The sequence below is a fragment of the Bufo gargarizans genome, chromosome 5 (assembly GCF_014858855.1).
Source record: "Bufo gargarizans isolate SCDJY-AF-19 chromosome 5, ASM1485885v1, whole genome shotgun sequence".
NCBI lineage: Eukaryota > Metazoa > Chordata > Amphibia > Anura > Bufonidae > Bufo > Bufo gargarizans.
Genome location: NC_058084.1, coordinates 265,444,117 through 265,516,205, shown reverse-complemented (window position 1 = coordinate 265,516,205; position 72,089 = coordinate 265,444,117). Strand labels below are relative to the sequence as shown.

The 72,089-nt window shown below is 44.0% G+C and overlaps 1 protein-coding gene across 1 annotated transcript; it reads right to left on the bottom strand.

Moving 5' to 3' along the window:
* Positions 1-15,324: 15,324 nt before the first annotated feature.
* OTULIN (OTU deubiquitinase with linear linkage specificity) lies at positions 15,325-56,199 on the bottom strand. Its single transcript, XM_044293326.1, has 10 exons — positions 56,099-56,199; positions 53,446-53,604; positions 52,737-52,961; positions 46,774-47,061; positions 43,300-43,385; positions 40,434-40,531; positions 31,347-31,490; positions 21,378-21,497; positions 17,839-18,105; positions 15,325-16,449 (listed from the first exon to the last, which is right to left on the bottom strand). Exons 3-10 carry the CDS (start codon positions 52,898-52,900, stop codon positions 16,258-16,260), a joined length of 1,359 nt encoding a protein of 452 aa, XP_044149261.1. The 5' UTR covers positions 52,901-52,961; positions 53,446-53,604; positions 56,099-56,199; the 3' UTR covers positions 15,325-16,257.
* Between the last annotated feature and the right edge of the window lie 15,890 nt (positions 56,200-72,089).

Genomic DNA, 72,089 nt, shown 5'->3' with positions numbered 1-72,089 from the left:
CCAACCGACGAAAAGAACCAGCAGAGGAGCAGGCAGCCATATAACAGATCATATTTACTAATATGATCTGCTATCTGGCACTTTGATTGGATTTTTTAAAAATCAGCAACCTGCCAGCCACGATCATTGGCTGGCAGGTTGCTGACGAAATACTGCTGTGTGAAATGCCGGCGCGAACTGCGTATATGCGTGACTGTGCGCAGCGCTGCCACCTCCGGAACGCACATGTGCGTTAGGCGGTCCGGAGGTGGTTAAAGCACTTCATCACAATTGAGGTCAATGCTATTTTCCGTACATTGTGGGTGAGATTTGTTAAAATATTATTTGCTTTGCTGCTATTGCATACATCTGCAAAAACAGAAAATCTGCAGCAATTATGAAGCACATTTTCTACTTTTATCTAATGTTGGATTTGAATAATGAGGGTAAACTTTAGATTCATGCAGAACTTCACCTGTTTAATATAAAAAAAAAAAACAAAAAAAAAAAAACACAACACAATGAGCCCTCAGTCCTCTATTCTGTCAACATAGTGGCATGTCATGGTGAAATTAGATCCATAGCGGAGGATGGAAAACCCTGCCCAAGTGAGTTTTTAATCTAATGCACTGAAAATAGATTGTACATGAAAAGACATTAAAACACTTTATTAAAAACATATTAAATCTGTTGGAACCTGGGACAGGTAACCAATATGTCAGATTAATGTTGTCTTTATGATGGTTACATTTGGAAGAAATTGTTCCAAACTGATTAAAATCATTAAAAAACAAAATCTGATCATTCTGGTCCAAGAGGCTGCAGTAACAGGATTACTCTTGTCCCTATCCCTGCCTCTAACTTTACCATTATATTAGGCTACCGTTTGATTTTTATTAAAGGGGTCGTCTCACGTCTACATGATAAATGTCATTTGTTGAGAAGGTTAATACAAGGCACTTACTAATGTGTTGTTATTTTCCATATTGTCTCCTTTGCTGGCTGGATTCATTTTTCCATAACATTATACACTGCTCGTTTCAAATGGTTACAACCACACTACAATCCAGCAGCGGTGGTCGTGCTTTTTACACTTAGGAAAAATCACCAGCCTGTGCACACCTCTGTGATACCTTCCTCCTCAAAGCCAATTGCTTTTTCTCATAGTGTGCAAGCACGACCACCCCTGATGGATTGCAGGGCGGTCGTAACCATGGAAATGAGCAGTGTATAACGTAATGGAAAAATGAATCCAGCCAGCAAAGGAGGCAATAAAGACAAACACAATACATTAGTAAGTGCCTTGTATTAACTTTCTCTAAATAATAAATGCCATTTGCGGAAGTGAGACAACCCCTTTAAAGGGAACCTGTCACCGGGATTTTGTGTATAGAGCTGAGGACATGGGTTGCTAGATGGCCGCTAGCACATCCGCAATACCCAGTCCCCATAGCTCTGTGTGCTTTTATTGTGTATAAAAAACGAATTGATACATATGCAAATTACCCTGAGATGAGTCCTGTCCCTGACTCATCTCATGTACAGGACTCATCTCAGGTTAATTTGCATATGTATCAATTCGTTTTTTATACACAATAAAAGCACACAGAGCTATGGGGACTGGGTATTGCGGATGTGCTAGCGGCCATCTAGCAACCCATGTCCTCAGCTCTATACACAAAATCCCGGTGACAGGTTCCCTTTAAGTTTCATTTTGGGCATTGCATGCAAAAAAAATGAAATAAAATAAATCTTCAGTTTTTTTGCTGCTGGTTGACCTAAATGAAGTAAACATATTTAAAATATTGGTTGTTATTCTCATGGGGTTACCCACTTATATGGGGGTTTATAAAATTGATTAGAGTTTATTACTTTTAAATATATTTTGTGTATGTTTCTGTGTTTATTTAAAATGTTACTATGCCCAATAGGCATGTGCAAGAGACAACCCTGGAGCCCATTGTCAGGCCTTGGACTGTGTACATGGTGACTCTGGCCTGGTCAATATGCCCTGCGCTGGTGATCACCATTACAAAGAAGCTCCCACCCTCTGACAAAAAAATGACAATTTCCCATTTTATCTTGCGACAGGCATTTTACATGGCGATCTTATTCTATAGCCCACTGATGTCAGATGTGCCACAATTATTAAAAGGAGCATGCCACTTAATAATTGTAATGGACATGTACAGGTCTGACCATCCATATGCAAGAACTGAAATCTATGACAGCAAGGAAGCTGATATAGTTTGTCATAAGTTTACAAACACCTCAAGCTAGTTTCACATCTGCGTTTCACTGTTTTGGCAGGCCGTCCTGGCACAAGAACAGCCCACTAGATACAGCCTTGCTGGATACTGCCATTCACAGCGGGACCCCATTGACTTTAATGGTATCCGGGCAGTTTTCAGCATAGGTGCCAGATTTCAGGCAGACTAAAACCTGGCACTCATGCCAGAAACCAGTCAATGGGGTGCAGCGGTGAATGGTAGTATCTGGCTTGCCCGATGAGAACTACGGAAGGCTGTTCCTCTATTGGAACAGCCTGCTGGATCAGTTAAACACAGATGTAAAACTAGCTTTAATTAAAACTCAGTATTTTACAATTTCTGACATTTAATCCTAGTATACATTCCCTCTCTTACTGTAGTCAGAATCACTACTTTATTTCAAGAATGTGAAATGTCAAATTAATAGTGGAGATAAGGATTTATTTCAGTTTATATTTAATCACATCCCCAGTGTCTCATTAGTTTCCAGATTGGCAATGTACCTTGGCCTACGAAAAAGTAGCCCCCGTCCAGCGATAGTAGGACAAGGGGAACGAGCAAAAGGATTGTTTCTTTTAAATTACCCACAAATTACAAAAGATGCTAAAAGTGATCCCCGTTCACATCTATGCCTCTTTGGGCACGTCGGATTATGTTGGGTGATGCTGCGGACAGTGTTTGTGAGATTTTCCTCGAGTTAATCCAAGGGATGTGGATTGTTAGAGTACACTTTCAGTTTTAAATTTCCTCAAAAGATAAAAATTTCATGTGGACAAATCTGGGGAACGTGGTGGCCATAACCACTTGCTCACAGTTAATGAACCCGTGCCAGTCAGTTCCATAAGGTGCAGCATGTTGCCCCATCTCATTGGAAAAGGCAGGACATTTTTTCTTCTGCAGCATTAGTATCAGCCAACATAATCAGATATACCCAAAGAGGCATAGATGTGAACGGGGATCACTTTCAGCATCTTTTGTGACTTGTGGGTAATTAGAAAAAAAAAATAATAATCCATGTGCTCGTTTATCTTGTCCTATCATCACTGGAGGCTGTATTGCCATGGCAGGTAAGTGCTAGTTGTTCTGTGTGCTTACCTGCCGAACAAGTTGATTTTCACTGTCTTCCACTCTCCTTGCAGCTAGGCCAGTGGGAGACTTCTGGTTCATCCGTGTTTTGGAGGAACCCAGTAGTCTCTGGTCCTGACTCTATTCCAGGGATCTTTAGGATTAGTAGGGCCCGAGGTTCCTGTGTATGAGCCCTCCTACCATCTGGATCCACTCTAGGGCTGCATTAGGTGTTCCCTGCTCCCTTTCCCCGGTGCCCTGGCCTAGTCTCTATTCCCGCTTCCCATCGATCGGTGTGGCGTTCCCCCACACCGCACCGTGACAATACATGTACAGTCTATAGGAGCAGCAATCACCCCTGGGGTGACCTAAAATAAGTGAAAAGAAATGAAAAAAAAATACCTAAATTAATTAAACAATGAAAAATAAAGTTCAGCATTGTTGCACTCAAATTGCCAGTACTATTAAAATAATATAAATTTACTTATTCTGTATGGTGAACTCCATAAATGTGTGGGGGTTCATCATTTTTTTTGTCTATTCATCTTCCCCAAAAAAAACTGAATAAAAAAAAAAAAATGATCAAAAATATTATTCCAAAATGGTATTAATAAAAACTACAAACTGACCTCCAACCCCCCACAACTTCTGCTAGCTTGGCTCCACCTACAACATGGACCACTTGTAATGTTTTTTCCAGCGCCACTTCAAGTTCCCAATGTGGTTAGTATATGGTAGCCTTGCCTTCAAATGGTCTAACTTGGGTCAAATGTTTTGGGTAGCCTCTCACACTAAGTTGCTGGAATTTTGGCTACTGTAATTCCTCCCGATGGAACTGGTGTAACTTAGGTTTGCAGGCCTTCTTGATATAATGGCTCCAAGTACATAATGGTGATGTTACCTGCATTCCTATGTAACATAACAGATAATGATATCTCTGAATGCAGATAATGTAGTAGAATATACCTGCAGGCCTAAAGCTGTATTAGATAGCCCGATGTGGCAGAAGATTGTCAGGAGGGAAGCTTTCCCTTGCGGCAATCGCCTGCTCACTAGCGGAGAAGACCACTGCTATTACATCTAGCGATATCCTCCGCAGCATGGAGAGGAGCAATCGCTATGCTATCACTCGTCCCCATGCTGTACAGTGGTTTGCTAGCGGCAGATCATAGTGTCATGATCTGCCGCCTACAAAGGATATTTTTTAACATGTCAAAAGAATTGGATTGCCCAATGAATGAGCATTTGCTTGTGAATCAAGCAATCGGCGGCAGTATTACACTGCAAGATGATCGCTAATGAGCGTTCATCTGACAAAAAATTGGCAGGTGTAAAACAGGCTTTAAGTAAGACCACAGATAAAGTGATAACTCTCTGAGTGCAGATAATGATGACTACACCTACCAGTAATCTGAGTTTCCAGAGTCTAAGACTAAGGCCCCATGCACACGGCCGTGTGCGGGCCGTGGAACCGCGGCCTGGATCCCTCCTGAGAGCAGGAGCGCACGGCGTCACTGGTTGCTATGACGCCATGCGCTCCCTGCTGCCGGCACAGTACAGTAATACACTGGTATAGATCATACCAGTGTATTACTGTATTGCGGCGGCAGCAGGGAGCGCACGGCGTCATAGCAACCAGTGACGCCGTGCACTCCTGCTCTCAGGAGGGATCCAGGCCGCGGTTCCACGGCCCGCACACGGGGCCTAAACCAGTAGAGCGGGTCTGCTTCCCAGGACAGAGACAGAGAGAAAGAGAGAAAAAAAAAAAAAAAAAAAAAAAAAAAAAAAGAGCATCTCCCTCTTTCAGTAGTTTTCAGAAAAGAGAGACCACCTTCAGATTCAATCCACCAATCCACATTTTTGGAATTCCTCCTATTACATAGCTCAGCCTGCTTCTGTCTTGCGTGGTATTTTTTTTTTTTTGCACACCCGGAGGTACCAACAAAAATACAGTACAATCACCAAACACCAGGAAAGGAAACAAGGGAGGGAATTAGAAGGGTGCTGTCAAATTACCAGTAAGTGTAATTATCATTTTTCTCATCATCCTATGATGGCACTAGGAGATTCCAGAAAAGAGAAACTTAGGGACAGATCACAGCCTGTAGGACCTTATGTCTGAAAGAATGGTCAAAAGCTCCAGAAAGATCCAATCTATAGTGCCTAAAGAATAAGTGCAGACGTCCAGGTGGCTGCTTGGCAAATGGCTTGTATCCATGTTTCTGCCCAAGAAATGGAGACTGCCCTGGTTTAATGGGCTGTCCACCCACAGGATACCAGTTTATTCGTGGAAACATAAGCTAAAGAAATAGCCTGTTTAATCTAGCGGATTTAGCCTTGTTGAGACCTGAAAACTGTACAAAAAGAGTGACATTTTCTCCAATCATTTGTTGCATCTAAATAGGCCAACACACACACCCTAACATCTAAGCAATTAAACTTCACCTCTTTCTGAGAGTTAGGATGGTTACAGAAGGACTATTTCCTGGGCCTTAAGAAACTCTGAATCTACTTTGGGAACAAAAGCTAGGTCCAGCCTATGCCTAGTCCTGTCATCTTGAAAGGAGAAATAGGGGGGGGGGGGGGGGGGGGGGGAGGAGTGTTAATCAATAATGCCTATAGTTCTCCTAGCTGAAGTGATTGCTACCAAGAATACACATTATTTAAGCTTCAAATCCATCAATAACTTAATTGTGATGTTATTTAATAGTTCAAATGGCTCTTTGATTAAACTCTGCGGAACCAAATTTAGATCCCAAATAGGGATGAGTGAACTTAAAATTTTGAAGTTCGTGTTCGAGTTGGGGTATATGCCACGGACCATAATGCAATTCCATGACGGAATGCATAACAAAATGCCTTTAGAGGTATTTAAGTTATAATAGAAGTCTATGGTCCGTGGTAACGGAATTCATAACGCAATTCAGCATATACCCCAACCCAAACACGTAGTTCAAAATATGAAGTTCGCTCACCCCTAATCCCAAACAGGGACTCTGGAACTCTTAGCAGATATACCTCTAGACATAGCTCTGAAAAAATAAATAAAAAAATTATAATTCAAGGACGGGAAGCCAACCTAAGATCAGACAAATGCTTAATGCTAAAACCTGCACCTTTAATGTACTGAACAACCACACCTTATCTAAACTTCTTTGCAGAAATTCCAGAACTCTAGGAAGGCCGGGTTGACAAGGAGACAGATGAATGCCCCCCAAAAATAAAGAAATGGGTCCTAGCGTATATATTTTATAAGTCACTGGCTTCCTACTTCTCAACATAGTGGAAATAAGGCTACTTTCACACTTGCGTTTCTGGGTCCGTCTGCGAGATCCATTTTTGAAGGCTCTCACAAGTGGCCCCAAACGGATCAGTTTAGCCCCAATGCATTCAGAATGGTTGCGGATCCGTTCAGAATGCATCAGTTTGCCTCCGTTCCGCTCTGGAGGCGGACACCAAACGCTGCTTGCAGCGCTTTGGTGTGCGCCTGGCGGTGCGGAGTCGAACGGATCCGTCCTGACTTACAATGTAAGATTCAGACAATCCTTTCTCTACTAACAACCACGGTTGTCACATGTAGTCTCTTTACTGGAGGGTGAAGAATTGAACCCTGAGAAATTCTCACTTTCCCGTTTGCTCTTGTAGTAAAGATATCGATCTCCAGCTCTCTCCAAAGTTGAACTACCCGGGGGAAAAAAATCTCCAGACTGAACGATCACTCTTTCTGATGCAAACTCTTGACGACTTAAAAAAATAAATAAAAATCTGCTTTCCAATTGTCCACTCCTCTAATATGCAGAGCTGACAGAGAAAGCTTTCCCTCCACCATGGAGAAAAATCTGGGCTGCCATCTCTTCTACAACCCTGGGTCGGGTCTCCCCTTGGTGTTTCAGATATGCTACTACAAAAACAATATCTGATAACACACTCAACCCCTTAACACATAATGCTGTATGTGTGCCCGCATTTGTATGGAGCGGGCTGCTGTGGTAATCCTACTCCATACACGGTGGGTACCAGCTGTATCATACAGCGATCACACCAAACCCCGTCATTTAAAGGGAACCTGTCACCTCCAAAAACCATCCCAAGCCACCAGAGGTAACTGACAGTAGCCAGCAGCATGTTTCCAATGATAATTTTCTTCCCGAAGGCTGTTGCGGCTAAAGCTCAGAAAACGTTCTTTTATCCCCTACCCGGCGCGCTTCTCTAGTCCTGCTTGAAGTCAAAGGGGGCAGCAGCCTCTTTGCTTCAAATCAAGATAACCACGCCCCTTCCCCTTCACTGTGACCGACAGCCGGCAGTTCGGCTGGCTTTGCCGAACTCTCTGCATAACCGCTGTCAGTAACAGCGAAGGGGGCAGAGGGAAGCAGGCGTGGTTACCGTGACTTGAAGCAAGGAGGCCGCTGCCCACTTGACTTCAAGCAGGACTAGAGAAGCGCGCCGGCAGGGGATAAAAGAACGTTTTCTGAGCTTTAGCTGCATTGGCCTTCAGGGAAAAAAAAATATTGTCGGAAACACGCTGCTGGCTACTGTCAGGTACTGCTGGCGGCCTGGGATGGTTTTTGGAGGTGAAAGATTTCCTTTAACCCTTCGGATACTGTGATCAGCATTGAACGTGGCATCTGTTGACTTGGGCAGAGCGATGCGGCTCCCTCTGCAGTGAAATTGCGGGTCTTCGATCGGTTAGCATGGCAGTCTGGACACTGCTGAAGCCTTCCAGGCCTAGCATGGTAAACTCCCTGCTGAACTATGCACCAGGCTGTCACGGTCCCTCAGGCGACTGATTTCTCTTGATTCAGTGTTAATAGGATTAATGACCACTTCCCTTTTCTCAGCTGTTGCTCAGTGGTCATCACTTCTACCCTTTATAGTCTGACCCCACCCTTCTGACTATGCAGTAGATAGCTTCATTTGGGTTTGTCTCTGGTGTTCCTGCTCGTACGTCTCTACAGAAGTTAAGTGTCGCGTTTGTGTTTGTTATATTCCTTGTTGTTTGTATCTGGGCCTGAGACAGAGACTTCCATTCGTCCATCTGGGGAGGAATGGGTTGTCTCTGGTCCTAACCTTTTACAGGGCCTTATAGGGATATAAAGGCCTAGGTATCCTGCATATGAATATTCCTACCTTCAAGGTCTATTCATATTGATAGATATTTAGGGCCTGGATTAGGGTTGTCTAGGAGGTGATCTGTTTCTTCCCTAGTTTCCAGGCCCAGTTACTGTTCCCCTTACCTCCTGTGTTCAGTGTGGAGTTTCCCCCCCACACTGATCGTGACACAGGCATAGTTCAGGAGGGACAGTGTCAGAATCCTATTCACCCTAATAGATCTCTATTAAGATGAATAGGACTAAAGATCCCAGGTTCTAGCCCCCTAAGAGGGCTAGTTATTATATAAGTAAAAAAGAAAAAAATACCAAAATATTAAGTTTAAAAATCACCCTATTTCTCAATTTTACATATAAAAATATGTAAGCAATAAAAAAAAAAACACATTAGGCATCGCCGCATCCAAAAGTGGCTAAACTAAAACTATTAAAATATTTTTATTTATTTTTTATTTCCTGTGGTGACATTTTTTTCTTATCTTGCCCCCCAAAAAAGTGATAAAAAAGTCGTACATACCACAAAAATAGCACCAATTTATAAAAAAAAAAAAAACACAACTACAGTTCGTTATGCAAAAAACAAGCCCGCATATAGCTCTGTAGACCGAAAAAATATAGAAAAATTATGGCTACAGAAAATGGCAACCCAAAGAAAACTGATTATACTCACCGCTTCCTGGTCCCCCGTGCAGTGGCTGCGCACAGTGTGAGGGCGCTCTGTAACCTCACAGCACAGCAGGATGAAGAGGATCGCGCTGGAGGAGAGGAGCTGAGGCATCCAGGAGCAGGAGAGGTAAGTGGTTTATTTATTTTGTGATCTGAGGCTGGGGGCCGATTATATATATGACTGGTGGCTGATCACATATGGCTGGGGGCTGATATGAGGCATGTAGGACCCATATGAAGCATGGGGGTCTCATCTGAGGTCTGACTGGGGGTCTTTATATTGGGCTCTGATCTGAGGTCTGATGGGGGGGGTCATTCACATTGGGGATCTGATTGGGGCTGTGAGCCGAGGTCTGACCCGAGGTGTAATAAAAAAAATATTTTTTTCTTATTGTCCTCCTCTAAAACCTAGGTGTGTCCTATGGGTCAGTGCATCTTATAGGGTGAAAAATACAGTAAACAAAAATAAAAACTATACATGTTTGGTATTGCTACAATTTTATTGAGTCGCAGAATACGGACATCATGTCAATTTTAGTGCACAGTGAACGCTATGTCAAAACCCCCAAAACCTTTTTTTTACCCCACAAAGATTTTTTTTTCCCTGTTTCCCAATACAAGACATGGTAAATTAAATAGTGGCTTTAAAAAAATAAATAAAAAAAAAATAAAAAAATAAAAATAATAATATCTATCTTGTTCCACCAAAAAAAATAAGCCCACATATGGTGCTTTAGTCTGGACCTGTTTAAAATCCAACCCAATGATAACAGAATCTGTATTATTTGCTCCACCTGAAATATACAGTCCTGATGGAGCTGCTATCAGAAAGTCAAACAGGTAAGACACAAATAGGATATTCTTTTCAGACACCAGCTTTGTAAATATCCTTGGAGCCATAAAAACTCCAAAAGGCAGGACTTTAAATGGAAAATGGCCCAAACCACGGTCAGTTTGAGTAACCTCACAAATTGTTTATGCCTTGTTAATATAGGGTTCAGTTTTTTTGAGTCTTGTGTCTGAGATTATAGGTGTGCGCTATCTTCTTACATGTCCCTGCCGATTACAGTATGTCGGTCCCATTATTCAGGCCATGAAAAAGAGGCTGAATAAGCACTGAAGTAGCATTAAACTAGGTAAATATAATGGCCGTGTCCATAATAAGGACTCTTTCCGGCTAACAGTCATTTTGGAGCAGATTCCTGAAATGGTCAAGAACTGCTTCTCGAGGCATACTGTATCTTTAGGTCACGTAGCCTGAGGAGCTTAATGGGACAATTGAACAAGTGACAATTTTAGTAAATCATTTTATTTGATGTTTTATTTAATTTGGTCTATTTTAGCAGACATTGCTATTTAACCAGTATTCCATTTTGGATTTTGTATGGTATGTCACCTTTTTGTGTATAAATTGTACCCCTATCCAAGCCTTTTTTCTAAGACTACTCTCTAACAAATATAATATGGCTCCATGCATGACTCATAGACAAACTAAATGTAGAAGAACCTTAAAGAGGTTGTTTAGGATTCTGATGGCCTATCAAACTAGTGTAAAGCAGAACTGGCTTAGTTGCCCATAGAAACCAGACGCCACCTTTCATTTTTCACAGCTCCTTTGAAAAATGAAAGATGGAATCTGGTTGCTATGGGCAACTAAGCCAGTTCTACTTTAAACCAGATTGATAAATTACCCCATTACTTTCCAGCACAGGTTACAGAATTAAAGTTGATCTGAATTATTCTTAAAGGGGCTATTGAGGCATTTCTAAAAACTGGCCTTTCTTGTAAGGCTACTTTCACACCTGCGTTAGGTGCGGATCGTCTGGTATCTGCACAGACGGATCCGGACCTATAATGCAAACGCTTGTATCCGTTCAGAACAAATCCGTTTGGCTCCACATCGTCAGACGGACGTCAAAACACTGCAAGCAGCGTTTTGGTGTCTGCCTCCAGAGCGGAATGGAGTCTGAACGGAGGCAAACTGATGCATTCTGAATGGATCATTATCCATTCAGAATGCATTGGGGGCTAAACTAATCAGTTTTGGGCCACTTGTGAGAGCCTTGAAACGGATCTCACAAGCGGACCCAGAAACGCCAGTGTGAAAGTAGCCCAATGTGGAAGAAAGATCACTTGGTTCCCTCACTGCAGTCACACAGGCTGATGGCTCTTTCGCCTGGATGTATGGCTTCTTTACATGCTCAGCTGAATTTACTATTAGGCCTAGTTTTTACACACATACACACACACACACACACAGTACAGACCAAAAGTTTGGACACACCTTCTCATTCAAAGAGTTTTCTTTATTTTCATAACTATGAAAATTGTAGATTCACACTGAAGGCATCAAAACTATGAATTAACACATGTGGAATTATATACATAACAAAAAAGTGCGAAACTACTGAAAATATGTCATATTCTAGGTTCTTCAGTAGCCACCTTTTGCTTTGATTACTGCTTTGCACACTCTTGGCATTCTCTTGATGAGCTTCAAGAGGTAGTCACCTGAAATGGTCTTCCAACAGTCTTGAAGGAGTTCCCAGAGATGCTTAGCACTTGTTGGCCCTTTTGCCTTCACTCTGCGGTCCAGCTCACCCCAAACCATCTCGATTGGGTTCAGGTCCGATGACTGTGGAGGCCAGGTCATCTGGCGCAGCACCCCATCACTCTCCTTCATGGTCAAATAGCCCTTACACAGCCTGGAGGTGTGTTTGGGGTCATTGTCCTGTTGAAAAATAAATTATGGTCCAACTAAACGCAAACCGGATGGAATAGAATGGCGCTGCAAGATGCTGTGGTAGCCATGCTGGTTCAGTATGCCTTCAATTTGGAATAAGTCCCCAACAGTGTCACCAGCAAAGCACCCCCACACCATCACACCTCCTCCTCCATGCTTCACGGTGGGAACCAGGCATGTAGAGTCCATCCGTTCACCTTTTCTGCGTCGCACAAAGACACGGTGGTTGGAACCAAAGATCTCAAATTTGGACTCATCAGACCAAAGCACAGATTTCCACTGGTCTAATGTCCATTCCTTGTGTTATTTAGCCCAAACAAGTATCTTCTGCTTGTTGCCTGTCCTTAGCAGTGGTTTCCTAGCAGATATTCTACCATGAAGGCCCGATTCACAGAGTCTTCTCTTAACAGTTGTTCTAGAGATGTGTCTGCTGCTAGAACTCTGTGTGGCATTGACCTGGTCTCTAATCTGAGCTGCTGTTAACCTGCGATTTCTGAGGCTGGTGACTCGGATGAACTTCTCCTCCGCAGCAGAGGTGACTCTTGGTCTTCCTTTCCTGGGGTGGTCCGCATGTGAGCCAGTTTCTTTGTAGCGCTTGATGGTTTTTGTGCCTGCACTTGGGGACACTTTCAAAGTTTTCCCAATTTTTCGGACTGACTGACCTTCATTTCTTAAAGTAATGATGGCCACTCGTTTTTCTTTACTTAGCTGCTTTTTTCTTGCCATAATACAAATTCTAAGTCTATTCAGTAGGACTATCAGCTGTGTATCCACCTGACTTCTCCACAACGCAACTGATGGTCCCAACCGCATTTATAAGGCAAGAAATCCCACTTATTAAACCTGACAGTGCACACCTGTGAAGTGAAAACCATTTCAGGTGACTATCTCTTGAAGCTCATCAAGAGAATGCCAAGAGTGTGCAAAGCAGCAATCAAAGCAAAAGGTGGCTACTTTGAAGAACCTAGAATATGACATTTTCAGTTGTTTCACACTTTTTTGTTATGTATGTAATTCCACATGTGTTAATTCATAGTTTTGATGCCTTCAGTGTGAATCTAAAATTTTCATGAAAATAGAATTTAAAAAAAATTGAATGAGAAGGTGTGTCCAAACTTTTGGTCTCTGTGCAGTGATTTATATTGATGACTACTCCTCAGGACAGGTCATCAATATCTCTGATCGGTGGGGGTTTGACACCTGGGAGCCCTACCGATCAGCTGTTTGAGGAGGAGAAAATGCAATGTAATAAGTAATTAAACTAAGCTACCGCTCCAAAGGAGATGACGCTTGTATGGAGTGCTGCCTCCTCCTCAAACAGCTGATCGGCGGGGGTGCCAGGTGTCGGACCCCCGCCGCTCAGATATTGATTACCTATCCTGAGAAAAAGTAATCAATATAAATCACTGTAGGGCTGCAGCAAACGATTTTAGCAATCGAGTATTCTATCAATTATTTTTTACAAATAATCGAGTACTCTAATAAGAAAAAATTAATTAATAGACTGTTTTCCTTTATAAAAACTCATCAGTCCCCAACACCCTTCGTTCCCTCCTGTGCAATCAGCCCAAGTGCAACAGCTCCACTATCCCCGATGCCTTAAGTTCCACTCCCCCAGTGCCACCAGCCCCTCCATTGCAATGTCCCCCACTGCTATCAGATCAGTCCCTCCATGCCATGTTCCCCTCCATTGCCATGCCCCCTCCCCCAGTGCCTTCATGCCATCCATTGCCTTGCTCCCTCACCCAGCACCATCAGCCCCTTCAAATCCCCTCTTCCCCCACCAGATTCGGGCCCCTGCTAGTGCTAACTTTATACTTACCTTTCCTGGCAGTGTGCTGACATGGAGTCTGCAGGAGACGGACCGCGTCTTCTTCCCAGAATGCACTGAGAGGGACCCGACGTCACACACAGCGCCAGCCAGCACGCTGACTACGTGTGCACGCAAGGCCCTGCAGCGCGGTGAGTGAAAGGCTTCACTTCACTCACGTTCCGTGGTCCCGTGATTCAAACGAATCCTAGATGCAGGAATGAATTGTTGCAGCCCTAAATCACTGCACATAGTGTGTGAACATTTTTATTTTTTTGGGGGGGCATATCCATTGCCCATTATGTGAGAAAGTACTTGATGGGGGTCACATACTATTACTGTGATTACAAGGGAGTCTAAATTGTAATAGTGACCCCAACAACTACCTCCTCACATAGTGGACAACATGCGGTTAATGTGTGAGGTACATGATTGAGTTACTTATCATTAATGTGAGAAACGTTTTATCAATTCGGACCTCCATGTACATCACGTTAATAATAAATAACCCCATGAATGTGCCTCACATTTTTGCCCATTATCTGAAGAAGTACGATAGGGTTACTTAATATTAATATGAGGCACATGGTTGTATAATTTTGGACCTCCATGTGCCTCACATTAATATTAAGGCTACTTTCACACTTTTGTTGTTAATTCCGGTATTGAGATTCGGCAGAGGATCTCAATACCGGAATTAAACGAATCAGTCTTGATTTTGCACATCAGGATGCATCAGTTCCATTAGGATGTGGTTGTGTGAAATAAAAAAAGGATCCATCAACTAAATACATTGAAATATGTAAGTGATAGGGTCACTGTTCCTATTAATGTAAGGGATCCGTGCTGCCGCTAGTGCACGCGTGTCCCCGGACTACTGCTCCGGCACCATTGACTATAATGGGGGCTGGGCGGAGTTCCGGCGACAGCATGGCAGCGCATGCCGAGAGGCAGCCGGAATAAAAGTACGAGATGTCGTACTTTTATTCCGTCCGCCTCTCGGCATGTGCTGCTGCTGGAACTCCGCCCCGCCCCCATTATAGTCAATGGGGCCGGAGTAGTAGTCCAGGGGCACGCGTACACAAGCGGCAGCACTGATCCGACAGGCTGTTCACCCGCCGGAACAGCCTGTCTGAGTCCCTTGCAGCTATTGTGAAACTAGCCTAATAAGATCATATGCTTCATATTAATACAGGCATACAACAGTGTCTCCATGAAACATATAACTGTCACCAGCTCCATGTAAGAACAGCAGCACTTTTCATGCAGCAAGATCCCCCGGGAAGTTGTAGGATAAAGGACCTGTGATGATTTCATCATTATGTGACCAGTAACAAGTGGATGTTACTGGTCACATGGAGAGGACATCATCACAGGTCCTTTATCCTATGTGCATTGAGCACCGCCAGTAGTGTGGACCGTGGTGTCTCTCTCTCCTTCCCTCTTATTCTCCCCCCTTCCTCCCTGACACTCCCCCATCGGGCCACTCAATTTTTTCATTGGTGGCAGTGGCCAACTGCATCACAGTGGGAAGGGACGTGCTCCCTCCTCCACAGAGCAGCATGCTGATAACAAGGAGTGCTCTTTTAGATTTGTATGCAATACTTCACTGACCATATAAAATCCTAATAAAGCACAGTAACATACCATCTGACAGGTCATTTAGTAACTATATAATAAAAATACTTATAATAAAGGATTTTATTTTTGTTATAAACTGCTTCAGTTTTTGATCTGACATGCATCACTTTATCATGAGAGGCGTAGTATTTGTCTAATCATATTCACCTAATTTTACATTCAAAGGGCTTTTGTCTGTAGTTTTGACCCCCAAAAGCACTAGGTAGGGGCTGGGGACAGCAGTACCAACCCATTCGAGGAGCATATGTGAATATTTAATCACTGTAAAGATATCTCTGCATTGAGCTGCTTCACATGCCCTTCCAACTGAGTGACAGCTGTAGCATCCAACCAGGAGACCACTACAGCTGTCACTCAGAGGGGAGAGACTGTAAAGCAGCTCATTGCAGAGACCACTTCAGAGTGAAGCTCCGCCTCCAGTGCACATATGGAACAGAATCTGGCAGAATAAACATTCATATTCTCACTACTCCCAATAATAAAAACTCCACACACTGTATGTTTGTACTGCATTCCCCGGCCCCTCTCTAGAGTCCCTTTAACGTGGTCAGGTCATACCACACTATTTCTTGTTACAATGGCTTGCCACAGGCAAGCCGATTTCTGGAGACCAACATGATCCTCAAACAAGAATAAAAAGAAAAAAATTATTATAAAAGAATTACGCACTGTATCCACTATACTTAAAGGACATTCACAATACTCGCTGTAACTGCAGACCTCTCCACTAATTATGAAAAGCATTGAAGTCCAAAAGCATTTGCCCATAACCCGGTAACAATCTCCACCACTAAGTTTTGTTGTTACACCCTTGGGTTTTATAGAACACATCCCGAGCACCACCAGTTCCTTATGCGCAGCCATCGTGTGGCTACAAAGAGAAAAATATGTTTGCCATATTCTCACATATGGGATAACATGAGCTCTACTTCTAACTCCAGCAGCATTAACTGCCTTAATCATAGGGGTTAACGTTCATACGCTTGTCTCTTCACATACTCTAACTGGAACATTGTAATGTCGATCGTCTTCAGTTATAAGCGTTACTACCGGCCAGTCAGCCTGGTCATTAGGATAGTAGGTAATAAACTCGTCTGTTCCGTATTTGTACAGTCTATATACTTTGATGGTGTGCTGCAATGCATATCCAAGGAGAAACATTTCAACCTAAAAGAAGAAAATAAAATAAAATAAATATACTATGTATAGATCATTAATCATTGATGAATCCAAATATCTAAGATTCTAGGCACATACAGAAGGGGGTGATCAAAAGCCCCTTCTAAATTGAGGCAAGATAAGACTACAAATTTATCCCTCCCAGAAAAAAAAGGTGCCGTCTTTTTTTTTTCATGCACAAAAGACACTAGGGCTGGGAAATAAATTAATTTGACCTTTTACATCCCGACAATATTGATATATATTTTTTTTCTCATGAAGCGCTGTATCAATGCAGCATGTGCAGATCTGTTCCTGCCACCCACCCGAATCAGTAGCGACCGCGGCATCTAGGCAGTTACACAAGGAACCTTGCCGTCATCAGCCACCGTGAACACAATTGGCCTGCCATGACTGTATGGGTAATAAGCTGGGTCAGACACAGCCTAACAGACTGCCTGTCATTGTTGCAGTGATATGCTTTAATGCAGTGGCATACAAGGTACAGTATCAAAGCCATATATCTTCTAGTGAGAGTAAAAATACAAAAAAAAGGTTAATAAAGTGTTTTTATACAAATCAAAAATAAATCTTTTTTTCCATTTAAAAAAGTGTTTTATTTTGTAAAAGTCTTAAAAAAAAAAAATGCACACAAAATATGGTATCATGCAGTGTTCGCCACAACATGTATAACAGAATAGCAATGTTATTTACATGGCCCCATGTGTCTTGAAATGGTACAAATGAAACAACATAAAATAAGCCTGTATACTGCTACATCAGGGGGAAATGGATAAGTTCTGACTAGTGAAAACTTTGGATTAATACTGTTCGGAGATCCGTCTCCGCACAGCATTAAAATGTATGGGCTCCGATGAGCCGAAGTCAGTTATTCGTGAAGTTTAAAAATCAACTACTGAAGTTCTAAGTGGAAAACCACTTTAAAACTTGGAACTGAACTTGGCTTTGGTTCCGGGGAACCAGTCAGAGCCGAAGAATAGGACATGCTCTATATTTTGTTGAGGAGCCGTTGAATGGAACAAGAGTACACGTGTGCTGTCTCAAACTTTTGCAACCCCATTGAAATGAATGGGTATGAACCTGTTCCACAAAACTGCGGTCGTGTGAATGAGCCCTTAAATAAATTGTTTTTGGCAAAATGGCCCAGCCCTACAAGACGCAATAATGGTAACCACTAGAAATTCCAACCTAGAAGATCTTTGACTTGTTAGTCAAGTACTTACTACCTAAAATTGGCCAGCACATTGGGCAAAGGTTGGCATGTAAAAAAAAAAAAAACCCCACACAATGTTTTGCAGTTGGCAAAGAATGTTTTTTTTTTTCCTTTCAAAAAGTTACCAGTGACTACTAGGTATCTCCTTGACAAACATACTGTACCTGCTCAAGTCCTCCAGAGTGCCCCACATGATTTAAGTGATTCTTCAGAAACTCACAGGGATTATTAGAAGTGTTCCTAGCAAATAATAACCATGAGAAGACTGGGACTTCCTTGCCTTCTTCACTGGCATTAAATAAGTCAATAGCAGTTTTTAACATCAAGAACTTCACGGCCTCGTATAAGGAGTACTCCTCTTCATTCTGAAAGATCTCATCACAAGCAGCTTGTTTCTTGTCAAGGATCTCCATTTCACTCAAGTCGGACCACTGGGTAAAAGAGAGTTCACAATAAATGAATAGGTCAATATACATCATAGAATCTATGGTATGGCTCATGTTCGAGAACAAGGAGGAGAGGTGAAAGTAAAGTGTAGGAAGAAAGTAGTTTGATAAGTGGAGAAATATATTTTTAAACAAACTTTTTATTTTATTTAGGGAAATGGGAAACGTAGTGCACACTGGAATTTCCCTGGGTTCTTGCATAGTAACTGATGACAACCACCGACCTCTTATCCTGTGATCGGCAAATGTCATCTACAGATTCTCCGGGGCACTTCTTGCCCATTATATGAGCCATTTCTCACTCATGATCACCTTAAAGTTGTGGCTAAGGGTACTTTTACACTTGCGGCAGAGGATTCCGGCCTGCCGAATCAGTCAACCTGGACGCAAACTGATGGCATTTGTCAGACGGATCCGGATGAGGATCCGTCTGACAAATGCATTGAAATACTGGACCCATCTATCCGGTATAAAAAAAATTTGTGTGCAATTTTAAGGGTCTGGGCATGCGCAGATGGGAAAGCAGAATCCGTTTTGACGGAACACTTAATGCTGGATCCGGCACTAATACACTTCAATGAAAATTAATGCCGGATCTGGCATGTGATCAGTATTGTGCGATCGTGCTGCAGTATTTTCTCCGTCCAAAAAACGTAAGAGGGACTGAACTAATGCATCCTGAACGGGGTGCTCTCCATTCAGAATGCATTAGGATAAAACTGATCAGTTATTTTCCGGTATTGAGCCCCTAGGACGGAACTGTATGCCGGAAAACAAAACCGCTAGTGTGAAAGTACCCTAAGCCCCAACAATTGATATTGGTAGTGTGATACTGAGAACAGACTCTGCAATTTGTTTTAAATTTCTGTTTTACAAATTTCTGTTATTGGACAGTGACTTTAAAGTGGTTGTCACATTAAAACAACAAAGACTAAGTATCTAATCAGTGGGTGTCCGACCACTGTGGACCACCGCCAATCAGGAAAATGGTGGCCCATGTTCTATCACTTGAATGGAGTGGAGAATATTAATGTGCTTTGCTACTCCATTCAGTTCAATGGGGTTGCCAGAAATTGCCCAGCACTTGTGGTTTTCCATATGGCTATAGCTTGAACTCAGTGTGTGCCGTGCCATTTAAATGGAAGAACAAGGGCTCCTGTTCTTGCGATTGTCAAAGGTCCCAGGAATCAGACCCCGCCGATCAGGCACTGTGGATACGGGATAAGCTGATGTAATGTGACAACACCTTTAATTGTGTACCTTATTAACAGAGCTCAGTTTTCACCTTGCAATTTGCTATGAAAAAAATAAATAAAATAGACCAGATGTACAACTATGAGAACTAAAAAATATTTTGAATACACAAGCTCTGATCTTTACAATTGGAGCATGGCCTAGCCGCAGTAATGGTTAACCACCGGCACTCCAGCTGTGGAGAAACTACGACTCCCAGTATGCTCCATTCATTTCTATGGCGTTCTGAGAACAGCCAAGCAATCTTACATCTTGGGAGTCGTAGTCTTACCACAGCTGGAGTGCCGGAGGTTAGCCATCACAGCCCTAGGGTCTTTGCATACTGATGCCAAAACATAATGCCACTTTTTTCCCTCCAACTAAAAAGAGTTTTCCTTGACCTTATCATGAGAAAACAAACCTGTCTATGGGGATGTTCCTAAGGCAGTTGATGCAGTAGGAATTTGGGTGTGGAGACTGGTAGTTTGAAGCTATGACTGTGCAAGAAGGAACATGTCCCTTCTTGGCGTGGTATCCAGATGGATGCAGCGAAGGATGTCCGATTGCCATTTAGCTTTATTCAATGGAGCGGGTCCGCAGTATTCAAACTGAACAATCATGGCAGAAACTGTCACATGCACAGTGTGAATGTACCCTATGGGTTTCATGCCTAACCATATACCCTGCAGCCATCAAGTGCTCACGACTCAGGTATGTAATCCTTTACAAAATGCTACAAAACCCCTTGAAAAACACAAGAGGCAGACATTGCACTTGACCAAATGATTCTTGGTTCTTCACTATACTGAAGATACAAGGTCTAGTGGAACTCCCACAACACTTTTTTCCACCTTGTCCATTTCTTCCTAATCCTCAACCTGTTTTGTTTACAAGTGAAAAAAATTGTCCATTATGTATTTCATAATAAAATCTTAAAATTTCAGGATTTCCTTACACAAACTTAAAGGGGTTCTGCACTTTGTTGATCTATCCTCTGGATCATCAGCATCTGATCGGCGGGGATCCGACACCCGGGACCCCCGCCGATCAACTGTTGAGAAGGCAGCGGCGCTCCAGCAGCGCCGCGGCCTTCTCACTGCTTACCGCAGACCCGGTGACGTCACGACTAGGATCAACTAGCGTGGGCGGGGCTAAGCTCCATTCAAGTGAACACAGCTTAGCCGCGCCCACGCTAGTTGATCCTAGTCGTGACGTCAGTGAGCCGGTGGTAAACAGTGAGAAGGCCGTGGCACTGCTGGAGCGCCGCTGCCTTCTCAAACAGCTGATCGGCGGGGGGTCCCGGGTGTCAGACCCCCGCCGATCAGATGCTGATGATCCAGAGGATAGATCATCAGTTAAAATAAAGTGCAGAACCCCTTTAACTGGTCACTGTATTTTCAACAAACATTGGATAAATCAATAGTACAGCTGGCCATAACAAACTTTGTAATCTATCTTATCTAAGCTGATCCTTCAGTGAGAAGTCAGTCTGTCTCATATCTCAAAACGGACTTTGCAGAGAATGTTAGTATGGGAGGGAGCGAAAGCTGTATTTTTCTTGGCTCTGCTCAAAGTCTGCAGATGGCAGTAATAGCAGAAATGACCAAGTGAAGGTACATGACATTAGGGAGTTCCATTACAGTAGCCTGCATTTCGTCAGCACACTATGGGTTGTGCACTAAAGGAATACGGACATTCCCTGTAGTGCCTAATGAGTCCTGTGGGCAGCAGGTTCAGGAAAGAAATGGTCCTCCTCAAATGTCATGTGAATGTGTCTCCAGGATATAATGTCTAAAGTGTCGTTGTAGCCTATATGTGTCGGCATATTTGTATTACACGGTATTCAAATAACGGCAACAGATGGCATTATATGCCAAATATATAATGTATATGACAAATGTGAAGCAAAAAAGCCATCTAATGTATATGCTGTAACCAAAGCGTTACACACAGTATACCTAAACAACAGTGAAGGAGAAACTGAATGGATGTGGGATTTTGTTCTTTCCATAACTTAGCGTTACCTTTTTCTTAAGCAGCTCCAAGGACTCCTTTATCTGCACCCAGGTTTTCTTGCTTCCATACGAATGCCAGAATCGCCACTGATTAATCCACTCATAAGTTTTAACAAGCTTTTCAGGCAGCTACAAACAAATTGTAGGGAATAAAATATAAGTTTTGGAAATGTAATTATTGCTCGAATCCAACCCATGAAAAAGTTCTTTTGCAGCTTTACAAATGTCAGGAAAGCAATAGTCATTGTAGATGGTTTTTTCACTATTATTTTGAGGGCTCATGCACACGACCGTACATTGGGTTAGTGTCTTATTTGCATGGAAACACAATCATTTCTATGGAGCCACACAAATGCGGCCAGCACACTGATGTCCACATCAATGTGTTCATTCCGCAAGATATAGAACATGTCCTAGTCTCGTCCAATTTGCAGATAAGAATAGGCATTTGTACAATCCACAATGGAGTCTATGAAAAGTGCAGCATGCACATGGCTGGTATTAGTTTTTTGCAGATCCATGGTTTGCAGACCGTAAAAGGCAATGGCCATGTGCATAAATTTGGCTTGCCTTTTTTGGACAGTCTTAGGCCTCATGCACACGACCAGATGTATTTTGCGGTCCGCCACAAATACGGATGACGTCTGTGCATTCCGTATTTTGTGGATAGGAGCAGCTGGCCCCTGATAGAACAGTACTATCATTGTCCGTAATGCGGACAATAATAGGACATGTTCTATTTTTTTGCAGAACCGAAATACAGACATACAAAACAGAACGCACATGGAGTAACTTCTGTTTTTTTAGGACACATTGAAATAAATGGTTCCGTATATGGTCCGCAAAAACAAACAAAAAACAAAACAAAAACGGAAGGGACACAGAAAAAAATATACGTTCTCGTGCATGAGCCCTTAGTTTAATTTTCAGGTCCTTAAAAAGGGAACCACAGAAGTTAAAGAGGTCTCTAGCAGGCTTGTAAATGAAATAAAAGCCAAGACATGGCTTCCTCCAGCGATAACAGCTGACCCATGGCACCAGCTTCTTTTTAAAAAGGGGCTAGACTTTGTGTTACAACCCTTATAACCTCTGTTTGCATGGACATAGCCAGTGGTCTACCTGGTCTCCCTTATATCCATCCAGATGTGGGTATCCGCAAAAACAAATTCACATTGCTCTATCCCATAAGTAATATTTAAAGTGACTGTCATCAGACTATGCTGTCCTATGTAAAGACCACATAGTATGGGACAGCTCTGGTCTCCCATTAGCCAAAGTATTATGCTGTCATCGTTATGAGTCTGATATATTCATGGGGGAAGCTTTCTCCTCATTCTCCTGTATGCAGATACACAGAACCCAGTCTTGAATCACCCAAGGAAGAAGTGAGGAGCGCTCCCATCATGAATTCAGACTCAATCTATTTGTCTGCTATATTCTTTGACCACTCCGGTCAACATGGCACATTACTCTTTGTGCTGTTTTAGCTAACAGAAGAGTGAACTTGACCCCATAGTGTATTGCTCTTACATGGGGTAGCATAGTCTGATGATGGATCTTCTTAAAAAGACAACCTTCCTTACATGAAGACGCTCTCACTCTGGGGGACTCTGCTACCATGGTCTCTTACATGGTTTGTCATTCACTTGGAAAATCAACGTGTTACTACAGAGGGCTTGTAAAGCTGATCCCACTGTGATCAGACGATCAATGGGCCAGTTTAAGTTTTAAGAAGGGGTGGTCAAGATAAGACAACCCCTTTAATGTTCTCATATACATTCTGCTGAAATTTGGTTTCCTTGGTCTCTGAAATTGTGCTGTTGATGTATTTTCACAGAGACTATTGGTTTAGGAAGAACTGAGATAAAATACTATAATTATCAAAACAGTCACAACAACCTTACAATTCCTTCTCCCAGTCTTTTCACATTTAGTAAGAGCCAGAATATTGAATGTTTCTAGGCAGTGGATAGCAATGTAGAAGACGCAGCACAACGGTGTGTGTACTGCCATCTAGTGTCCTCAACATGTATGACAATTCATTTTTTCTTTTACAAGGTCTAAGTTCATCCTTACTGTCCTGAAGGGGAGCCCCAAGAATGCACAGCGCACACAGAAGGAAATGTTGGCACTGAATGCCCTGACCTGCATGATAGATCCAACTGAAAATGCTTCAGGACATCGCCTAAGGGTCCATCCACACGTCTCTGTGTTTTGCGGATCCACAAAGCACGGAAAGCGGCAATGTTCGTTCCGCATTTTGCGGACCGAACATTGCTGGCACTAATAGAATATGTCTATTCTTGTCCGCGGACAAGAATAGGACATGTTCTATTTTTTTCGGGAACGGAATTGCGGATCCAGAAGTGCAGGTCCGCAATTCCGTATCCGGGCAGCACATCGTGCTGCCCCATAGAAATGAATGGGTCCGCAATTCCGTTCTGCAAAATGCGGAACGAAATTGCGGACGTATTAATGGACCCTAACAGTGTTACTCAAAGACCGTTGGTAGGTGAATATACTGTATAAAGCTATTCTAGATATATAGCAAACACCAAGCACCAGGACAAGAAAAGCATTGAGTGCAGGGAACACGACAAAGCGTGCAGCAATGTCTGCAGTAAGTCTATGGCACACAGTCTCACATAACCTAAACCAAACCAAGCAGGGAGGAACAATGGCACTAAATGGTTTATATTGTCACCATAAGGGTCCACTGGTTTTACAAAAATACAGCTTGCACCGTCTACAATGAGAGTACGGCAACTTGTTAATATATTGATGTTTCCATGTTCAGCCTCTCAATAATCTGACAACTAGCAGAGATCTTGAAGACCACTGGCCATTTCCTGCTCACTCAGTCGCACTGCTGTTAAAGAAGCATTCCTGCAAATAGCTTTTTGGACATACTAACCTATCAGCAATATTCTAGTGTAAAAGGCCAGTTAAACCTTTAGGAGTAGCTGTGTCATGTGATCCCCATCCTGACCACCGGTCCACAGGTTACGCTCCTGTGCAGACATGATGTCAGTCTCTCCTGTGAACTACAGATTACATTATCATCTTTTAAAGCGGTTTTCCTGGAGTAAAATATTGATGACCTATCTTCAGGATAGGTCATCAATATCACAGCAGCGGGGGTCCGACTCCCAGCACCCCCACCAATCAGCTACTTGAAGAGAATACAGCAATCATACAAACTCTGCCTTCTCTTCACCATTTAACTGTTCGCTGTCGCCAGCGCAGTGGTGAGTAGGTGGAATTACAACTAAGCTGTCCCATTTAGTCAGTAGGACGGCCCTTTCCTACTCACAGGACAGAGCCATTGCATTGAAGTAATGGGGATGGTGGAGGTGTAATCACACCTGCTCCACGCTGCAATTGTGACAGCTAACAGGTAACCAAGAGAAGGCAGAGCGTGTGCTGTTCTCTTCAAACAGCCGATCGGCGCGGGGTTGCCGGCAGTCAACCCCACCCCACCAATCTGATACTGATGTCCCATAAATCCCTCCTGACATCTCTCAGACAACCCCTCCCCACCAACCTCCTCATCTATTCTCTCAATCTAGCTATCCATCCATGTAATCTACCTTTCCTTCTATCTATCCATACTGTGCAGCATCTCCAGTGCATTCCTAGGAGCAGCTTCACACTGCTTCCCCTTCTACCTCCTGCTTGTAAAAGCTGACCAGGAAAAACCTATAGCAAGCAGGAGAGATCATACCAAAGACTAAACAGGTATGAATAAGGCAAGAGGCTCTACATTACTCTTTAATAATAGCCTAATGTGGCACTATACAAGGCCAGAGTACTTCTATAAGGGTATCAGAGCGCTCTACTCTAAAGAGTCAAACACCCGTGTCAGCTAGATGTGGTTGGAATCTGTTTTTAGCCTCACAAAAATGTGAAGTATATCAGAAAGTTAAGGATTAACTAGTATAGAATGAGTTTTCAAAAGGCAGTCCCATTACAAACACTTATCCCCTGTCCACAAGGCTGGAGATAAGTGCTTGATCCATCACAAGTTGCGTTTCCCCCTATTTTAATAGAGTGTCTACCACTCCATTCCACTCTCAGCTCCATGTCCTACAGAGATGGAGTGTCAGCGCAAATACATGACTGCCACCCCATTCAAACACGGGGACAATGGGCCCTCATTCTCATGAATGCCAGGGCTCCCAGCGGTTGAACTTGCACCAATCAGACCATGGACAGGGGATAAAGGTCTGTAATAGGACAACCCTTATAAAGAGGTCCAATAGGTTCATATAGCAACATGATTGATTTGAATTGGTGGGAGTCTCAGCATTTGGATCACTCACACAAAGCGCTCGCTCTCCTTGCTGCAGGAGACAGACTCGAGATGTGCTTCTAGACTTTCTATTGAGCCAGTCTCCTGCAGCGAGGGGAAATGCACTCTGCATGGTGGGCTCTCACCACTTGTACCCTCAACAATCAAAACCTATAATTTGTCGCTGTTAAAGAGAAACACGATGGGTACTCACCTTGTTCATTCCCAGCTATATCCCTGCTCCTCTCCACTTCCTCTTCCAGGACTGACATGCCAGAAACCGGTTGAACTGCCCGGGTCACCGCTGCAGCCAGGGATTGGCAGAGTGCGAAACCCCAGCCGTTTCTAGTGTGTCAAGCCAAACAAAGGAAGTAGACAGTAGTGGGGACTGGAGCAATGTCTGAACAGCAGCTAAGTAAGTTGAGTACTTGCCATTTGTTAATTCTGTCCCCATTTTATTAAAAATTATCACACCAGAATACCCCTTTAATGCTTTCATTTTTTTCTAAAGATTAAAGGGGTTGTCTCATCTCAGACAATGGGGGAATATTGCTAGGATATGCCCCCATTGTCTTATAGGTGAGGGTCCGGTTGGGAACCGCACCTGTATCGAGAATAGAGCCCCGCAAAGTGGTGGCTGTAGGACTCCGGTCTGGCCACCCCCAAGTGCTCTCCCCATAGAAGTGAATGGGAGCTCATTGCGCATGACCGCCCACCGCTCCCATTCACTTCTATGGGCCAGACGGTGCTGGCTCGGCTATTTTTGGCAGCCCCATAGAAATGAATGGAGGGCGGCTGCGCATGCACAGTGCGCCCTTCACCACTTTCACGGCTTCATTCCCGATATAGGTGCGGGTCCCGCACCTATCAGACAATTGGGGCATATCCTAGAGATATGCCCCCATTATCTGAGATAAGACAACCCCTTTAATTATAGCAGTACCAATGGTTTTACTATTCAAATAGTCTATACAGTGCATCTGTACGTTATGTTTATTATATTAATATGTTTATAAGTTGTGTAATCAGAATATGTTCACCTTTATGTACTGTTCACGTAGTAATGATAGTTAAACTGCTTTGATACGATACCCTAAAATTCATATTAAAGGGGGCTTTATTATATGAATACAGAAGTCACATCTCACAAAAAGAGTAAAACAAAGCACGGACAATGAAAGCAGAAAAATATTGTGGGCTAAATACTTGGAATAGCTGGGCTGAATGGACAAAAGGACGGGTCACGGCTCTAGTACATTCTAGTTTTTCTGAAACATTCCAAATTCAAAAGGGCACAAGGAAAAAAAAATATAAATACTAAAAACTTTACACCTTACGCCCATTTTGCATGCCATACTGCACTATTAAAAAAAAAAAAGGAATACAACAAAAAAATGCCTGGATTTCAGAGGCTGATTAATTTTGAAATCAGCTCCGTATTTTTCTGTTTTAAAACAATGGCATGTGAACACGGGGAGATTTATCAAACTGGTGTAGAGTAGTACTGGCTTATGTGCCCAAAGCAACCAATCAGATTCCACCTTTTATTTTTCACAGGTCCTTTGAAAAATGAAAGGTGGAATCTGATTGGTTGCTATGGGTAACTAAGCCAGTTCTCCCCCACAGTCTTACTGCACTGAGCAATTATGAAAAAATAACAGGGTGAAGAGACAAAGATTGTAACCACTAACTGGCATTATTAGAAAATGGGACACACAAGTTTTCCTCTCTGGAACCCCTAAAATGTGGTCACTCTAGACCAGGGGTACTCAGGTACTTTTTGTAAAGGTCTACATACCTGAGACTGCTGTCGGGTAAAGGTTTGAGCTGAAAAGTATAAGCAGCCATTCCTCTAATCCCGCTCAAACCACTTTTGTGGCCCCACGCAGTATTGCTGCCCTTTTAGCGTCTCCTACACATGCCCCCTTATTGCCACAATAGTGATGCCCCTTAGTGCCTCCCCACACAGTATGATGCCCCTTAGTGACACCTTAGCAGTAAGATGGGCCTCTAAATGCCCCTCTTACAGCAGGATGATCCCTTGGTGCCCCCACTCAGTATGATTCCGCCTCAGGCAGTGGGAAAAGTAGCTAACAGGAGGGGAGGGCTGCTCTAGATGCTGCTATCTCCTGAATGGTAGCAGCTAGAAACATGCAACTGGTCCTGTTTGAAAGCTGACATTCCAGGCTTTCATATAAGACCAAAATACTACAACAGAGGATAACTCAATGTTAGAAATCGAGTAGGGAATAATCGTGGGTAAAACCTGCTGTTACCGTCACATTCAGCTTCATTCACAGCATCCCGATTTCTATCAGTGATAGCTTCCCCTGTCGTGAACGTATTGCTGTAATTCTGGTATTGTCTGAAAGCCTGGAATGTCTCAAACAAGACCAGTTACGTGTTTCTAGCTGCTACCATTCAGGAGATAGCAGCATCTATAGCTGGAGCTGGACTCCGGCAAAACAGTGAGGTGGTTAAGTAACCCCCATACAGAGTGATGCTCCTTATTGCCTCCAATTTTAATTTTCACTTACCCCACTTTCCACTGACAGAGCAGAGCTTCTCTGTCTTGTGTCTGTGGCTAAAGCGCAGCAGGTGCGATGACCTCACTGGATTGCGCTTGCCTTTGCTGAACCACCATGGCAGAGGAATGGTGAAGCAGGGAGCTGACAACTCCTAGCTTCACCATTGTATTCCTGAGGATGTAGATACAGCCGAAATCAGGACACGCAGGGTTCCCTAACAGCTGGTATCCGCAGTCCAGAGTTTGACCGTAATGTGCCAGTTGGGTACCCCTGCTCTTGATCAATGATCACCCAACGAAACTACTAAGAATATAAACTTTGATATTTCATTACAACATAGTTTGAAAAATTAACTAATGCGATTGAATCTAGAAGCAGTCATAAACTAAACCAACATTTGGTGCATTTCTGGCACATTATGTCGCATCAGGTTTTAGACCTATATATATGAAGCAAATGCTCCAAAAAGAATAATCCAATGTGCCTAGATGACCTGTTCAGTTTTCCAGCTAGGTAAGGGGTGTGGCTAAAGATAAGACTATGGCCCGATTCATGCGACCAAGCTCAGTCCATGTGTCGGCTGCGGCTCTCCTGACTCAAACTGCCTGCATCATGGTGCTTTATGGTAGAGTCAGTTCCTCCCTGATGGCAGCTCTATTGTACTGTATTCATATCACGTGTAAGCACAGTACAATATAGCCGAGATCAGATAGTAACTAACTGCATCATAAATTACTATGATACTATTCAGTTCCGGTCAAGGGAGCAGCTGTCAGACCAGGAGAAGCAGCCGACACACAATCCGTTTTTCCTGTATTAATATGAATCACTATGTGAGAAAAAAAATGCCACTATGTTTTGGAGGAATAAGCCAACCAATATAAATGGTGTACTGTCAGACAAAGGTGTCTAGTCATGCACTTCATTTATCATCCAGCAGGAGAAGCAGTTCTAAATGTGGCGCTTCTTTAGATTGCCTGTCTTTATTTTAGTCTGTATTCTTCCCCAATTTCCCACTAGAGGGAGCTCTGTAGCTTTGTGCATACTGTGGTTTTAAGTTGAATGTACAAAACATCAGAAGTAAGCTCTCTCCAGTATTGGCTGCATGAACCCTGAATTTTATTTTGTAAAACTGTGTCAATGTAGGCGATTTGGGTTCAAAGGGGTCATCTGTTTGTAACTGATGACCTAGGTCATCAGCATCTAATTGGTAGGGGTCTGACACCTGGGACCCTCGACGATCAGCTGTTTGAGAAAGCCTTCTCGCCGTTTACCCTATTCCTAGGCCAAGAGGCACACAGTAGCACCGGGGCCTTCTCAAACAGCTGATCAGCACCCCCATCGATCAGATGCTGATGACCCATCTTCTAGAACAGTGTTTCCCAACCAGTGTGCCTCCAGCTGTTGCAAAACTACAACTCCCAGCATGCCCAGACAGCCTTTGCCTGTGCGGGCATGCTGGGAGGTGTAGTTTTGCAACAGCTGGAGGCACACTGGTTGGGAAACACTGTTCTAGAAGATAAGTCATCAGCTACAAACATACAGATATCCCCTTTACCCCGGGCCAGTTTTTGCCCTCCTGTCAAGGCAGTTAATTGCAAATCTGACATGTGTCGCTTTATGTGGTAATAACTTTGGAACACTTTTAGGCTACTTTCACACTAGCGTTCGGGGCTCCGCTTGAAGGGGCTCACAAGCGGCCCCGAACGCATCCGTCCAGCACTAATGCATTCTGAGTGGACGCGGATCCGCTCAGAATGCATCAGTCTGGCAGCGTTCAGCCTCCGCTCCGCTCAGCAGGCGGACACCTGAACGCTGCTTGGAGCGTTCGGGTGTCCGCCTGGCCGTGCGGAGGCAAACGGATCCGTCCAGACTTACAATGTAAGTCAATGGGGACGAATCCGTTTGAACATGACACAATATGGCTAAATTTTCAAACGGATCCGTCCCCCATTGACTTTCAATGTAAAGTCTGGACGGATCCGTCTGAGGCTACTTTGACACTTAGAAATTTTTTAACAATATAATGCAGACGGCTCCGTTCTGAATGGATCCACCGTCTGCATTATATGAGCGGATCCGTCTCAGACGGATCCGCTCTGAACGCAAGTGTGAAAGTAGCCTTACTTATCCAGGCCATTCTGAGACTGTTTTCTTGTCCTGGAGCTGCATTAAACGATTATTTGAGTATTCTATTGTTTTTTAAGATTAATCGAGTATTAATCTAATAAGAAAAACCTTCTTAAAATAACATATTGCTTTATAAAAATGTCCCCACTCCCCCAGTGTCATTAGATAAGCAGAAAGCTGCATAAAGGATTTTTTTTTGCCTCTATTAAATTGATTAATCGTTTCAGCCCTAATTGTGACACAATTTATTTATAAAAAAATAATAATCCAAAATTTACCATAAATTTGGAAAAATTTGCAATCTCAATTTCTCTGCTTTTAAAACAAAAATTGATACCTCATAATATAATTTATTACTTAACATTCCCCATATGTCTACTTTGTGTTGGCATCATTTTAGTAATGTAATTTTTTATTATATTTTTATTTTCAGGACGCTAGAAGGTTTAGAATTTTAGAAGCAATTAACATTTTTAAGAAAATTTCCAAAACCCACTTTTTAAGTACCAGTTCAGTTACAAAGTCACTTTGTGGGGGCTTACATAGTAGAACCCCCCCCCCCCCCCCCCCATAAATTACTCCACTGTAGAAATTACACCCCTCAAATTATTCAAAACTGATTTTATAAACATTGTTAACCTTTTAGGTGCTCTACAAGAATTAAATTAAAATTGAGATGACATTTCTAAATGTCACTTTTTTGGCAGATTTCCCATTTTACTAAATTTTTTCCTGTAACACATCAAGGGTTAACAGCCAAACAAAACTCAATATCTATTAACCTGATCCTGCAGTTTACAGAAACACCCCACATGTGGTGGTAAACTCATGTAAGGGAACACGGCAGGGCGCAGAAGAAAAGGAGCGCTGTACGTTTTTTTTTTTTTGGAAGGCAGATTTGGCTGGACTGCCGCAAGCCAGATCACACTGCCGCAAGTGTGAAAGTAGCCTAAGCTGTGCCAATCAGAGAATCACTGTATGCTGCTGACTTGTTTATTAGAAAGCATGATGGGATATTTCAGTACATACCTGAATAAGATAGTCATCAGCCATCCACTGTGGAAGCTTTGTCATCTGACTAAGGCACTGGAATAAGGTAGCTCTTAAGGCACAATAATTATCTCCCCTCACTCGTCTTATGGAACCAAAAAAGCGAGACACTTCTTCATAACCCTATAAGAATAAGTAACACCGAGAATTAAGCGATGCATAACAAACAAAATAATGTTCCAAATCTAATATTCCTAAGCAAAGATACAATTGATGCAATTGCTCCTAAATTAAGATGCAAGGGGTGATTCTACATAATCCTCACCACTTTGTGAAAGAGAGGAGCGGCGGGGCTGGGGTGTGGGCGTATATAATGAGGCGGCTTTGATAAGTGACCTGCTATGTGTCTTTATGGTAATGAACAGCCCCTGTGTAGTCAGATCCTGCAGTCATACTCCCATCCTCTACTTTTTAGTAGGTTAGCAAGACCCAGAGGAAACATTATGACTGCAGGATCTGACCACACAGGGCACACGCACAGCCAGGGTGGCCATAAAGGGGTTGGCCAGCTTTTTTTTTTTACTGTGGCTAGCAGCCTGTTGTTCCAGAGACCGGTAAGGGGGTGAATTGTTGGAACAGGAGGGGCAATTAGATTTGTAAGGCAAGTAAGGCCCCTTTCAGATGAGCGAGTTGTACACTCCGGACTCGCAGAGTGAGTATGCAGCAGCTCCCGTCCTGACCTCCCTGCACTGACGGGGGTCGCATGGCATTATACTGATTTATGATGATACACAACCCTTACAGTTCTGGAATGTTTTGGATAACACTGACATCATTATGCTGCTGCATACTCACGCTGCGAGTCTGGAGTGTGGAACTCGCTCGTTTGAGAGGGGCCTAACACATTATTGTTACATTGTTCTGAGCCTGTTTAAAAATAATAATTATCAGCTGGACAACCCCTCTAAGCATGTAGATTAATATGATGGGAAACCCAGTATTTTCAATGGCACCTTTTGGGGTACATAAAACGTATTACATTAAAGGGATTTTCCAAGGTCATCAGTTTCTGATTGTTAGGAGTCCAAGACCCGGGATCACAATCAGCAGTTTGAGAAGGCACTGGCGCTTGTGGTGCAATACCAAGCACAGCGCCGTACATTGTATAGTGGCTGTGCTTGGCAGCTCAGCCTTATTCACTTCAATGGGGCTGAGCTGCACCTAGACCATGTGACATCACATGGATTAGGCTAAGCTGCGAGAAGGCTGCAGCGTTACTGTGAGTGCCGGTGCTTGCTCAAACAGTTGATTGGTGGGGATCCCGGGCTTTGGACCACAAATGATCTGATACTGATTACCTAGGATAGGTCATCAGAATAAAAGTCTCGGAAACCCTTTTAAAGAGGCTGCCCTTCGCTCACCGCTCCCCCTCTACTGCCATTTCCGATACTTATTCAGTCCCCGCTGGTCTCAGCTTCTTAGTATTGTTTCAGCACACAAGAAATGCACTCTGCCAATCAATAGCCACAGTGGAGATCCACCTCAGACAGTGATTGGTCTTTCTGGGGAAGAGGGGTGAGGGTAGAAAGAAGCCAGAAAGATTTTATTTATTTTTTCAAAACAAGATCACATTTTATGAAAGAAACGTGTATGCTGTCGCATTTCAAGGACCATAACTTAGAACACAGTTTTCACAGTGTAGTTGTATATGGACAGAGCCCTCCCCCCATGTTTAACCAGCTCAATGTGGCACAGGCCCCAGGTAACAGACACGTCAGGATCCCAGGGGGATGCAGCAGTCCAGATGGTGACCAAAATGGTCGCCAATGCGCCTTAAAATTTGCAGATGGCGACATTACTTTTTAGCCTTGTCGCCATTTGAGACAGGGCTGCCGTGCTGTAGCTGAATATTGCGTCGCACGATCCAGGGCCATACCAGCAGCTAGTGAGCGCCAGCGAAAGGCCACAGGTGAATATAAGATTTTAGCATTTTTATTTTTTTAAGTGCCAACATTACTGACCGTAAGGGGGGCACTGGAGGGACATTACTAGCCGTAAGGGGGGCACTGGAGTGACAGTATTGGGGGAAATTACTACTGTGGAGCATATTTATACTGTGGGGGCAGTGGGGAGTAATTACTATGTGCGGGGAAATTACTATACGGAGGCAATGTGGGAGAAAATTACTACGCGAGGGCAGTAAGGGGGAAGTTACTACTGTGCGGGCAGTGTGGGGGTAATTTAATATGTGTGGACAGTGTGTTTGGGGGGGGGGGGGGGAGAATTACTATGTGTGGGGGGAATTAATCTAAGGTATTATTATTATTACTGCGGCCACTCTAGGTGGCATTTATAATTGCTGTAGACACTATAGGGACATTATTTCTAGTGGGGTCACTATTTTTTCAGCAGTATAGTACCGTACGTTGGGCATTGGGGAGCACCATTGGCACAGTAATGGCAGCAGGATGACATTGTAGGGACACCAGGATTGGAGGGGGGGGGGTTAATGAAAAAATTGAAAAATCTAACGTGTCTGTAACAAACTCTGTAGAGACGAGATGCGGCTGAAAGACTTTGTCATGGAAGTCTGGGTCAAATGGAGGAGAAGAGGAAAGAGAAGGTGTACTTGACAGGAGATGTCACTGGATGTAAGAGGTATGTGCTGTATTCTCATATACAGACGTGGACAAAATTGTTGGTACCCTTTGGTCAATGAAAGAAAAAGTCACAATGGTCACAGAAATAACTTTAATCTGACAAAAGTAATAATAAATTAAAATTCTATAAATGTTAACCAATGAAAGTCAGACATTGTTTTTCAACCATGCTTCAACAGAATTATGTAAAAAAATAAACTCATGAAACAGGCATGGACAAAAATGATGGTACCCCTAACTTAATATTTTGTTGCGCAACCTTTTGAGGCAATCACTGCAATCAAACGCTTCCTGTAACTGTCAATGAGACATCTGCACCTCTCAGCAGGTATTTTGGCCCACTCCTCATGAGCAAACTGCTCCAGTTGTGTCCGGTTTGAAGGGTGCCTTTTCCAGACTGCATGTTTCAGCTCCTTCCAAAGATGCTCAATAGGATTGAGGTCAGGGCTCATAGAAGGCCACTTTAGAATAGTCCAATTTTTTCCTCTTAGCCATTCTTGGGTGTTTTTAGCGGTGTGTTTTGGGTCATTGTCCTGTTGCAAGACCCATGACCTGCGACTGAGACCAAGCTTTCTGACACTGGCTAGTACATTTCTCTCTAGAATTCCTTGATAGTCTTGAGATTTCATTGTACCCTGCACAGATTCAAGACACCCTGTGCCAGACGCAGCAAAGCAGCCCCAGAACATAACAGAGCCTCCTCCATGTTTCACAGTAGGGACAGTGTTCTTTTCTTGATATGCTTCATTTTTTCGTCTGTGAACATACAGCTGATGTGCCTTGGCAAAAACTTCGATTTTTGTCTCATCTGTCCACAGGACATTCTCCCAGAAGCTTTGTGGCTTGTCAACATGTAGTTTGGCATATTCCAGTCTTGCTTTTTTATGATTCGTTTTCAACAATGGTGTCCTCCTTGGTCGTCTCCCATGTAGTCCACTTTGGCTCAAACAACGACGGATGGTGCGATCTGACACTGATGTTCCTTGAGCATGAAGTTCACCTTGAATCTCTTTAGAAGTCTTTCTAGGCTCTTTTGTTACCATTCGGATTATCCGTCTCTTAGATTTGTCATCAATTTTCCTCCTGCGGCCACGTCCAGGGAGGTTGGCTACAGTCCCATGATCTTAAACTTATGAATAATATGTGCAACTGTACTCACAGGAACATCTAGTTGCTTGGAGATGGTCTTATAGCCTTTACCTTTAACATGCTTGTCTATAATTTTCTTTCTGATCTCTTGAGACAGCTCTTTCCTTTGCTTCCTCTGGTCCATGTCGAGTGTGGTACACACCATATCACCAAACAACACAGTGATTACCTGGAGCCATATATATAGGCCCAATGGCTGATTACAAGGTTGTAGACACCTGTGATGCTAATTAGTGGACACACCTTGAATTAACATGTCCCTTTGGTCACATTATGTTCTGTGTTTTCTAGGGGTACCATCATTTTTGTCCATGCCTGTTTCATGAGTTTATTTTTTTACATAATTCTGTTGAAGCATGGTTGAAAAACAATGTCTGACTTTCATTGGTTAACATTTATAGAATTTTAATTTATTATTACTTTTGTCAGATTAAAGTTATTTCTGTGACCATTGTGACTTTTTCTTTCATTGACCAAAGGGTACCAACAATTTTGTCCACGTCTGTATGTAGTGCTGGCTCATTACTGTGACCCGCGTCTCATCTTCCTGCGTCTCATCTTCTCCAAGTCTTTTTTTTTTTCCCATTATAATTATATATATATTTCCATTTTAACCGACTAAACATTTAATTTGGCTCCTACATTTGGCTCCTGTTTATTTTTTTTTTTGTCTGGAGCACTGGGATGTCAATCACGCTGAGATGGATGGGCTTGCAGCAGTGACTCCATAACTCAAGCAATGTAAAGAAGCAGTTAATTAATAGCTTCTAGTAGAAATAATAAAGGAATGGCACAACACAAAGCCATAAGGACAGATGCTCCAGGATTGTTATTACAGGTCTTCTTTAAAATAATATATATATATATATATATATATATATATATATATATATATATATATATATATATATATATATACAAAACACAAATAGTGCAGCAGCACAGTCAGAGCCAATGGACTGGGTGCAAATCCCCACAGAGGCAGGCCGCTCCTCCACGGTATATAGTAGACGAAAAAACGAGGCAGCACTTCCAGCTTCTAGTGTACGGGTGAAGACCCCAAACTTTAATCCAAGCGACGTTTCGGCCTACTCAATGAGGCCTTTATCAAGCTTGATAAAGGCCTCATTGAGTAGGCCGAAACGTCGCTTGGATTAAAGTTTGGGGTCTTCACCCGTACACTAGAAGCTGGAAGTGCTGCCTCGTTTTTTCGTCTACTAATATATATATATATATATATATATATATATATATATATATATATATATATATATATATATATATATATATATATATGCAATTTTCACACTGGCCACTAGGTGCTCTTCTGTACAGGTAACCTTTCAGTAGCCCAGATCATTATCACAATAGGCAGAATTACAATGACAATTAACACCTCTGCATAGATAACACAGGGTCCTCCATTCACCATGGGTAATATGCCAGTTGATCAGCTCTCTCCTGACCTCAGAACAGGCCATGGAGCTCGCCTAGAAAACAACCGCATAGAAGTCAATGGGGTCCCCCCCCCCCGATCATTGTGCCTATGGACTAGACTGGAATACATAGGGCAGGTTCACTTTTGTGGCAACAAGTCCAGTAGTCTGTTCAGGCAGTGGAACAGACAAACAGTTTACCGTACCAAGCACAGCCGGATACTGCCGTACACTACTGATGAACTAGAATTGGATATCGTGGCTTTACGGTATAAATGGCTTTCAGACAAATACCAAGGCATGGTTTTGTTCAGCCGTAAGCCAGCATTTATGCCAGAAAGCTGTCAGATCCCAATAGGTCAATGGGAATCCAGCCTTGTGTGGCAGTATCCGGCTGTGCTGGACACGGTAAACTCCAGTAGCCTGTTTCTCTGTTGGAAGAGACTACCAGAGTTGTTGTCACAGATGTGAATCTACTCTTAAAGGGGGTTGTACGGAATTGGGGACTTTGTTACATTAGTACAAGACAGACAAAAATATAACATACATCCATGTCATACCTTTTCCACAAGTTTGTCAAGCCTTTAACATATTTTAGGCATAGTGGCATTACACATTTCCTTTAGGGGTTAGGGGATTAAGAGCAATTCCTGCCTTCTTGACTCTCTTATAACACCGCTGGCTAAAGGCTCCTTTATATGGCTCAATGTAGCAAGCGATTGTCTGGAAGGAACGCTTCCTTCCAGACAATCTCCTGCTTGTCAGTTAAGGCAACTTCTGTATTTACATGCAGAGATCTCCTCCACGGTATTAGAAGGAGCAATTGCTAATGTCATTGCTCATCCTCATACAGAACCATTGGGCACGACCAGCAAACAATGATTTAGGTGACCGCATGAACGATCCTATTACCTGATGAATGAGAGTTTTGCTCAGCACTTATGAATGCTCTTTAGCGATAATCTGCCTAAACATCTGGCTGTGTAAAGGGCCCTTAAATGGATTGTCTCTGTTAGAGTTGTTGCGATACCAAATTTTTGATTCGGTTTCGATACCATGAAAAAGTATTGCGATACTCGATACCATTCGATACCACGCAAAAAAAATAAACAAAAAAAGCCACGTGCATTCCTCATTTTTAAAAACGGCGAATCACGCAGTTTTTATTTTATTTTTTCTGTTCCGGCATTCACCACCTAGATTTTTTTTTATATTTTAATAGTTTGGACTTTTCTGACGTGGCGACGTAATATGTTTATTATTTATATATTTTATATGTGAAATTGGGAAAAGGGGGTGATTTATACTTCATATTTTAGTGGGTTTTTTTTTTTTACACTTTTTATTTAATAACTATTTCCCCCCCTTAGGGGCTAGAACCTGGGATCTTTCATCCCTTTTCCTATTCAGCCTGATAGATCTATCAGGGTGAATAGGACTTCACACTGTCCCTGCTGCTCTGTGCTTTGTGCACACAGCATCAGGGATGTTACCATGGCAACCAGGGCTTCTGTAGCGTCCTGGCTGCCATGGTAACCGATCGGAGCCCCAGCATTACACTGCTGGGGCTCCGATCAGAAGCTGCCACTGCACCACCAATGAGGGGGAGGGGAGAGGTCCCTGTGGCCACTGCCACCAATGATTTTAATACTGGGGGGTTGAGATGGGCCGGCGCACTGTGCCACCAATGATTTTAATGGGTTGGGGGGCACACTGCACCACCAATGATAATTACCCCTTTATACAGGAGGCGGGTACTGGCAGATCAGCGGCAGTTAACTGCCGCTGATCGCAGCTCCCTGTCAGGGGCAGGGTGCCGGCAATGCGATTCTGCTGCCAGCACCCGCCTCCTGTATGTGTTAAAGACTGACTACTATATGGGACTCCAGACTTTCACTATCAGGCCACACAGAGCGGCGCCCAGCGATGTCTCAGCACTCACCATTAGTCCTGGGCGCCGCTCCGTTCGCCTGCAGTGCTCCATTACTGTCTCCTCTCCTGCTCCACATGCTGCTGATTACTATCGGAGCGATGGGAGGAGACATCAGCTTCACTAGTGGGCGTTCCTTCTCCCTGGCTGTAGCGCTGTCCAATCGCAGCGCAGGGAGAAGGAACGCCCACTAGTGAAGCTGATGTCTCCTCCCATCGCTCCGATAGTAATCAGCAGCATGTGGAGCAGGAGAGGAGACAGTAATGGGGCACTGCGGGCGAACGGAGCGGCGCCCAGGACTAATGGTGAGTGCAGAGACATCGCTGGGCGCCGCTCTGTGTGGAAATAAACCTATCATTGGTGGCGCAGTGCGCCCGCCCCTCCTCCGCCCCTCTCTTCTCATTGCCGCCTTTCCTCCGTGGTTCCGCCCCTCTCTTCTCATTGCCGCCCCTCCTCCGTGGTGCCGCCCCTCAACCGCCCCTCTCTTCTCATTGCCGCCCCTCCTCCGCCCCTCTCTTCTCATTGGTGGCAGCGGCAGCAGCACAGGGGGGAGGGAGGACAGCTTACTTCTCCCCGTGCTGCTGAGAGAACATGAGCGCGCCGATAGCAGCGCGCTCATGTTCAGAGATACTAGACTGCGCAGAAGCGCAGCCCAGTATCGAAAAAACGGAAATCCCGGTATCGTATCGATACCGGGACAAAAGTATCGATTGGGTATCGAAATTTCGATACCCGCAACAACCCTAGTCTCTGTTACGATCCTCTCGGCAGGAGAGAGTGAAACCGCAGTTTAGAAGACCCCCCCCCCCCCCCCACCCCAATTAAAAAAAAAAAAAAAAAAACGAGACCAAGCTCTGTGTTGAGGGTAAATCAGAATCACTTTTACTGAGGGCTACCCGCCCGTATATATGCAGTTCCCCATCTGGTGGACACTCCCCTAGGGGAACAGATGGAAGACTGACACAGGACAGATATGCAGCAATTCAGGATACACAGACACAATACATCCCCACCATGCATCATGGTTTCCTCCCCTCTGCCCTGGAGACAACCAAGGAGCAATTCAATTATCTCTCAGGACAAAGGGAAATCGCCAATACACACGTGGGGACAACATGACAGAAATCACCATTTAAACATACAACCTTTACAATAAACACAGACATTTAACATATCCCCAGATAGCTCAAGTCTGAGTGCATATTATTAGGTGAATGGCACTCAGAATACACAAATACAATAAATTCGACATGGAGCCAAAGTCTTTAATTTCACGAACAGGCTCCATGGCATAGCTATCTGGGTACCCTCACATAACATGCAATACAATTCCAAAGACAGATGGTTCTGTCACAGTCTCACTTCAGCAAGTTGCATTTATCATGTAGAGAAAGTTAATAAAGGCACTTACTAATGTATTGTTATTACCCATATTGCTTCCTGGATTCATTTTTCCATCACATTATTGACTGCTCTTTTCCATGGTTACAGACCACCCAAGCAATCCATCAGTGGTGGTCGTGCTTGCACACTATAGGAAAAAGCGTCAGCCTCTCTGGTGGCCGGGACCATGGGAGCTCACATAGGCTGGTGCTTTTTTCTAATGTGTGCTCCCATGGTCCCGGCCACCAGAGAGGCTGACGCTTTTTCCTATAGTGTGCAAGCCTGACCACCACTGGTGGATTGCTGGGTGGTCTGTAACCATGGAAACAAGCAGTCTATAATGTGATGGAAAAAAGAATCCAGCCAGCAAAGGAAGCAATATGGGTAATAACAATACATTAGTAAGTGGCTTGTAATAACTTCCTCTAAATGATAAATCCCACTTACTGAAGTGAGACATCCCCTTTAAACCACTGGATACGCTGTATGAATAGAATTACTCTGTCAACCATTAGATAACATTTATTTGACTGAAATGAGCCTGTGACACAAATGACAATGATCTTACCTCTTTCATAGTCTTCGCTACTGTTGTTTTCCCTCTCCATTCCCTTTGGCAATAATCTATAATGTCTACTTCCAGTCCCACTCCTAATATAAGATCATCTGAGAATGAGAATTATTTAACACAATATTAGAAATGTTTAAAATCTAATAAAATATAGCTATTAATTCAGTATCGTTCTCAACAGAACCAGTAAACACGTTTTTGTCATTTATTCATATGATGTCACACAACCATGTCACCAGATAGTCCATGCACCGATCCACTCTAGGAATGCCACCCCACAATGTAGATGTATAAGAGAATAGTGTAAAAAAACAAACCGTGCCTGCATACTGCACGACATGTTACAAATCAGAGGGCACATGTACAAACTAATTCTAATATTACACAGTAACAAAAAGGAGAGAAGTGAATCGATTTGTCTCATCAGAAAAGGTTATATTCACCTGCGAGGGGCTGTCCCCGCAGGTGGAGAAGCGCCCACCCGCCTCTTGATTGACATGGACGGACATCTCACTCATCCGTAGTAGCAAACTAATCAGCAATTCTAATAGGAGTGAGGGCCCTGATCATAAGAGCTTACACTCAATGGGAGATAGGCGTGGCTATTATGGAGGATGTTCGTTGCAAATCATTGACAGAAGGTAGAGCAGAGGTTGGGTGGCAGGCAAGTGCAGTGCAGCACTGCTGAGAGCTTTATAGGTGAAAGGGAGAAGTTTAGATTGCATCGTATATCGTATGGGTCACCAGTGCAGCAACTGGCACTGGACGGGGGAACTAGTGTTGAGACATCAGGGACAGACATTAGGAAAGTCCGCAAAACACTGACATGCAAAAAATACGGATGATGCCCTTTTGGTGTCCATATCGCATCCTTTTTTTTTTTTGCAGATTCACTGTAACAATGCCTATACTTGTCCGCAAAACGGACAAGAATAGGACATGCTCTATATTTTTCGTTGGGCTACAGAACAGACATACAGATGCGGATCCATTAAAATGAATGGATCAATCCGCAAAAAAATAAAACGGAACAGAAACAAATTACGTTCGTGTGAATGTGGCCCAATCATGAGAAATGATCAGGGCAACAATGAGAGTTTTCACTGTTTCCACAGTATGAAGGGGATGTGTAGGTGGCATGAGCAGGTGATTAAATACAGGGGGTAAAGCACAGCTTTGTGTCGCACATTTCACCAATACAGCGGCAGGTTAGCAGATGGTACTATAAACGCAAAGAAAAAAAGAAAGAAAGATAGAAAGAAAAATTATTATGGAAACCGTATACAATCACAAACCACCGATCAGTTGTTGGGGAGCTGCATCGTCAGAAACTATACAGTGAAAGGAGGGGAACCAGTGTTCTAGCGAGGACCCAGCGATTTTCCTTTTTTGCGTTTTTATTTCTCGCCTTCCCAGAGCCATAACTTTTTCATTTTTTCTGTTCACATAGTTGTACAAGGGCTTGTTGTTTGCAGGACAGGTTGCACGTTCTAATGGTACTATTTATTATTACGTATGATGTAGTGGGAAGCTGGAAAAAAGTTCCAAACGCAATTCTGCCAGTTTTATGCGTTCTCTATGCGGTAAAACTGACCTGTTAACTTCATTCTCCAGGTCAATACGAGGACAACGATACCACATTTGTATAGTTTCTCTTGTGTTTTAATACTGGAAAAAAAACAACTTAGTAAAAAATAATTTTTTTCTCTTCATTTCCTTTACTCTGACCCCCATAACTTCTTTATATTTATGTCTACCGAGCTGTCTGAGGGCTCATTTTTTGGCGGGCCAATATGTAATTTTCATTAATACCATTGGGCTCTAAGACTTTATGATTATTTTTTATTCAATTTTATAGATATAGAAAATAGATTTTTTTTTCCATTGGGATAAATAATTTTATAATCCACTAAAAATAAGTGAAATAATCCCTCAAGGCATGGATTATGTATATTTCTAGTATAAAATTTAATAATAGTAGAAAAGACAATTATGTCTTATGGTCTTTCATTGTTATCTACAGGTGATATCTAATACACATTTTTATGATTTCATGGTTTCATATTATTTACGTCCATTATTATCTTATTATTTTCAGTGCCTTGAGGGACTATTTGCCCTATTTAAGTGGATTGAGCTGTTTTAGATCACTTGGCATGTCAGACGGTTAATTTATCTACTTTATTTTATGATTTTTTTTATCTATGATTATATTACCAATTGCATTCTGTCAGAACACGGCATTCAATATATTCAAATGCAGTGCCGCCACATGCAGGTATTGGAATACACATCAAAGCCTCAAGCAGGCTCAGGGCTATCACTGAAATAAAACGGCCAACTTGATCTCAGCTGGAGGAAGTTGTCGCAGAAGCACATGACTCCCGCATTTTCACCGCTCAGATGCTATGGTCACATTTGACCATGGCATCGGAGGGGTTAAATGTCTGATCAGTTTAATGGTCATTCGAAGCTATAAGCCCCAGGCCTCTGCTGTTTGAAAGAACAGAAACCCTTCGGCTATGGTGCACGCGAAGTGATGACTTCATGTCGTCAAGGGGTTAAAAAGGTGTTGGGCTGCAGAGGTCCTGCCTGTGGCCCACGCCATCCTACCTCTTCCACATTTTACTAAAGTAGCAAGAATGTACTAAAAGGGCAAAAAGCAATATTTTGCTTCCCCCAAAATATTTTAGGGCAGTTTTTCATTCTAATGAAGTGACAGGGTTTCATTGTGTGTAGACAGGCAGGACTGCAGCTCCAGACCAAGCTCTGGCTAGAGGAGGATACTCAGTGCAGACCAGCACAAACTGAGGGACAGAATGTAAATGACAGCATAGGAAAAGGGAAACAGAAAGCTACATACCTGTTGGACCCTTTTCAGTTGATGCCGACTCTTTCTGGATTCTCTCTTTTTCAATTTCTTCTTCATCTCGATAAAGGTCTTCATCACTGATAAGAAAATGAAATGGTAAGGGAAGATTAATTATAGGAGTGATCATACAAGTTTGCATAAAAAATAAATTAAAATTGTGTACTACCGGTAGTCTATTGTCATGTGGGATACATTAACTCCGTGATCAAGCATTCCAAAAGCTTACATTTTTTTATTTTTCCGCCTATGTAGCCATAGCCGTTATAGCTTTTAATATTTGGGGTACACATAACCTACTGACTAACTTTTTTTCAACTCTTTCTGGAGGAGGGAAACAGCAAATGGATATCGTTTTTGTCTTAAAGGGATTGTCTCACCTCCCTATTGCAGGCTGCCTCGCTGCTCTCAGGGTCTCTCTTCCCTGCTTACGGGGGACAGAGCTGAACTTTCAGATGCAAAGCAAGGCAAGCCTGGCAGAGAGAGTGCTCACTCCTGAGGCCGTCACAGCTTCAAGGACAGCAGAGCAGATGGTGACATCTAATGGTAAGCTGCTTGTCACAATCTGTTCTGTGTACAAGTTCCCCCTCCTGTCCTCAGCACACAGTTTACCCTGCAATGTAATTTTATGTACTGTATGCCTGTCCTGTAACGGTGATCCCTGCTGTATTGACAGCTTATACGGGTGTGAATGCGCAAGAGGTAGTGCACGCTCGCTCCTGAGAAACCTGGCCACCACTGCAGCCGGAGCGCAGAGGATTAGTGTGCTTGTGCGGCCACCACTATAATGTTAGGAGCGTTCGAGACAAGCATGCTGTTTGGGTGTAGAAAAACAAGAATTACATGAGTTACTGTATACTGAAGAAACCTTTAGTGGAGGTTAAGGAATTGATATACACTGCATTAATGAGGTGAGACAACAACCCCTTTAAGTTTTATTACTTTTGCACAATAAAACCCCTTTAACAAAAATTTTTTTGCATTGCTGACATAACGGTTTTATTTTTCTCTCTATAGAGATATGTGAGGGGTTTAGTTTTGTGTGACAACTTGTAGTGGTTACTGGTATCATTTTGGGGTACTTTTGATCACTTATTCCGTTTCTTTGGTGGAGAATAAGCAAAAAACAGAATACCTTCTTATGTGATTGCTTTTCAGTGTTTGTACTGGAAAACTTAATAAAAATCTGAAGGTTTATAAAAGAAAACAGCAATTCATTCTTTACGGCATTCATCATGTGATAACTGAATAGTACGGGTAGGATGTGACAATACCAAATAACTGGAGGAGATTTTATTTGGTCATTTTTTCCATTGAGAATTTTTTTTCCCAACAGAGACCTGGAACATTTTCCACACCTGGAACATTGTCGGCATATGAGTAAGACTAAGCTACCAAAGAAAAAGAGCACCACGCATGCGCAGCTGTCCTCCAATTATTTCTATGGGAGCACCGAAAATAGCCAAAGGCTGGCTTGGCAGTTTATAGAAGTAAATGGAGCAGTTGTTTTCCCATTAATTTCTATGGGATTTCCAAAAACAGCTAAGAGGAGACGTTCGGCTGTTTTCGGCGCTCCCATAGAAATTAATGGCTTGGGGCTGTGCATGTGCTCTCCTGAACTTTGGGTGCTCTGTTCTAGAGCTAGAACCACCTTTGGGACCAGCACCCCTCTGACATTGGTGGTATGTGAAATGCCACCAATGTTCCAGGCGAGACAACCCCTTTAACTTTTACCATTTATTATTCCCACAAGGGGACTCTGATAGGCGATCTTCTGATTGCTTTTATAAAATGCACTGTACTGCTTATGCAGTACAGTGCATTATACTGTCAGTGCTAAACTGACAGGCACTGCACCTCAGAGCAGGCCTGGGAGCATTCATTGGGCCTCCAGCTGCTATACACAGAGATTGGCACCATTCTCTATTAAATGAAATTGTGTGAAATTACAGTGACTAATAACATGTTACATGTACCCCAAAGTGGTGCCAATGAAAAATACAATTCGTCCTGCAAAAAACAACCTCTGATCTAGCTACGTCACGGGAAAAACTAAAAGTTATGGCTTTCTGATTGAAAAAAATAAAATAAAAAAAATCTTAAAAAGGAGTTCTGCAGTTTGTTTTAACTGATGATCTATCCTCCGGATAGATCATCAGCATCTGATCGGCGGGGGTCCGACACCCGGGACCTCCGCCAGCAGCGCCGCGGCCTTCTCACCGTTTACCGTAGGGCCAGTGACGTCATGACTAGTATCACTGGCCTGGGTGGGGCTAAGCTCTGTTCACTTGAATGGAGCTTACCCTGCCCAGGTCAGTTGATACAAATCGTGATGTCACCGGCCCTGCGGCAAACAGTGAGAAGGCCGCTGCGCTGCTGGAGCTACCTTCTCAAACAGCTGATCGGCGGGGGTCCCGGGTGTTGGACCCCCGCTGGTCAGATGCTGATGATCTATCCAGATGATAGATCATCAGTTAAAACAAACTGCAGAACCCCTTTAATATAATGATGATTAAAAAGTAATGACCTGGACTCCATGCAGTAAACTCTCCTTAACGCCTTCCTTCATGTTTGGACACATAGGTACATGGCTTGTTACCTTACAGTTATCAGAGAGGTTTTGTGACATTTTACTACTGATGACCTACAGTATCTTCAGGATAGGTCATTAGTATATGTCTGACTCCTGGGACCGCTGCCGATCAGCTATTTAAGAAGGCACCGACACTCCTGTAAGCACGGCAGCCTTCTCTCTGCTTTTCCTAGGCCAGTGACAACACGTTCATGTGTCACATGGCCTAGGCGTAGCTCAGCCCCATTCAAGTGAATAGGGCTGAGTGCGATACCAAGGACAGCCATCATACAACGTACGGCACTGTGCTTGGTGAGCTACGAGAAGGTAGAGGCGCTCACAGGAGCACTGGTGAGCCCCACTGATCAGATACTGATGACCTATCGTCTGGAAATCTTGGAAACAAATGTTTGAGTATCAGTTTAAAACATAATATTTTAGGGTTAAGGCTCTGTTCACACTGGTACAGTAGTTTCCATTTTAGTAAATGATCATAACAAAAACCAGTAGGAATGGATCCATCAAGTTTCTTTTTTCCAGAATAGTGCAAAAGAGTACATTATTGTGTTCATCAGAGGCTACTGAAAAGGCACTATGATGCCAGTGTGAACACGGCCTTATATTTATTGGGTATGTGTGCGCTATGACGGCACTAGTTTTGTTTGGATTATACACCCAGTTACTCTAGAGTCCATGGTGTGGTACTATGCAGTGAAAAAGTGAGCTGCACACATGATCCGATGGCATAAAACATACTCATGCTGACCACCTGCATAATAGCCAGGAACACAAACCAGGGCTCGTAGCTGGGAAATCAGTAGCCTGTTTACAATATTGAAAGATAAACCACTGCAAAAATAATCCTGAAAACCAACTGGACCAGTCCTAATACTCACATGTCCAGCGGCACCTCCTTCTGCACTGTATATATTTGACCCGCAGTCTTCTTGGATTTTGATCTCCGACTACTCTGGGAACTACAGATCCCATCAGTGACATCTTCATGTAATATCTCTACAGTGTCAAGTTTGTCTTCCTGTTCTGCATCAGTTGGTGGCTTTTCAGGTCTGTTTTTTACACAGTCTCCCATTGCTTTGGAGTCCTCACAAACATCTACGGGGTCTGGGACATCGTCTGGTTGCTTTCGATCAGTAACTGAAAGACCATCACTTACGCCTTTACCCCTAGGAAGAAAATAAAGATGGATGAAAATACATCTTTCCAATAGGTCCAATCAGCTTCAAACATAAACTTAGGGTCTGCTTAGTCAAACCAGGAACTAGTTTTAAAGTGTAACGGTCTTTCTTTTTTTCCCCTTTTTGTAATGTATCGGGGCAGTGATACTGACCCCTTTTGTAATAGACTTTCATTACTGAAATCGTACATTTATATTACAAAAATAGCTCTAAAGTGGCCCATGTCGAGCCTTAGAAACGCTCCTCTGTCTTCTGTTTACATAACAGTGGAGACCTGCTTTAGGATCCATTAACCCCTTCAGGACCCTGCCATATTTCACCTTTAGGACCAGGACATTTTTTAAAAATCAAACGTGTCACTTTATGTGGTAATGACTTTAAAACGCTTTTACTTATCCAGGCCATTCTGAGATTGTTTTCTCGTCACATACTGTACTTCATGACCGTGGTAAAATTTATTTATTTTTTTTATGAAAAATTACCAAATTTACCCAAAATTTGGAAAAATTTGCAAATCTCCAAATTCTATTTCTCTACTTTTATAATAGATAGTAATTACTTTACATCCCCCATATGTCTACTTCATGTTTGGATCATTTTGTGAATGCCATATTTTTGGGGGCCATTAGAAGGCTTAGAAGTTAAGAAGCAAATCTTGAAATGTTTCTGAAAATTTCCAAAACCTACTCTTTAAAAAACAGTTCAGGTCTGAAGTCACTTTGATTTTTACAAACTTTGTTAACCCTTTAGGTGTTCCACAAGAATTAGTGGAAAATGGAGAGGAAATTTCTGAATTTCACTTTTTGGGCAGATTTTACATTTTAATACATTTTTTCCAGTAACAAAGCAAGGGCTAACAGCCAAACAAAACTCAATATTTATGGCCCCGATTCTGTAGTTTACAGAAACACCCCATATGTGGTTGTAAACTGCTGTACAGGCACACGGCAGGGGGCAGAAGGAAAGGAATGCCATACGGTTTTTGGAAGGCAGATTTTGCTGGACTGGTTTTTTGACACTATGTCCCATTTGAAGCCCCCCTGATGCTCCCCTAGAGTAGAAACTCCCAAAAAGTTACCCCATTTTTGAAATAATGGGATAAGTCGGCAATTTTGTTGGTACTATTTTAGGATATGATTTTTGGTTGTTCTATATTACACTTTTTGTGAGGCAAGGTAACAAAAAATAGCTGTTTAGGCAGCGTTTTTATTTTTTGTTATTTACAACGTTTATCTGATATGTTAGATCACGTGGTATTTTTATAGAGCAGGTTGTTACGGACGCGACAATACCAAATATATGACTACTTTTTTGGGTTGTTTGTTTAAATTTTACATAATAAAGCATTTTTTAAAAACATTATTCTCTACATTCTGAAAGCCTAGTTGTTGTTTTTTGGGCGACTGTCTTATGGGTCCGCACCCGTTCCGCTCATTTTTTTTCAGTATGAGATGACAGTTTGATTGGTACTATTGTATAGTGCGCATGAACCTGCTGGCCGCTTGCGGCGGCGCTCTTAGCAGTTCGGCCTGCGTGGGGGAAGGAATTCTGTGACTCGCATTCCCAGCACCCGACCTCTGAGAGGACGCTGTGATCCGTGCAATTAACCCCTCAGATGTGGCACCTGAGGGATTAATTGGGCGGATCACAGCGTCCTCTCAGAGGTCGGGTGCTGGGAATGTTCTTTAGTCTCTGCACTGGTGGCAGTGGGCAGTGCGCCCCCTCCCAGTATTAATCATTGGAGGCCACAGGGTCATCCCCCCCATCATTGTTGGCAGTGGGGCAGTTCCGACCGGAGTCCCAGCAGTGTAATGCTGGGGCTCCGATCGGTTACCATGGCAACCAGGATGCTACTGAAGTCTTGGCTGCCATGGTATGTTAGTGAGCAGCATTATACTCACGTGCGCTGTGGGCTCCTTCTTCTCATAGGTCTGTGTGGCGCATTGCTAATCCTATAAGCATTAGCACTGCGCCGCACAGACAGAAGAAGGAGTGCCCGGCGGCCACGGCGCACGCGAGTATAATGCTGCTCACTAACATACCATGGCAGCCAAGACTTCAGTAGAGTCCTGGTTGCCACGGTGACCGTTCTGAGCCCCAGCATTACACTGCTGGGACTCTGGTCGGAACTGCCCACTGCCACCAATGATTAATACTAGGGGAGGGGAGGGGGGGTTGAGTTACCAGAGGGGGCTGATAAGAGGGAGAGGCTGGGAGGCACATGGGGGGTTGATCAGAGGCTGGGGGGCTGTTTTTTGGACTTTTGGTTGGTCAGTGGTCACAAAATAAAGGTGTTATTTATTTGTTATAATTGGTATCAGTACTCTGTAAAAAAAAAAAAAAAAAAAAAGGTATCAGGACATCCTTACTATAAACCACTCGTTCTGGTACAGAATTAACCCTGTAATGTTTTTGTTGGTACTAGAAGTCAATCGACTAGTTACAGATACCCGAAATGGTGAAAAATGACATATAAAAGTATAACAATTAACGTCTGCTCGTGGCTGCCCCCATACAGCGTAACGTCTGCTCGTGGCTGCCCCCATACAGCGTAACGTCTGCTCGTGGCTGCCCCCATACAGCGTAACGTCTGCTCGTGGCTGCCCCCATACAGCGTAACGTCTGCTCGTGGCTGCCCCCATACAGCGTAACGTCTGCTCGTGGCTGCCCCCATACAGCGTAACGTCTGCTCGTGGCTGCCCCCATACAGCGTAACGTCTGCTCGTGGCTGCCCCCATACAGCGTAACGTCTGCTCGTGGCTGCCCCCATACAGCGTAACGTCTGCTCGTGGCTGCCCCCATACAGCGTAACGTCTGCTCGTGGCTGCCCCCATACAGCGTAACGTCTGCTCGTGGCTGCCCCCATACAGCGTAACGTCTGCTCGTGGCTGCCCCCATACAGCGTAACGTCTGCTCGTGGCCCCAAGTGTTTTTTTCTTCTAAATGGGCATTTATCGCAATATATATTTTTGACACACTTTTTATTTTAATTTTTTGACGGTGTTCACCTGAGAGGTTAGGTCATGTGATACTTTTATAGAGCCGGTCGTGGCAATACCTAATATGCATACTTTTTTTTTATTTAAGTTTTACACAATAAGATTTTTGAAACAAAAAAAATAATTAAAAATTCATGTTTTAGTGTCCCCATATTCTGAAAGCCATATTCTTTTTATGTTTTGGGAGATTGTCCTATTTAGGGGCACCAGAAGGGCAGTTGAAGCTGGTATGATGGCACGTGAATTAGTTCCCCCATCACAGCCACCGCACAGACAGGCCCGTAGAGTCCCTGAGGTGCTGGCAAACCCCGATTGGCTGCCCCCAACTTCAGCCGCACCAGTAGTTCCCTCTTTCACCGCCCAGTCTGGAGTTCGGGTTGAGACAGCTCAGATCGGATCGGCATTTTTGGCGGGATGAGGTGACTGTTAGATTGGTTCTATTTTGGGGGGGGGGGGGGATACGCCTTTTTGATCGCTTGGTGCTGCACTTTTAGTGATGTAAGGTGACTAAAAATTTTTTTTTTTTTTTTTTTGCAGTTTTCATTAAAAAAATTTGACTGTTCATTTGAGGGGTTAGGTCATGTGATATTTTTATAGAGCCGGTCGATACGGACATGGCGATACCTAATACCGGTATGTCTACTTTTCATTTTTCCCTATAAAAAAAAATATTTAGGGAAAAAGACGCTTTATTTTTTAACTTGTAAATTTGAAAATAAATAAATTGCAAAACTTTATTTTTTTTGTCCTACTCTGGACGTCAACTTTTGGGGGTCTGATCCCCTTTACAGTGCATCACAATACTTCTGTATTGTAATGGATTGGCTGTAAGTGTATTACACACTGTAATACACTTCAGCTGAGTTCCAGGGGGCTGGATCTCACAGGCTCTCCCCAAAGTCATCGGGTCCCTGTCAGCAGGGTTAATGGTTTCTCTCTCCTTCCCTCCACTTCTGAACCCACCCGATCACAGCGCTGTACATGTACGGCACTTTTCCTTAAGGGGTTAAGACGTCGGTAGTGTTTTGCAGTCCGCAAAACACTGACACCGCACATGGCTGGCACTATATAGAGGATTCCTATTCTTGTCCGCAGCTGCAGACAAGAATAGGACACGCTCAATTTTTTTGCAAAGCAGCAGACTGGAAATGCAGACAGCACACTGAAAATGAATGGGTCCGCACCCGTTCCGCATAATTGCGGAACGGATCTGGACCATTCATACAGACATGTGAATGGACCCTAACACTGACTGTTATGTAAACAGAAGACAAGGCTCAAAATGGGCCACTTTAGAGCAAATTTTCTAATAGAAATGTACAATAGGGATCGACAGATTATCAAATTTACCAATAATATCGGCCGATATTCATGATTTTCAAAGTTATCGGCATCTAACCTTGCCGATAATGCGTCCAGCGCTGCTCGCTTATGAGAAAACATGGCACTTGGCGCATGCCGCCATGTTCAGTGGCCAGAGTCCGTGGAGACGGAAGGAAGGAATCCCTCCCTCCTATGAAGAGCACAATAAAATGAGCGGGCTCTGAAGCTGCCCGCACCACTGCCACCAATGAATGTCTGACTAATATTCAAGCAGGAGGAGGGACAGGGGATGATTTAACGCTGCGCTGTCTCAGCTAGTGTGCTCGGCTAACGGCAGCATCCTCCTCCTGAGTGTCCTCCCCAGAATCAAGCAGCCAGCATAGCAGGTGCCTGGCTACTGTGCCACCAATGATAATTAACCTTTAATTACAGATACAGGAGACAGATGCCAGCTGTACCCGCCTCCTGTATCTGTAATTAAAGGTTATCATTGGTGGCACAGTGCCCCCCCCCAGTATTAAAGTCATTGGTTGCAGTGGTGACAGTGTCGCCCCCCAACCTAAGTAATTTCAATGGTGGCAGTTCTGATCGGAGCCCCAGCAACCGCGGGGCTCCGATCGGTTACCATGGCAGCCAGAATGGTACTAAAGCCCTGGCTGCCATGGTGAGCTCCCTGCTGCTGTGTGTACTAGGCACAGGGCAGCAGGGAGAGTAAGATCCTATTCACCCTAATAGAGCTCTATTAGGGTGAATAGGGAATAATAGCAATCTGCCATCAGCACACCGCTGTCCTGCACGTGGGTGAGCGATGGCATAGCGATTGCTCCTCCCCATGTTGCAGAGGACATCACTGCATGTAATTGAACTGATGCCCTTGGGCTGATCACACAGGGGGGAACGAAGGGTGTTGGGGACTGATGGCAGGGGGTATCATGAGTTTTTATAAAGGAAAACAGTCTATTAATTCATTTTTTATTATTAGATTACTTGATTAATCGTTAAAAAAAAAAAAAAAAAAAGAATATAGATAGAATACTCGATTACTGAAATAATCGTTTACTGCAGCCCACTTTGGCATATACATAGGATAGCAAGCTCGGATGTTTTCTGTCTCCTATCGCCTAAACAGTGATAGGCAAACTGTGGCTCTCCAGCTGTTGCAAAACTACAACTCCCACCATGCCCTGCTGTTAGCTGAAAGCTATAGGCAGTCTTTGCATGCTGGGAGTTGTAGTTCTGCAACAGCTGGAGAGCCACAGTTTGTCTATCACTGTCCTAAAATAATGAAAAACGCATTATGCTGGGAAAAGCCATTTGACAGGACTTAAAATCTTGGTATACCCATGAGTCATTTCCGGCTGGGGATCCTGGAACAACCTGGACCTCTTACTGCATTCTGGCAGGTTTCCAACATCTGCTTTACCATCGTTTGGATTGCTCCACTCTCCAGACGATCTTTTTGGGTTGGGATCCACACCGACAAAATTCACACGTTCCAGCTCCATTATTCCTTGAATCTTCTTAGTGCAGATTTCTCCACCATCCAGAAAATCAAGACGACTTTCTCTGAAAGTGTATGACAAAATAGCGATTAGTCTTAAAGCTATAACTAAAACAGTAACTCATCTGTAGACCTGACTGCAGGGTGTCCATCTGCTGAGATCCACTATGATCACGAGAACAAACGGGCCACGCGTTTTGCAGTTCTAGGCAGACGCAGTGGCGCACAGTGCAGTAGCTTAGCCAAATTCAAGTGAATGAGCTGCAATACCAAAGCGGGGCTTTAATGCTTCATCATATGACCAAAGGGGGTCCAGACCCTGCACGTCTCACACAAAGCAGAAATCTAAACGATAAGAAAACTGTATGTATGAGATGCCTTCTGCAATGACTGCTGGGAAAAAGCTTTCAAAACCAGTTCAAATATGAGAAGCAGATGACTGTCCAAAGCAAGTGCGGAGGCTGGACAGCCCGTCCACATGCGGCAGTGCGTCTCGTGTAAATTATTTTACATGGAATAACCTGATAGAACACATGATAGAGCGCTCACCCATCTTCTAGCTCATTGCTATTTTCAGGAAGTAAAGTCTGCCTTCTTGTGTAAAAGGACACCTCCACGGCACAGTTGAAAATCTCAGGTTCGAGCTGCTGCGAGCTCTCAGGAGGACCTTCCACTTCCTCCTTCACGGGGACATCTGGCTCCTCTTTGCTGCAATGAAAACAGGTGTACAATTGTCCCATCACACTTCAGTGGAAACATCAATAATAGTCAAACTGCTGAGGAGTTTCCGGTGTGGACAGAAATGTGTCGCCTCCCACAGCAATCGTTCTATGACTACACTGAATGAAGTAAGAACTGGTCCAGCAATGACAGATCACCTCGTCACACACCATCCGTGCTGGTGACAACATCCCGTCTCTATTGACCGGGGCATGACAGCAGTACTGGAGGTGAGCAACCTCAGTAGAAAAATAGCAGAAGTCATGTACGACAAAAGAGGAAGTGTACTGTATAACTATAGAGTCAGGCATCACTGCACGTGCGTGTTCTGCAATTACATCCAGCAGGTATCTGGGCAACCTATATACGGACGTGGCCATGTACATGAGGTCAGGCTGCTTCTTACACCAGTGTGCCCAGGCATCCTTTGCGCCCAGGACTGCATTATACTGCACCGTCTAGTAGGGTTTAACCTATATATGGACGTGGCCATGTGCATGAGGTCAGGCTTCTTCTTACACCAGTGTGCCCAGGCATCCTGTGCGGTCAGGACTGCATTATACTGCACCGTATAGTAGGGTTTAACCTATATATGGACGTAGCCATGTACATGAGGTCAGGCTGCTTCTTACACCAGTGTGCCCACACTGCCCAGGCATCCTGAGCGGCCAGGACTGCATTATACTGCACTGTCTAGTAGGGTTTAACCTATATACGGACGCGGCCATGTGCATGAGGTCAGACTGCTTCTTACACCAGTGTGCCCAGGCATCCTGTGCGGTCAGGACTGCATTATACTGCACCGTATAGTAGGGTTTAACCTATATATGGATGTAGCCATGTACATGAGGTCAGGCTGCTTCTTACACCAGTGTGCCCACACTGCCCAGGCATCCTGAGCGGCCAGGACTGCATTATACTGCACTGTCTAGTAGGGTTTAACCTATATACGGACGCGGCCATGTGCATGAGGTCAGACTGCTTCTTACACCAGTGTGCCCAGGCATCCTGTGCGGTCAGGACTGCATTATACTGCACCGTATAGTAGGGTTTAACCTATATATGGATGTAGCCATGTACATGAGGTCAGGCTGCTTCTTACACCAGTGTGCCCACACTGCCCAGGCATCCTGAGCGGCCAGGACTGCATTATACTGCACTGTCTAGTAGGGTTTAACCTATATACGGACGCGGCCATGTGCATGAGGTCAGACTGCTTCTTACACCAGTGTGCCCAGGCATCCTGTGCGGTCAGGACTGCATTATACTGCACCGTATAGTAGGGTTTAACCTATATATGGACGTAGCCATGTACATGAGGTCAGGCTGCTTCTTACACCAGTGTGCCCACACTGCCCAGGCATCCTGAGCGGCCAGGACTGCATTATACTGCACTGTCTAGTAGGGTTTAACCTATATACGGACGCGGCCATGTGCATGAGGTCAGACTGCTTCTTACACCAGTGTGCCCAGAAATTCTGTGCGGCCAGGACTGCATTATAATGCACCGTCTAGTAGGGTTTAACCTATATATGGATGTGGCCATGTACATGAGGTCAGGCTGCTCCTTACACCAATGTGCCCAGGCATCCTGTGCGTCCAGGACTCCTTATACTGCACCGTCTAGTAGGGTTTAACCTATATATGGACGTGGCCATGTGCATGAGGTCAGGCTTCTTCTTACACCAGTGTGCCCAGGCATCCTGTGCGGTCAGGACTGCATTATACTGCACCGTATAGTAGGGTTTAACCTATATATGGACGTGGCCATGTGCATGAGGTCAGGCTTCTTCTTACACCAGTGTGCCCAGGCATCCTGTGCGGCCAGGACTGCATTATACTGCACCGTCTAGTAGGGTTTAACCTATATATGGACGTAGCCATGTACATGAGGTCAGGCTGCTTCTTACACCAGTGTGCCCACACTGCCCAGGCATCCTGAGCAGCCAGGACTGCATTATACCGCACCGTCTAGTAGGGTTTAACCTATATATGGATGTGGCCATGTACATGAGGTCAGGCTGCTCCTTACACCAATGTGCCCAGGCATCCTGAGCAGCCAGGACTGCATTATACTGCACCGTCTAGTAGGGTCTTCATCGAGAACTAAGCTGCCAACAGACACTGCATAGCAGAGGCCGTGACCGCTGTGCCCCTTCTCATCGTCTAGACTTTCTATGAGCCTGTTCACATGAAGAGGCCAGCGCTCTGCTAGGAGTCTGATCCAAAACTTGGCAAAAACCCTTCAAACTTCACTTTTCAAAATCTGTACCCTTGGACTCCGGGAAGTCTGTATAATATATTTATACACACACATGCACTTTTGTCACACATCATGCGACCTCTTAGCACAGGGTACCAGCTTCTAGTTTATGTCAATACAGACCACAAGTGAAGAGGTTCACTGGCACACTGGAAGGTGGGCACAGCGGGGTGCCACTCACTAGTCAGATACACACTGCTCGCCATCACACACTCGTACCTGACAGGAACGTCGCCACGAAGTAACGTAGCGCAGCGACTACGGCGGGAAGCACCGGAAGTGGGGTCCCTCCGCGGTGCACTTCCCTGCCTCAAACCTCCACCCAGTCTGTCACTTACAGCCAATCAACGCGCCCTGAGCCAGGGTCCAATCAGCTTGCCACGAATAACCATCCAATCAGGGAAGGTGTGTCATAGGGCTTTGGTGTACTCGACACCGTTTGAGCGGCGACTGGTGATTGGTTGGTTGTAGGCGACTTAGGGCTCAGTCGGGTTGGTGTGGGCTGGTGGGGTGATGCGTGTGCTCAGTCTTGGCATAGTGTGCGCGGCTGATGGAATTAAAGTGCTGCCAGGGACCCTGCCTCCAGTTGCTGAAGCAGAGTCCCTGGGCTGCGGCTCTCCGTGTAAATCATATTCAGTCATCCCAAAAGAAGGCTTGAGCTACTGCCATGGAAGGTTGTAGTTGCAGTAATCACGCAGTGTCCTGCTCCATCCATGGCCCTGGTTTGTACCAGTGGTCATACATGCTTATGCTGTGTGCCCCATGTATCAGGCCTCATGCCCGCAGTCAGTGTGGGACTGGGGCACCTAGGGCCAACAGTAAAATGTATTTGGGGGCCCACCGTACGGATGCATTCAAATATAATAAATATTTTAGAAAGTTTTTATATGAACATAGGCATGCTGAGGTGCTGTACATTGAATATATGTATGTAGTGCAGTAAGTCTGCTGTGTTATGTGCCACTTGTGCAGGGGGTGGGAGACTAGGGGCCTACCTTGCTCAGGGGGCCACCGAGGGATTCCCCTGTGGGCCAGTCCGAGCCTGCCCACACAGTAGTGCCATATAGTCACGTCATATGTACAGAGATACTGTCAATGCCAGAAAACCTCCACTATGAAACATGCTGCAATCTATTTAATGCCTTAGGCCTCATTCACACGAATGTAAGCTGCTCCCTTATTGCATCGCGGACCATAGTGCACGAGTACCAGCCGTGTGGATTGCATTGCAGACCCATTCAAGTCAATTGGCAGTATACAGCAAAATATAGGATATGTCCTATCTTTTGTGGTGCGGAGGCAGATTGGCAGACGGCTTACAGTGGTGTGAATGGGCTCTTTTATTAGTATGTCAGTATTCGGTCAGTGATTTCCATCAGTGATTGTGAGCCAAAACCAGGTGCGGCTCTAAAAGAACAGGTGCAGATCTTTCCCTTATACCTTATGTCTGTGTAGCCTCCAGTCCTAGTTTTGGCTCACAATCACTGAAGTGTGAATAAGGCTCCATTCACACATCCGCAATTCCATTCCGCATTTTGCGGAACGGAATTGCGGACCCATATATTTCTATGGGGCCACACGATGTACGGCCCTGATCCGGAATTGCGGACCCGCACTTCTGGGTCCGCAATTCAGATCCTGAAAAAAATAGAACATTGCCGCTGTTCGTGTTTTGTGGATCCGCAAAACACACAAGGATATGTGAATGGACCTTTAGGCTTTACTGTTGGATTTGTGCAGAATCTGACACAAGACGCTGCACGCCTTCTTATCAAATCTGTATAAAACATCTGCATCATGCCCTCAAATCTGCAGAAAATTCTACTACGTCTGAAAGCTTTTTTTTTACAGTGGGGGTCCCAGCAGTCAGACCACCACTGATCAGACACTTTTCACACTCTATACCAGGCATCTCAAACTGCGGCCCTCCAGCTGTTGCAAAACTACAACTCCCACAATGCCCTGCTGTAGGCTGATACCTGTAGGCTGTCCGGGCATGCTGGGAGTTGTAGTTTTGCAACAGCTGGAGGGCCGCAGTTTGAGATCCCTGCTCTATACAGTGGATAAGTTGTCATTCTGGGACATTGCGTTACATTGAGGGCCTTTCTGGACTATACCTCTGCATCTCATCAGTGCAGAGCAGAGAATAGGCCTCTCACCCATTAAAAGGGTTTTCCAAGACTTTGATACCGATGATCTGTCCTCTGGATAAAACCCTGAAAAGGTGAAGTCTAGGGCTGCAGCTAACGATTATTTGAATAATCGATTAGTTGCCGATTAATTTCTACGATTAATCGGCAAAAACGACAAAATTATAAAACAGAGAGGTTTATATGATCTTACTTGAAAAAATATGTTCAAAGGCCATATTAAAACAAATTGTGGACGACACTATTATGGGGGATCTGTGGACGACACTTATGGGGGATCTGTGGACGACACTATTATGGGGGATCTGTGGACGACACTATTATGGGGGATCTGTGGACGGCGCAGTTATGGAGAGGGGGATCTGTGGACGGCGCAGTTATGGAGAGGGGGATCTGTGGGTGGCGTAGTTATGGAGAGGGGGATCTGTGGACGGCGCAGTTATGGAGAGGGGGATCTGTGGACGGCGTAGTTATGGAGAGGGGGATCTGTGGACGGCGTAGTTATGGAGAGGGGGATCTGTGGACAGCGCAGTTATGGAGAGGGGGATCTGTGGACGGCGTAGTTATGGAGAGGGGGATCTGTGGACGGCGTAGTTATGGAGAGGGGGATCTGTGGACGGCGCAGTTATGGAGAGGGGGATCTGTGGACGGCGTAGTTATGGAGAGGGATCTGTGGACGGCGCAGTTATGGAGAGGGGGATCTGTGGACGGCGCAGTTATGGAGAGGGGGATCTGTGGACGGCGTAGTTATGGAGAGGGGGATCTGTGGACGGCGTAGTTATGGAGAGGGGGATCTGTGGGTGGCGTAGTTATGGAGAGGGGGATCTGTGGGTGGCGCAGTTATGGAGAGGGGGATCTGTGGACGGCGCAGTTATGGAGAGGGGGATCTGTGGACGGCGCAGTTATGGAGAGGGGGATCTGTGGACGGCGCAGTTATGGAGAGGGGGATCTGTGGGCGGCGCAGTTATGGAGAGGGGGATCTGTGGGCGGCGCAGTTATGGAGAGGGGGATCTGTGGGCGGCGCAGTTATGGAGAGGGGGATCTGTGGGCGGCGCAGTTATGGAGAGGGGGATCTGTAGGCGGCGCAAGTTATGGAGAGGGGGATCTGTGGGTGGCGCTGTTATGGAGAGGGGGATATGTGCACTGTTATGGGCATAACAGTGCACAGATCCCTTTCCTCATAACAGTGCACAGATCCCTTTCCTCATAACAGTGCACAGATCCCCCTTCCCATAGCAGTGCCATACACAGACCCCCCTCCTCCCCATAGCAGTGCTATACACAGACCCCCCTCCCCATAGCAGTGCCATAGACAGATCCTCACCATAGCAGTGCTATACACAGACCCCCCTCCCCATAGCAGTGCCATAGACAGATCCTCCCCCCTCCCCATAACAGCCCCGGCCCCGATGCTTATAAGTCGGACTAATCACGTCTGCATCTTTATTTTACCTTTTTACAATGACGCTCCTGTAACAGCCAGGCAGAGCGGACGGCGGCGTAACGTCACTCACTCACGTGACGCACCTGCTCCGCCCACCTCATGAATGAAGGAGGCGGAGCAGGCGTGTCACGTGAGTGAGTGACGTTACGCCGCCGTCCGCTCTGCCTGGCTGTTACAGGAGCGTCATTGTAAAAAGGTAAAATAAAGATGCAGTGACCGCCCGCCCGCATAGCAACGAATCGGCGATTATTCGATAACTGGATTCGTCTACAACTAATCCAGTTATCGAATATAATTGATTACATCGATTAATCGTTGCAGCCCTAGTGAAGTCCCACAGTGGGACAAATATAAAAAGTAAAATAAAGTGAAAAAAAAAGTTTTTTTATAATTAAAAAAATGTAAGTTTCAAGTAACAAAATAAGCGTTGGTTTTCCAAAATAAAGTAAAACATTTTTTGTGAAAAATAGGGAAGAAAAGTAGACATATTACGTATTGCTGTGTCCGACATCACTAAAAGTGCAACACCAAGCAATCAAAAAGGCGTATGGCCCATAATATAGTACTAGTTTAACCGCCACCTCATCCCGCAAATTTTTTTTTAAAAAATATGGCTCTCAGACTATGGAGACACTAAAACATTCTTTTTTTTTTGTTTAAAAAATATTAGTGTATAAAACTTTAATAAATAAAAAAGTAGACACATTAGACTACTTTCACACTGCCGTTTCTGCGTCCGCCTGTGAGATCCGTTTGAAGGCTCTCACAAGTGGCCCCAAACGGATCAGTTTAGCCCCAATGCATTCTGAGTGGATAAGGATCTGTTGAGAATGCATCAGTTTGGCCTCGTTCCACCTCCATTCCGCCTGGCGGTGCAGAGCCAAACGGATCCATCCTGACTTACCATGTAAGTCAATGGGGACGGATCCGTTTACATTGACACAAATATGGTGCAATTGTAAACTGATCCGTCCCCCATTGACTTTCAATGCAAGTCAGGATGGATCCGTTTGACTTACACTTAGACTTTTTTTTTTACTAAGTTATGCAGACGGTGTACTGAACGGATACCAGCGTTTGCATTTATAGGTGCGGATCCGTCTGTGCAGATACCAGACGGATCCGCACCTAACGCTGGTGTGAAAGTAGCCTTAGGTATTGCTGCGTCCATAACGACCGGCTCTATAAAAATATCCCTCAGGTGAACACTGTAAAAATAAAAATAAAATAAAGAAAAATGGTGTCAAAAAAGCAATTTTTGGTCACCTTGCATCACACAAAGTGTAATACCAAGTGATCAAAAATTCATATACACTCCAAAATTGTACCAATCAAACTGTCATCTCATCCTGCAAAAAAATGAGACTCTACCTAAGACAATCGCCCAAAAAAAAACGAAAAAAAAAACATGATTTTTTAAAAAAATGCTTTATTATGTAAAACTGAAACAAACAACAACAACAAAAAAGTAGTCATATTTGGTATTGTTGCATCCGTATAACCTGCTCTATAAAAATAGCACATGATCTAACCTGTCAAATGAACATTGTAAATAACAAAAAATGTTGCCAGAACAGCTATTTTTTGTTACCTTGCCTCACAAAAAGTGCAATATAGAGCAACAAAAATCATATCTACCCTAAAATAGTACCAACAAAACTGCCACCTTATCCTGTAATATCCAAAATGGGGTCACTTTTTGGAGTTTCTACTCTAGGGGTGCATCAGGCCCTCCAAGAACCATATTGCGCTCCTTTCCTTCTGCTCCCTTCCGTGTGCCCGTACAGCAATTTACGATCAGAAATTGGGTGTTTATGTAATCTACAGAATCAGGGTAATAAATATTGAGTTTTATGTGGCTGTTAACCCTTGCTTTGTTACTGGAAAAAAATGTATTAAAATGGAAATTCTGCCAAAAAAGTGAAATTATGAAATTTAATCTCCATTAATTATTGTGTAACACCTAAAGGGTTAACAAAGTTTTTTTTAATCAGTTTTCTAGTTTCTAAAATGGGGTCATTTTGGGTGTTTTCTATTATGTAAGCCTCACAAAGTGACTTCAGACCTGAACTGGTCCATAAAAAGTGGGTTTTGGAAATTTTCTAAAAAATGTCAAGATTTGCTTCTAAACTTCTAAGCCTTCTAACGTCCCCAAAAAATAAAATGGCATTCACAAAATGATCCAAACATGGGGACATATGGGGAATGTAAAGTAATTACTATTTTTTGAGGTATTACTATCTATTATAAAAGTAGAGAAATAAAATTTGCAAATTTGCTCATTTTTTGAAATTTTTGGTACATTTTTTTTTATAAATAAAAATGACATTTTTTTACTCAATTTTATCACTATCATGAAGTACAATATGTGACGAGAAATCATTCTCAGAATGGCCTGGATAAGTAACAGCATTTTAAAGTTATTACCACATAAAGTGACACATGTCAGATTTGCTAAAAATGGCTTGGTCCTTAAAGAGGACCTTTCACCAGAATAAAACTTCTAAACTAACTATACAGGCATGTAGAGCGGCGCCCAGGGACCCCCCTGCACTTACTGTTATACCTGGGCGCCGCTCCGTTCTCCCGTTATTGCCTCCGGTATCTTTACAGTTAGGCTCCACCCAGGGGAACCTGCCGGCTGCTCATTCTCCCATGCTGCAGCGCTGGCCAATCACAGCGCTCAGCTCATAGCCTGAGAGAGAAAAAAGCCTCTCAGGCTATGAGCTGAGCGCTGTGATTGGCCAGCGCTGCAGCATGGGAGAAGGAGGCGCCGGCAGGTTCCCCTGGGTGGAGCCTAACTATGAAGATACCAGAGGCAATAACGGGAGAACGGAGCGGCTCCCAGGTATAACAGTGAGTGCAGGGGGGTCCCTGGGCGCCGCTCTACATGCCTGTATAGTTAGTTTAGAAGTTTTATTCTGGTGAAAGGTCCTCTTTAAGGTGAAAACTAGCTTGGTCTTGAAGGGGTTAAGGCTACTTTCGCACTAGCGTTTTTGCTGGATCCGGTAGAGTTCAGCAAAAAATGCTTCCGTTACTGATAATACAACCATCTGCATCCGTTATGAACAGGTCCGGTTGTATTATCTTTAACATAGCCAAGACGGATCCGTCATGAACTCCATTGAAAGTCAATGGGGGGAGGATCAGTTTTCTATTGTGTCAGAGAAAATGGATCCGTCTTGCTCCGCATCTCAGGACGGAAAGCAAACTGCATCATGCTGCGGTTTGCTCTCCGGTATGAGAACGGAATGCATTTAGAGCATTCCGTTCTATTCAGTTACGTTTTCTCCCCAATAATTGAGGACAAAACAGAAGCAAGGTTTTTTTGTATTGAGATCCTATGACAGATCTCAATACTGGAAAATATTAACGCTAGTGTGAAAGTAGCCTAAGTCAATTCTTTCTGCTCTGCACGGATGAGGGACAATCACCCCCAAACAGCTGTCTGCATCTGGCTCAATGCGTTTCTGGTTCCTAAACTAACCTCATCAGGAGCCCTATACTTCATTAAAGTTAGATTCTTATCATAAACAAAAAATCAAACAAGAGCGTCCGCCACCTCCACATCTGACAGCGCAGTCGGCACTATTGCGGCCATGAAGTGGCCGCTGAAACTCCTCGATCTAAGCCGTAAAGCCACATCCATTCGTGTCGCTTGGTATTATCATGGAGCTTTCTACTTCAAACACTAGCGCAGAAAAGGTCTCTAAATATCTTAACAACCCTGGGGACTACCATATCCATCAACCAGAGGGTAGAACAAAATGCCCTCCTACAGGAAGCAATTATATGAAACAGGCATGCTCAACCTGCGGCCCTCCAGCTGTTGCAAAACTACAACTCCCAGCATGCCCAAACAGCCTACAACTATCAGCCTACAGCAGGGTATTGTGGGAGTTGTAGTTTTACAACAGCTGGAGGGCCGCAGGTTGAGCATGCCAAATTTAGACCATCTGGTCGTACCGCTCTCAGGCTAGGAGACGATCGGGATGGAGACCTGATGTAATGACCGGCGTCACGCACAGGGAGGGAAAAGGGAAAGCCCTGCCCAAGGGAGAGGGAAAGGTGGTGACCCCTGACTCACCTTGCAGCTGGCACCTGACTGCCCTGACGTCCCTAGACGGGTTCCTCACCCGTGCGGCGATCACGTGCCTAAACCCTGGCTTTCCCTAAACTGAGCCCTAGATAGTGAACGGGCCGGTGGGATCGCTAGTCCGCACCACTGACACTAAGAGGGAAACACCAGGGAGAGGACAGACAAACATATAAACCCAGGTGGGCGACCACAGCAGACCACAAAGGTCCAACAGGGATCCGGAGGGAAACGTTCTGGAACAACCAGAGAACGCAGCAACACAGCTCCAGTGGGTCAGTATAGAAGTCCAGGCAGGAAGCTCTATATCTGGCAACCAGAGACGTGTGAGAGGGGAATATAAGGAGGTTTGGGAGTGCTGGACAAGGAACAGCTGAGGAGAAGGAGCTACGGATCCCTGAGTGAGCCAAAAAGTGTTGCAAAGCAAACCCAGAAAGCTACCATAAGGAAACAGCCCTATCTTACATAGAGCGCTCAGCCAACCGCTGCGACTTCCTGACCCCGGGTATAACGGAGTCAGGCGTGGGTCGTGACACCCGATCATTATTATTTTCCCTTATAACATGGTTATAACGGAAAATAATAGCATTCTGAATACAGAATGCATAGTACAATAGTGCTTGGGGGGTTAAAAAATAATTTAACTCACCTTAATCCACTTGATCGCGCAGCCGGTATCTATTCTGTCTTCTTCTTTGCTGTGTACAGGAAAAGGACCTGTGGTGACGTCACTTCGGTCATCACATGATCTTTTACCATGGTGATGGATCATGTGATGACCTGAGTGACGTCACCACCGGTCCTTTTTCTGTACACAGCAAAGAAGAAGAGAAGCCGGGCTGCGCGAGCAAGTGGATTAAGGTGAGTTAAATAAAAAAAATGTAACCCCTCCAGTGCTATTGTACTATGAATTCTGTATTGAGAATGCTATTATTTTCCCTTATAACCATGTTATAAGGGAAAATAATACAATCTACACAACCCCGATCCCAAACCCGAACTTCTGTGAAGAAGTTTGGGTTTGGGTACCAAACATGCCGATTTTTCTCACGCGCGTGCAAAACGCATTACAATGTTTTGCGCGTAAAAATTGTGCATGTTCCCGCAACGCACACCCGCACCTTTTCCCGCAATGCCGGTGTGAATCCAGCCTAAATCAATTCTTTCTGCTCTGCATGAATGAGGGACAATAACCCCAAACAGCTGTCTGTAGATGAGGTTCTGGCTTAACTATTATCCAGGTCATGTCTCAAGGCCTGTTTAAAAGGTTGAACATTGACTTATAGGATAGCTACCTTACATCTGGTGGCATTAGAGGCAGAGCTTGTTAAGAGCTAATTTGCATCCCTTTTCCCAGAATTCCATTGGAGCATTGCCTGGTCTATAAGACTCCTCACACCAATTAGGCATTCTCCATAAGGAGATATAATATCCCTTGAGACATCAAACAGATAATGCTACAAACTACAATATAGATGAATTCTTAAAAATAAATAACATAATGCCTATGAAAATGTGTAGAAATCTGGGTCTCGCTCCCCTTTTCCAAAATTCACATCCCCACCCAACCCTTGGTTGAACTTGATGGACTGGTGTCTTTTTTTTTAAACTGTTTTAACTATGTAACTATATGCCTAAATGTTGTATGTGGGGTTTCCACTCCTAGGCTAAACAAGTATTCATGTACAAAATGTGCATAAATATTTATAGAAAATAACAGAAAAAAAACAAACCACCTGCAAATCTCTTCTTCCAGAGGCTGTCCCAACCGGAATGAGTCCCCCGTGATCCATTCTTCTGGTTCTTTTTTCCTTCTCACACAGCAGCAGAAGACTCGAGTTCTTTGTACCCTTTTTCCAGTGTGTTTATGGCGGCAGAAGTGATTGCAGATGGAGCATGAACAGCCCATGATTCCACAGAACTTCCTGGAAGGTTTAGTTAGTATGTGTGTAGTATCCAGCAGTCCACATAGTTTTATACTGGACCATGTAGGCCTCTGGCGTCAGTCTGTAGAAATATGAGTGCTATCACAATCTAGTCCACAGTTATGTACACAACCCAATACACTATTACCATATATTACAGCGTCAATGAAAAATAGACAATTCAACACAATGGCCAAGAGAAAAGAAGGTTTCTACTAGTATTGCTATTAAGATATGTCCCTATCATAACTACTGGGAATGTTAATGACCACTTTCATACAGTATCTTTTGTTTAGGCCATACATTCTGTGCTGATGAATCTGGTTTTGCCAACTTCCCTGCTTAGATGTCATGCAGATTTAAATCCTACCATTCCCGTTGTCTGCAGCCACCTCTCTGAACATATTGCTACCCGAGGTGACCAGTGAAATGGTGCCCCACCACCACCACTTCCAGGCCACAGGGGTGGGCGTGGGACATCCACGGGTACCAAGAAAACCTTTTATGTTCATACATTATGGAAATCTGTTTAATACAAGTATATAGGATTTATAAAAATTCTGATCAAATGATTTGTAAAAAAAAATCTTAAAATCATATGCACATTGAGCATCATAGGCATGAACACTTCATTACAGCATGCACTGGAAGCACACATTAAAGGGAGTCTGTCATCAGCATTTCACTTTTTTAACCCTTCCCATAGCTCCCTAGCATGCTTACAGATAATAAAAACGTTACCTCTGGCATCAATCCTGGACTTATAAAACCATCAAAAACGATCTTTATAACATAGGCAAATGAGGGTTTGCAAGTACCCAGGGGCGGCGTTACCCTCGTAGGTGCCCTGCTAGCTCAGCCTTTTCTTTGCTTCCCCCGCCCCTTTCTACCCTCCGCCCGCCCATCCTTTCCCTCTGACCGCCTATATACCAAATTGTTATTCCACCGAGATCCTGCGCCTGCGCACTCATTCCTTTGCCCGGCTCATGCGCACTGCGATGCCCATTCCTTGTATGGCATCACAGTAACTATTGCGCATGCGCCGGCTAACGATGCGAAAACACAACAAAGGAGGCGGTCCATCGGCGCATGCGCATTAATTACTGTGATGCCATACAAAGAATGGGCATCGCAGTGCACATGCGCCGGCCAAAGGAATGAGTGCGCAGGCACGGGATCTCGGCGGAATAACAAGTTGGTAGATAGGCGGTCAGAGGAAAAGGATGGGCGGGCGGAGGGTAGGAAAGGGCGGGGGAAGCAATGAAAAGGCTGAGCTAGCAGGGCACCTACGAGGGTAACGCCACCCCTGGGCACTTGCGAGCCCTCATTTGCATATGTTATAATGATCGTTTTTTATGGTTTTATAAGTCCAGGATTGATGCCAGAGGTAACGTTTTTATTAACTGTAAGCATGCTAGGGAGCTATGGGAAGGGTTAAAAAAGTGAAATGCTGATGACAGATTCCCTTTAAATATGGTTTTAGAACCAAGCTCAGTACATTTATACTGTATCGCAACCAAGCTCAATTAACCAGTTCAAGACTGCTACATATACATACACCCTCCCTCCTGGCACTTTTTCCATTTGTTTGTTTTTTGGTACATGTTTTCTGTTTGATCACGTAAATAATATTTGCGCCTATTTCTCAATGTTAAGTGGGGGATTATTTTTATGTCATTTTTATTTTAGTATATTTTTCTATACCTGAAAAAATGTAAAAAAAAAATGGAAAAATGGTCTGCTTTTCACATTTTTAAGTAGACGAGATATGGGTTATAGTTGCTGGGGGCAGGGCTAGAAACTGCAGTGTGGTGGTGTTTTTTTTATTTTCTTTATTTCTTTATTTTTTATTTAACATTTATTTATTATTTGATTTTACACTTTGCACTTTTATTTTACACTTTAAAAATTGCATTGTTAACTGCTCCCAAAAGGTCATGTATGACTTTATGAGGGGCATTTACCAATACATTTTTTTAAATTACTGATTTCTCCTGTAACTTGGGCCGACATACAATGTATTAACTCCATTTATAGGTGGAATAAAGCCCCTGCAGGATAAAACTCCAGTCTGGAGACAGCAGGGTTTGTTAAACCTCAAAGCAGTAATGAAAAACTACGTAGGTATTCAGATAAAAAGAAAAAAATAACTTCCCTGACTCTTGGTAGCGTAAATGGGGAGTCTGAGCAAGCAAATATGCATTCTCCCTGCAATACCCGTTTCCTCCTGCCTGCCATGGTGGCGCTAGACTCAGGAAATTTTGATTTTGAGAGGTATTTGTTGACAGTGGTGCGGGGGTAAACCTTATTGATTTTCAGTTCCTTCAAAATCTTGGTTTTAGAACTATCACATTAGATAAAGAGATACCAGTGTTTGCTATTGATTCCTCCCCTCTCTCACAAAATAATCTTACTCATATCGTTCATGACATTCAGTTAAGGGTGGGTGATTCACATGTTGAGTCCATTTCTTGTTTTGTTATAAAGGGCTTGCCTGCTCCGATGGTTCTAGGTTTACCGTGGTTGATAAAGCATAACCCTACTATTGACTGGCAAACAAGACAAATCAGTAGCTGGAGTGACAACTGTCTTTATGCTTCTATCACAGGGGTGTCAACTACGGTCCTACCTCAGTTTCTCTCTGATTTTGCAGACGTATTCTCAGACTGTGGAGCTCAGGAGTTGCCCCCCCATCGAGAATATGATTGTCCGGTTAATCTCATCCCTGGAGCTAAACTGCCAAAATCTCGGCTATACAAACTTTCCCAACCCGAAAGAGAAGCTATGCGGAAGTATATTGCAGAGAGTTTGACAAAGGGACATATTAGACCATCTAAGTCCCCTGTGGCCGCCTGCTTCTTTTTCGTAAAAAAGAAAGACGCATCACTTAGACCATGTTTAGATTTCCGGGAATTGAATCTCATTACAGTCTGTGATCCGTATCCCCTTCCTTTGATTTCTGACCTATTTGATCAAATTATCGGAGCCAAGGTGTTCTCCAAGTTGGATTTAAGAGGAGCTTATAATCTGATCAGAATTAAGGAAGGAGATGAGTGGAAAACGGCCTTTAATACACCCGAGGGTCATTTCGAGAATCTTGTCATGCCCTTTGGTTTAACTAATGTGCCAGCGGTCTTTATCAAGGATATTTTCCATCATTTAGTGGGAAGGTTCTTTGTTATTTATCTTTATGACATACTAATTTACTCACCCGATTTGGAGACCCATCAGGATCACGTGAGACAGCTGTTGTCGATCCCTCTGGAGAATAAATTGTATGCAAAATTGGATAAATGTGTATTTGCTGTCCAGGAGCTACCGTTTTTGGGATACCTGCTTTCTGACTCTGGTTTTCATATGAACCCCAAAAAGGATGGGGCGGTACTGGAATGGGACCTGAGAATCAGAAAGCTCTGATGCGGTTTTTGGGTTTTACCAATTACTACAGAAAATTCATCTTGAATTATTCCACCATTGTAAAACCTTTAATAGATATGACTAAAAAGGCGCCGACTTTTCTGTGTGGTCGGATGAGGCATTACAGGCCTTTTCTGCTATTAAGAAATGTTTTGCGTCTGATCCCATTTTGATGCAACCTGATGTGTCTCAACCGTTCGTCGTGGAGGTTGACGCATCAGAAGTGGGGGTCGTAGCAGTTCTGTTGCAGGGTCCTTCCCCTAGCCAATGGCGTCCGTGTGATTTTTTTTCTCCAAGAAACTCTCGACCGCTGAAAGAAATTATGATGTAGGAGATAGAGAATTACTGGCCATTAAATTGGCCTTTGAGGAATGGCGTCATTGGTTGGAAGGGGCTACTCATCCTATTACGCTATATACTGACCACAAGAATTTGGCTTACCTGCTAAGCTCCTGAATCCTAGACAGGCTAGATGGTCACTGTTTTTTACTAGGTTCAATTTTGTGGTCACCTTTCGCCCTGGGGTTAAAAACGTCAAGGCAGATGCGTTGTCACGTAGTTTTCCTGGGGGGAGTGATTCGGAGGATCCCGCTCCGATTTTGGCTGATGGGGTGGTGGTTTCCGCTCTGTACCCTGAGTTGGAGATGGATGTGTTGGGGGCCCAGGAGGAGGCTCCTGATTCTTGTCGTCCTCCAGACAAGTTGTTTGTTCCTGCTGAACTGCGATACAAGGTGTTCAAGTAACATCATGATACGGTCCTTGCGGGACATCCTGGAAGCAAATCCACCATAGATCTTATTTCCCGGAGATTCTGGTGGCCAGGGTTGCACAAGGGTGTGGAGGGTTATGTGGCTTGTAGCTTGTGAGACCTGTGCACGTGCAAAGGTGGCTCACACTCGGCCTTCAGGATCCCTTCTTCCTTTGTGCATCCCGTCTCGTCCTTGGACGCATTTGTCCATGGACTTTATTACCGATTTACCGAGTTCCTCTGGGAAAACTGTGATTTTGGTGGTAGTGGACCACTTCAGTAAGATGGTCCACTTTGTACCGTTACCTAGCTTGCCCAATGCCAAAGCTCTCGCTCATTTGTTTCCAGGTTTTGGAGGGCGTTCTGTCTATTTCTTCGGCTTTTCATCCCCAGTCGAATGGTCAGACAGAGCGCACTAGCCAAAACCTGAAGACCTATTTGAGGTGTTTTTTTGCCGAGAACCAGGATGACTGGTCCTCGTTCTTGTCTCTAGCCGAATTTGCCTTGAATAACCGTAGACCACTGATAAGTCACCATATTTTGTCGCATTTGGTTTTCACCCACAGTTTGGTACTTTTTCTGGGACTAGAGATTCTCTTCCGCCTTGTCATCTATCTGGCGGAAGATCCAAGTTAATTTGGAAAAGATGGGTGAAAGATATAAACGGATGGCTGACAGGAGACGTATGACTGGTCCAGACCTGTGTGTGGGTAATTCAGTGTGGTTGTCCACTAAAAACATTAAGCTGAAAGAACCATCTTGGAAATTGGGTCCAAGATTTATTGGCTCTTACAAAATCTCTGCTATTGTCAACCCGGTGGCATTTCGTCTGGATCTTCCGCAGGCCTGGAAGGTCCATAATGTGTTTCACAGGTCTTTATTGAAGAAATATGTGGAACCTGTGGAACCATCTCCATTGCCATCTCCCCCTATCCTGGTCTAGGATTCTCGACTCACGTGTTCTTCGGGGTTCCCTTCAGTACCTGGTTCACTGGAAGGGATACGGTCCCGAGGAAAGAATGTGGGTTCCGGCTACTGATGTTAGTGCCAGCCGCCTGGTGAGGGCCTTTCACAGGGCACACCCGGATAAAGTTGGGCCTGGGTGTCGGAGGTCACCCGTAGAAGGGGGAAAACTGTCACGCCTTGCCCTGTGAATGTGCGGAGGTCTGTCAGACTGGCTGCACATGTCTGACTTCTCTGTTTGTTTTGGTTTGGGTTTGAGCTGGATCCACTTTCCCTCAGGTGTACTGGGTTTGATTGTTAGTGAGGCTATTTATCCCTCCTTCCCCCAGTGGCCTGTGTGGGTTATAGTTCTTTCCTTTTAGCTCTGGATGTGTGGTGGATTGTCTGCTCCAGCTCTGCTCAAGATAAATCCTCTCTGTTATTTCCCTTTGTGTCTTTTATCTAGGCCTCTAGGGAGAGGCTTGTTTCCTCTGGGTTTGAAGAAGCAGGTTGCCTCTTCCTTTTTCCCTACAGCTTAGGGTTTGCCCAGGGTGTATAGGTTTAGGCACGAGGGCATGTGCATATCCATAATTAGGGTATGCACATGGGCACAGCAGTTTAGGGAAAACTTAAGGATCGCTAGGAGGTGACCCTTTTCTCCCTAGCTTTTGGGCCTAGTCATTTGTTCTGTTTGTTTTCCTGTGTTTGGTTATTTCCACGCTTACCTACCTACAGTTACTGAATGTAATAACAATGAGCACCAGAGCTCATAAATAGAATAAAACACATAACTTTCATAGAAATATGGAATGCTTGTTAGCATTGTCATGTAAGCATCACCAGACAAATGACCAATAGGTCCACATACAGACCACAGACCCCCCTTTCCCCCGGAGCATAAGTGCTTGTCTGGGAGCCACACAGACAGAAACCAGCAGCGGGGACCAGGTGAGTATCATCACCACTGCACGACGGCCGTGTCTGGAGGTCCCCTTTAAAGCTTGCATTGCAAGCTTTCAAACAATACCAACACTACATGGGAAGATATCGCTGTTAGAAATCGAGATGCAGTGAATACAGCTAAAAGTGAAAGTAAAAGCAGGTTTTACTGCGATTATTCTCGACTTGATTTTTAACAGTGATATCTAATGTTTATCTTAGGCTAATGTTTATGTCATTTTGGTCTTGTATCAAACAAAACCCATGCTTCTAGCTACCAATCATGAGATATCAGTAGCTCAGAACAGTTAAAGGGGTATTCCCACCTCTGGGACCTGCACTTGTCTCATAAACTGAGTCAGCAAAGTGAAGGAGGACTCACCGCGTATGCGCGGGCACCCTCTATCAATGGCTTGGCTATTTCTGTCGGCCCCATAGAAATAAATGGGAGCACATCGGGCTTACGCAGCCACCACTGGGCTATTTTCAGCGGCCCCATAGAAATGATTGGAGGGCGGTCGCGCACCAGTGCACCCTCCTTCACTTTGC

Bases quoted from the DNA above. Each gene is read 5' to 3' on its own strand.
- OTULIN (XM_044293326.1), bottom strand. From the start codon at position 52,900: ATGGAGCTGGAACGTGTGAATTTTGTCGGTGTGGATCCCAACCCAAAA. The intron at 18,106-21,377 runs GTAACGCTAAGT...TCTTTTACCCAG, and splicing joins TGGAGCTGCTTAAGAAAAAG to TGGTCCGACTTGAGTGAAAT. The intron at 16,450-17,838 runs GTACAGTATGTT...TTCTTCTTTTAG, and splicing joins ACTCTGGAGGACTTGAGCAG to GTTGAAATGTTTCTCCTTGG.